The sequence below is a fragment of the Cyprinus carpio genome, chromosome A16 (genome assembly GCF_018340385.1).
Source record: "Cyprinus carpio isolate SPL01 chromosome A16, ASM1834038v1, whole genome shotgun sequence".
In the NCBI taxonomy this organism is placed as follows: domain Eukaryota; kingdom Metazoa; phylum Chordata; class Actinopteri; order Cypriniformes; family Cyprinidae; genus Cyprinus; species Cyprinus carpio.
Genome location: NC_056587.1, coordinates 15,802,445 through 15,863,392, shown reverse-complemented (window position 1 = coordinate 15,863,392; position 60,948 = coordinate 15,802,445). Strand labels below are relative to the sequence as shown.

At 35.4% G+C, this 60,948-nt stretch overlaps 1 protein-coding gene and 1 pseudogene across 6 annotated transcripts; both read right to left on the bottom strand.

Moving 5' to 3' along the window:
* Positions 1-8,683: 8,683 nt before the first annotated feature.
* On the bottom strand, positions 8,684-13,123 carry LOC109110826 (annotated as a pseudogene).
* Positions 13,124-16,543: 3,420 nt separating this feature from the next.
* LOC109110824 (collagen alpha-1(XXVII) chain-like) lies at positions 16,544-31,819 on the bottom strand. Of its 6 annotated transcripts, none has more exons than XM_042772938.1 (27): positions 31,586-31,819; positions 31,088-31,166; positions 29,786-30,091; positions 27,023-27,107; positions 26,853-26,921; positions 23,563-23,825; positions 23,410-23,463; positions 23,268-23,321; positions 23,117-23,170; positions 22,960-23,013; positions 22,710-22,763; positions 22,401-22,454; positions 21,337-21,390; positions 21,199-21,252; positions 20,596-20,640; positions 20,320-20,373; positions 20,158-20,211; positions 19,899-19,952; positions 19,225-19,296; positions 18,962-18,997; positions 18,795-18,839; positions 18,656-18,688; positions 18,106-18,252; positions 17,834-18,010; positions 17,663-17,753; positions 17,168-17,245; positions 16,544-17,091 (listed from the first exon to the last, which is right to left on the bottom strand). In XM_042772938.1, exons 3-27 carry the CDS (start codon positions 29,804-29,806, stop codon positions 16,889-16,891), a joined length of 1,959 nt encoding a protein of 652 aa, XP_042628872.1. In that variant the 5' UTR covers positions 29,807-30,091; positions 31,088-31,166; positions 31,586-31,819; the 3' UTR covers positions 16,544-16,888. The 6 variants fall into 6 exon arrangements, with proteins under 6 accessions (XP_042628872.1, XP_042628873.1, XP_042628876.1 ...); XM_042772939.1 differs by having other exon boundaries at positions 29,786-30,065; XM_042772942.1 differs by having other exon boundaries at positions 29,786-29,887.
* Between the last annotated feature and the right edge of the window lie 29,129 nt (positions 31,820-60,948).

Below are 60,948 nucleotides of genomic sequence, written 5' to 3'. Positions count from 1 at the left end.
ACTAAACAAATAGGCTATGATTATTTATAGTTACAAACACATTAGTATATTCTGGAATATATACATATATACTTTTGATGTGTTAACTAGTCATCCATGTGGGATTATGGGGCCTTTTGAACTTGAAAAAGAAATGGGGGGGGGGGTCAAAACCATACACACACACAATGAAAACTGACTCAGTTATACTGCAATTGACCAAAAACTAAAATAGTAACAGTATTATTTATAATACGTAATTTGCCGCTTAAAATGTGAGATCCTAAAGTATGTGGGTGGGTCGCAAGGATTTTGAAATGCTGGAAAATAGGTTGTGTGCCAAAAAATCCTCGGCTAAGGGCTTGCATAAGAGCATCTACTACGTGATATTAAACCCATTAAACACAAGCTGACAGAAATTAGACAGTTAATGTAAATCACGTTATATAACTAAACATCATAAGACTCTTTATGGTAAAACTTGAACATAATCATATTCACAGTTCTTATTCATTTAGAAAGTATGTCGTAACATGGTCAGGCTCCACCAAGTGCAAATTACTCCAAGTTATAGACTTTAAAAGTGATTCCTTCCTTTTTTTCATTCATGGAGCTGAGAGGGGCCACGAACAGATGAACTTTGTATGTATAGTGTTTCTTATATTTAAATGTTCAAGAGGACCACATTACCTTTTTTATGATTTTGATTGTAATAGGTCTTATCAAAACCAGATGTATGTAGTAATAATAGGCAGCTGCATAACTCTGCCTCAGGGTTTTTCCTTACATTAAAAAAAAAAAGAGCAAAAGGAAAACTTCCACATGCTAACATTTACTCAGTGATTTCTTTTAATTGCACTCTGCTTTTTAATTGGTCTCGAACTTATGCTTTTAAAAATGTCCAGAAGGTATTTTATTGAAGTCTTACCTAACGCTGGACAATGTTTCCGTGCATGTCCTTCTCTTTGGTGCATACCTGGCAACCTGCATTCCTTGTTTCATTCCCGGTGTCAAACGTGTCATACGGCATGTTGAATAAGCAGGCTTCCGTCAGTTTTTCGCTTCAAAGGATTACTGTAAATTAACATTCCTTATGCTGGGCTGCATGGACAAGTCCCAGTGATTCATGTTCGAGGCTCTGGTTGCAGCCTGGACCAAAGAACGGCAGTTTTAAGCTACATGACCTGCTATATACTGAAAGGAGCACTATGTTTAACACAGTGTTTCTATAAACTTCCAGTGATGATAAAGCAAGCCTTCAAAAAATTGACAACATCAAAACATTCTGACATGTATCTTGGATGACTTTTGCTACATGGCTTGCAAAAGAAATCAGCATTTTCATGGGCCATGACCAGAACTGCATAATCATCCTCATCATCATGTTAGATTTGTTATAGAGTTTTCGATTTCAGTTATTATGATATTTATTTATTCATGTATTAGGACCATCTGTTTGACATAGTTTAATACCATCTTGGTATAGGCATTGATAAATATGTGGGTGGTAAAGATTGTTCCAATTCTGTAGCGTACTTTCCATGACAGAACACTGAAAAAAAGAAAAAAAAAAAAAAGATGAGAAAAGCAACAACATAAATACTGTGGGTATATTTATGGTTATGAGCTTTCAGTGGTGGTTCCTTCCAGAGGCTCTATATTTCCTGCTTTCAGCTTGTGGAAATGAGGGATTGAAGGTTTGAGGAAGAGCCCGCACCTCCGACCTGCAATAAAGCAGCATTACAGGATGACAGCCACAGCACCAACCACAGCTGACCTCCAAAAGTAAAAAGTGGGCAAAGAAGTGTGCAGAGGGGAGATGTGTGTGAGGAGAAGAAATCCCAAGAAAAACAATCGTTGATCTGAAGAATTATGGTGTAGGTTTAACCTGAGAGTCACGGCGCCGCTGTATGTCTTTCTTAGCCCTGTACTGAACCTCAATTTTCCATGCGAACAAAGTTCTAGTCAATGCACAGGTGCACCCTGCTACTGTAGATTTGTGTACAGTATACTATAAAATGAGTATTATGTGAAATCAGCTTTTATTGTAATTAAAATGACTTAGAATTAATCAAAATTATTCAAAATTAAAATTATTTACTCACCGTCATGTCGTTGCATATCTGCAGCTTTCACATCTCATTTGCATAGTCAAACTTTGCGCTGAAAACTATTCTAAAAACAGACATTAACTGTAGTGCAGAGACTTTTCTACATGCCTTTATATCTACATGCCTTTATATTAAGTAATAAGTGAAAAATGTAATGTTAATATAGCCTATAATATGAATGAGAAATATGTGGGCTGCTGGAAAAAGCAAGGTAAGTGGCTGTTTACTTTTGCAATGAAGTCAATGTAAGTAAATTTTAGTATGTAGAATCAAACAGTAATGCTGACATTTTAACTACTGACAGCTTTAACTGAACTCCTCATATTTTCTTCTTAGATAGAGCTGCTTTCAGATGCGGTAAGACAATCAACCATAAATTGCTGCCAGAGAAGCAAAGCTGGTGTATTACGTTGTCTTGACTGTGTTATCAACACTAACAGCAAATGGCCTCGCTTCATTCAGTATTTCCCTTGTTTAGGGCCTGTGGTTATCTATGTAGGCAAAGCAAGGCGTGTTTATTTATAAAGCACATTTCATACACAATGGTAATTCAAAGTGCTTAACATAAAAGAAAAGAAAATAATAATAAAAAGATAATCACAACAATAAAACAAGGAATTTAAAAACTTTGAAAATGATTTAAAAAGTGATCTAATAGACTTAAGATGAATTTAAAACAGTCAAGAATAGAAAATGATTATACATAAAACATAGTGCAATCAGTTTGGATGTGCATTAGCACAGTGCTCATTCAATAAATGCATGGCTAGCAGATGAGTTTTGAGTCTGCATTTAAATGTGACTAATGTTTTAGCACATCTGATCTCTTCTGGAAGCTGGTTCCAACTGCGGGCGGCATAATAACTAAAAGCAGATTCCCATTGTTTTGTGTGAACCCTTGGTATTTCTAACGGACTCGATCCTAATGATCTGAGTGATCTGTTAGGTTTATATTCAGTAAACATATCTGCTATGTATTTAGGACCTGGGCAATTGAGTGATTTATAAAAGAGGTAAAAATACTTTAAAATCAATCCTAAATATAACTGGAAGCCAGTGTAAGGATCTGGGGACTGGTGATACAGTAGTCATAACTCTGGCAGCAGCATTCTGGATGAGCTGCAGCTGTTTAATGGTATTCTTCTGAAGGCCGGTGAGGAGACAATAGTCCACCCTGCTGGTGATAAAGGGATGATCTAAGTCTTGACTGGAAACAAAAGATCTAATTCTTGCAGTGTTTTTGAGATGATAGTATGCTGATTTAGTTACTGCTTTGACATGACTATTGAAACTAAGGTCTGTCTCCAGAATCACACCAAGATTCCTGACTTGATTTTTTTGGTTGTTAGACCCCTAGAGTCAAGGTATGCATTCACCTTGAGAACTTCATCTTTGTTTCCAAATGCAATGACTTCAGTTTTCTCCTTGTTTAACTGAAGAAAGTTCTGGCACATCCAACTGTTAATTTCATCAGTGCATTGGCAGAGGGAGTCAATGGGGCTGTAGTCATTTGGCGATAAGGCTAGATGAATGTGGGTATCATCAGCATAGCTGTGATAGGCAATTTGGTTCTTTCTCATTATTTGATTCAGTGGGAGCATTTACAGGCTAAACAAGAGCGGTGCAAGCTAAGTAATCAAACTGAACAGACAGCACCATCGTGTGGTCAAAGTGAGGTCAGCCGTTCTGTTAAGTGAAGAAACTGGACACTATATTTGTCCTGTTCTGATGCATTTTAAGGTCTGAACAGCTATTATTAAGTTTTATGGGTTTTTAAATAAAACTATTTATTTATTTATTTATTTTTAAGGAATAGTTCACCCCAAAATAAAAATGTTCTCACTCTCAGGCCATCCAAGATGTAGAGTTTATTTCTTCATCTGAACAGATTTGGATAAATTTTGCATTGCATGGCTTGCTCAAAAATAGATCCTTTGCAGTGAAATGGGTGCTGTCAGAATGAGAGTTCAAACAGCTGATAAAGACATCATAGTAATCCACATGACTCCAGTCCATCAATTAATGTGTTGTGAAGCGAAAAACTGCGCGCTTATAAGAAACAAATCCATCGAGATGTGCTTCACTTCACAAGACAACATATTGATTATTGTGATGTTTTTTTGTATCTGAACTCTATTCTGATGGCACCCATTCACTGCAGAGGATCCATTTGTGAGCAAGTAATGTAATGCTAAATTTCTCTTTTTTTTTCTGTTCCAATAAAGAAATAAACTCATCTACATCTAGATGCCAGAATATCATACAAACTTTGCAGTTGTCTTATTTTACTTTTGCCAGTAAGCTGCCACCTGTCAAAACCCTAGAATCACTCCGAATACAATAGCGACCACATACCAACACCCTGGCAACCACCAACAACACCATATAACATCCTGACATAAATTTTCAACATCTACAAAGAACCTTAGCCTTGCGAAGAACCTCAAAACCTAAGTATCAGAGCTGCGGTAAATAAAGCGATATTATGTCAAGGGTTTAGAAATAGTAACAGATATCCGCAACCACACATATCTGTGTGTGGAAGTCGTGGATGTTCAGCAGATTGACACCTTTATTCCCTCACAGTCATTGGAGTTGGAGCACTGTTGTTGGACTGTGGTCCTGCTCAAAACTCATGGTGGTTAATTAGAGGAGTCCTGTGGGAGCCTGGCCAAGCCTCTGTCTAATGAAACCTCTTCAACCAAAGCCACAGTGTCTCCAGCACATAAGGCCTACAGTGGCAGACTCGCAATAACATCTCCATGTTATTATGCATTCTCAGTAAGCAGAAAACCACACTGCTCTCTCTCTTTCTGGTCAGTCAAACACTAGACCCTCTGTCATTGCCAACCTAAAGGAAAGACAGCAGCAGTATCCAGGGATTACGCCCAGACTGCTTCTCACACAATGGTAGGCTTCTTCTGGTTTAATGAAGCAGATGATGTTTAATCCGGAGATGGATGTGGAAAGTCTCATCACTGAAGCACTTAAGTCCACTTTAAGACATTATTACGAAGTGTAACCTACCGTCTTGGCCAAAATTTGGCCTAGTATTGTTGCTCTTTTTGTTGCCATTTATAACAGAAATATTAGAGTGCGTGCCAGTGTCCTGCACACAAAGTGGAACAATGAACACAAATTGTGATGTTCAATTTGACAAATGACTCTTATGTATCATTTCTTTTTAACGAGTCAATCAAATCGTTCTAAGCCACAACCTATTTCTGTTATTTCCAATACCTAAGTGACTATGGAGTTTCTTTTGTGTCTAAGATTGCAAAAAAGTCTTCTTAAAGGGGTCATTGGATGCTACATGCACTTTTACAAGATGTTTGAACTGAAATGTGTGTTGGTAGTATGTGTACACAAGCACCCTATAATAATAAAAGTCCACCCAGTGTTTTTTGTTTGTTTGTTTTTTAATCTACTAAAATCTTTACCCCTTTCTCAAATCAAATCGATCTCAGATGGCTGTCTTTGTGACATCACACTGATAGGCCCCTCCCACGATAGTTTGATTTACAGTAGCATTTCAGCACAGACTGGACTGGTATCTTACCTTAGACCCGCTCTGAGTGAGCCGTCATCAGTCCGCCATTGTTTCGACGCTGGAGCAGGTGTTGGATGTAATAATGAACACAGCAGTCGTCATTTACTCCCGACATCTGAGCCGCAGAAGAATCTTTCAAATCGCCTTTCCTAATAATGTGCTAATAATGTGCAAGTTTCACGATGAATGCGGCTAAAGAAAACAGTCTCTCCGAGAAGGCTTGGAAGAGAGGGGCGGGGTCAGCAGAGCTCATTAACATTTAAAGGGAAATGCTACAAAACGGCTTGCTCTGAAAAGAGCTGTTTTTGACAGGGTAAAGAAAAAGTTGTTTTTTTACACTACCATTGAGAAATTTTAAACAAACTATGTTACAGACTTTTCATTAAGTCTCTAAAGAATCATATCAACTTGTGGAAAATGGGCATCCGATGACCTCTTAAAGGCCCAAAAATAAAGAAATTGATCAAATTCTTTGCAGTGCGTTTAAATCAGGGGTGTCAAACTCAATTCCTGGAGGGCCGGAGCCTTGCAGAGTTTAGATTCAACCCTAATTAAACACATCTGATCCAGCTAATCAAGTCCTTCAGGCTTATTTGAAAACTACATGGTATGTGTGTTGAAACAGGGTTGGAACAAAACTCAGCAGGGTTCCAGCCCTCCAGGAATTGAGTTTGACACCTCTGGTGTACATTTTTGAAAATCTTTATTTTTCTTTGTGCACTTAAAACATTTTTCATCATGAAACCACAAATGTTGCTCTCTTTTCTGCTGTCTTTTTTGTTTGTTTGTTTTGCTTGCGAGTGAAGCTGTGTATTAGTGGGCGGTCTCTACCCACCAGGATGAAAGGCCTTCTTCTATTGGTCACTCTCGACTGAAGTGACAGGTTGACCACACCCACTTCACTTTCCCGCCACTGCCGCCGCCAGTGCGACAGAAAAGCGAGGTGAGCGAGGTTATATGGCGAGGAGCAGGTCGTTTACTGGCTAAGATAACTAATTTAACATCTTAAACTCAGGGACGGACAACTAAACTTGTCCCTGAGATACAGCTTCACTCACAAGCAAAACTTTTTAACTCGCAAGCAAAAGATTTAGACCCCTTAAAAAGAAAAAAAAAAAAGAAAGTAGCCTATTATTGGTTAATTATTGCTTATCTCTTCAGATCCAGTTGTAAGGTTGAATTAAAGATTGTTTTGGGAACCTGTTGGAACCATAATAAATGCAGAATGATTCATTGATTGATTTTTTTATTTATTAGTTTATTTCAGACAGAATTATTATTTTAAAACAGATATTACATAATTTACATATTAAAATGTTCGTACAACACTATTATTGATTAATTAGTGTTTAGCTTATTGATTAGCATAATCAACACAAAATGCAATTTAATTTCAATTATTTCTTTCTTTCTTTCTTTCTTTCTTTCTTTCTTTCTTTCTTTCTTTCTTTCTTTCTTTCTTTCTTTCTTTCTTTCTTTTCCAAACAAACTAAAATGTTCGTTCATTACAGCAAAGAGCAGTTGTAACTGTTTGACTCAAGCATGTTTTAGAAAAAAGTCATATAAATGGATAGCAAAGGAAAAAAATAGAAGAATAATTTATCAACTTCTGCTTACCCACTCCTTCACATCTGTGCTTGTATGGATAATATATATATATTTTTTTACTTAACATATACTTAAAATCAGCCAAACAATTTGATATCATAATTATGACTGGTGTGTTGAATAACTTGATTGAGAGCCAGTCATATTATCAAATAATATTATCAGTATATGTAAATCATGAGGACTTCTTTTAGCATTTCCCATAGTGCCAGGTTTCCATTGGAGAATTATGTAAAATGTGGTTTGGATTGTGTTACTGTTCCACAAAAGTTTGTCATACTCACGTAAGTTTAAAAATGAAACACTCCATTTGAGCTCGAAAAAAAAAAATAATAATAAGATCTACAATGCTAACTGAGTGTTTGAAGTGAAAGTCATTTCTTATGTTGTGGGTCAGTGGTTGTGGCAAAGCAGCTTGTCAAGCATGCTTACTATTTCAGACAGATGGCTGAGGAACCCCGTCATCACCACCATCAATAACATCCACAAGTTCTGTGTTTGTATGATTTATAGTAATGATATGTCACACAGGTTTGCGAGCTTATTTGTGAGCTTGATAAATGGGCAGACAGGGCTGGTTATGCTCGAGCCAATTTAAAATGATTGAATTTACAGCTCCACTGAAGTTAAAAGCTGAGGAGTTTGTCTGACAAATCACAGTGGTTTGGTTTGGTTCCTCTAATTAAAAGATATTGATTCCACCACCTTGCATCAAGAACAGGAAAATAAAAGAAAGTTTAGAAAATACATATTGAACATTCCAACTAATAGGAAATAGATAAGGATGTTTGAATTAATCAATGAATAAATCAAGCAATCTCACAATTTTTCTAGGGAACCCCTTAGAAAATAGGCTAAGTGTACTTTTTACTTGAAAGGGGCCTTTTGACATAGCCAATGATATACAAACAATGGAGGATTGTTTTTAAGTTTTTCTTTAGTGGTGAACTGGTGTAATATATGAACTGCTCAACTTGTTCTTTGTAGTAAAAGATGTTAGAATGTAGTTCATGGTTTTTCAGCCACTAGAGAGCGCCATTGTGTCCTTTTCTGCCTTTGTTCATTAATACACGCGCTACTTCCAAAGTTCATTTATCATTTTAATCATAGAGATAAAATATGAAACTTATGTGATGATGGTCCTTTTAAAAGAGAAAAAACATTTCAATCCAAAATATTGAATATTACATTTTAACTTTGGGATTAGTACTCAATGAAACTTTTTTTTTAGTTTCACCATCCAGTTAATAAAATATTACTGGCAATAACAAAATCACTTGAACTATTAGCCTGTAGGTGATGCTAGAAATACATTATTTGTGGCCTGTAAATTTTCTAAGTTTCAAAATTATATTTAGATGAAATATTTAGATTTTGACTTTTATTAAAAAAAAAAACATAGATGTGCAGTCTTAACAGAACAAAAGTGTAGCCATAACGTTTTAATATTCACTTTATTCTATGTTCACGGAACATTAACACTCACATTAACACATTATACGAGGTAGGTTTTTTTCTGTTTGTATTTCTATAAGAATGACAACATTGAAACAAACAACAACAACAACAACAACAATATTTGAAAGTTTTTTTTTTTTTCTTCATCTATATATTCTATAGATTGAGAACTTTGCTATCATATAATTTCTTTGGTAGAATACCTACAGGTATTCAGCCTGACAGTAACATTCATCATTTATGATCACAGAGCATAAAATTCAAACATGGTCTGTATTTGGGTCAGTCCTTCTCCACTTCCATGGTGTTCACAGAAAAAGCCATTTTTCTCTTGGCCTCACTGTTTCATGTTGTAAAGATGCAGTTTTGAAAAGATTTTCAAAAGGTGCTGATGATGTTGAAACCTTTGTGCATGAATCTGTCACTATTTGCACCTTGACCTTAGCAGGTAGGGCGCCATTTCCTGTGCTTCTGCCAGTGGTCCACTTCAGCACAAGCTCTGTGGACTGTCCATGTCCTGTGCGCAAAACTACGTTTGACGTCTACTGAGTACTAGTCCATGTACTCCGGTTACCATCACACATATACTTCAGGCATGGTCTTGCAAATCAAATGATTGGTGATGATTACGTTCTTGCCTTGATGTGGCTTTAGAGAGCTTCTTGTTGCTTTGGAATACATTCCTTAAACAAACCTGTGGTAAACATGACTCTGGTAAATAACTTAAAAATACATGCATAATATCTATACTCAAAGTATAAAGATACTTAAATATATAATTACTCACATAGCTTATGCAAAACATCAGGAGTGCCATAATGAGTACTGTGACAGCCAGAACTACATACAGTGAATCACTTTTATTAAATTCCATTTTCTCAGCTGTAGCATTCTCTGAAAATGAGAAAGAAAGAAAACACACACATGAACATCAGATTGTTAGTTTGCGAGCTATTGCTCACAGGTGCAGTATACAGTAGATACAGTGGCCTTAAAAGTATTTGGAAGCCACACTTAAAATTGTGTGCATATTATTGCATTGAGATGAATTACATCTTTGGTTAATATATGTTCCTTTGGTAAGATGTAAGCTACTTACACCCCAGTGAACTTGATTCTGATTCTAAAAGCTGCAAAAGTGTCTAATACGTTTTGTATATTTTAAGTGTGACTTAAGTAAGTGTTCATATACTTTTAGTGGCCATTATAAATCCAAATAAACTTACCATTGACCTTCAGAAGGATTTCGCCTTCTTGGTTCTGATGGCCAAGGGGAGCAGACAGAAAGCATTTGTATATCCCACTGTCCTCTTCAGTTACATTAGACAGAAGAAGGCTCATTGAGCTCTCAAGTAGCTTGACCTCTCGTTTGACACCTTTATATTTTTCCACTCCACCATTGTTTTCAGTTAGTCTCTTCCTTACAAGTCCGCTTAACTTCTGGGAAGGCTCTTCAGAAACCTGCAGAAGAGAGGTTTAGCTTAAAGTTAAATGACATCTTCATTTAAACAAAAGTCATCTCTCAAGTAACTAAAAACAATTAGTGACAAATTTTTATAAGTACCCTTACAAAAAATATAAAAGGAAAAAGTAGCCTACTTAAAAAGTTTTTCAAATATGAATATTTTAAAACAATTCTGTATCAAAGCCTAAGTTTTTTTTGTGTTTTTTATGGAAAACATTCATCAAGGCATGCAAGTGACTTGATTGTAGGCTACTGTTTTTCTAAAGTGTTTTTGAATAGCGTAATAGATCCAGAAAAAAAAAAAAAAAACTTGCTAAATAAGTTTTGATAAGTTTACAGTGGTTATTGAAAACACCTAGTACAAAACATTAATATGTGAGGATAAAACGCAAGGTTCTAGAAAAATATACGCATCTTGACCTTTACCTTGTACCATGTGACTGAACGGTACAAGACGCCGGGCTTTGATTTCGCCGCGCAGCTCAAGACTGCGTCCTCACCGCGCATGGAGATGATGTGATTCTGATGCTGCATTAGTTAAGTCTGAGATTAAAATAAATCATGTCATGTTGAATTGAATGAGTATGGTTTTGGTTTTAATATAATGTGTGGAGTACGGGTCGAGTCTTACCTAAAATTACAAGACAGGCGATGAATTCCGAGAAGTAATGCATGGTTCTGACTGTAGCTTGGTGTCCACAAGCTGAATTTATACTGCTTAGACTCGTGCTCTTTGTAGTTCTGGTTTGAGGAAGTGGGGAATTCCCTCGCACGAGCAAGCAAGAGCGATTAGTTTTATAAATACAAAGTAGGGGAAGCCTACAGGTGGTACACTGAAATTCACCTCGAGTCAGCGCGATGCTCTGGATTAAAGGTGTTTTTGTTAGTTTTCTATCGCTATCGTTTTTTGTTGTGTCTGGTAAGATATTTTATCCAATTCTCCAGTTTGCTCGCTTCACCTGTCTTGACTGTAGTAGCCATGAGGCTTTGTGTTATTCAAATAATAATGACGCAGCGGCACGTCTGTTTTCTCTTTAACACCTCTTGCACCACTTGTAGGCTAGTTATGCTTGTTTTTCACATTCAGGTTTTTTATCCTTGTGTTTTGTCATTTACTTGTTTTTGCCGTCTTTTTCTAGATTTTAATTCTGTCTCTGTTGTGTTATTGCGGGACTCTTTCGCCTAAAATGAAATAAAATAAAATGTTGAGGTAGTTCTTAGCTGTCTTTCAAGCGTTTTAATTTTAACATTGCACCTTAATCTTGTTTAGTTTATACATATATATATATATATATATATATATATATATATATATATATATATATATATATTATATATATAGTATATTGTATTATATATAGCCTACGTGCCGTTAATTAAAAAAAAAAAAAAGAGAGAGAGAGAGAGAGAGAGAGAGAGAAAGTAGGCTAATTTTCACTTGACAGCTTGGGATTTCCCCCATTAAGTAATGTTGTTGCTGTATGGTACTTTCAAACTGAAACCATGTAGCCCTCGCTGTCTGGCTCAAATTAACTTTACACCATAGAAACACACACACGTTTGTTTCTGTGAGGGCATAAACTTCCAGTGATTTTATATCAGTTTAATGATATTTTCTAACCCAACGCCTAATTTACCCCTACATTTACCAATCACAGAAACGTGCAGAATATTAGATGTAAATAAAAAAATCTATTTTGGCTGATTTGTAAGCTTTTTTAACTTGTAAACATTTGATCCTCACAAGTAATCAAAACAAGTATTCTCTCTCTCTCTCTCTCTCTCTCTCTCTCTCTCTCTCTCTCTCTCTCTCAATTTCAGTTTTTCAATTTAGGTGAGCTTTATTGGCATGACAAAAACTATACATTTGTATTGCCAAAGCAGTTGCAGCTGGGCCGCTTACAAATAGTCCACATATGTATTAACAGAAAGAAAAAGAATAATAGTGATAGTAATAATAAAATATATAAAAAGTATTAAGCATGTAATGCAAAATGAATTAGTGTATGTAAGTGTACAAGTTAGAAATAAAATAAAATATGATAAAGTAATAGATTTACAGAGGCAAAATATACATGTAAGTTATATAATAGAGTAATATGGCATAACATAATCTACAAGTGCTGGAAACATCAAATCAGGGCAGATTGAGTGTTTTCTCTTCTATGGAGACAGGCAGACACATATTGAGCAGCAAGCACCGCAGTTCTTGTGTTCTCCTAACAGATACGCCAGTTTCTCCTGTTTTGAAAGAGTTTTAAATGTCTGATGGATCTGCTGTATTTTTATTATAGAACACTGTCCGTATGTCAGTGTATTTGGAGCATTCTGTTAGGAAGTGCAGTTCTGTTTCCATCTGATTCAGATCACAGTGTGAAGCCTAAGTTTTTTTTTGTGTTTTTTATGGAAAACATTCATCAAGGCATGCAAGTGACTTGATTGTAGGCTACTGTTTTTCTAAAGTGTTTTTGAATAGCGTAATAGATCCAGAAAAAAAAAAAAACCTTGCTAAATAAGTTTTGATAAGTTTACAGTGGTTATTGAAACACCTAGTACAAAACATTAATATGTGAGGATAAAACGCAAGGTTCTAGAAAAATATACGCATCTTGACCTTTACCTTGTACCATGTGACTGAACGGTACAAGACGCCGGGCTTTGATTTCGCCGCGCAGCTCAAGACTGCGTCCTCACCGCGCATGAAGAGAATCTCATGCCGCACTCCCTCAGTCACAGCTGAAAATAAAACACCTCATGTCAACCTGAATCACCAGAGTCTGCGTTTGAAGATACTCTCAGGAGTACGGGTCGAGTCTTACCTAAAATTACAAGACAGGCGATGAATTCCGAGAAGTAATGCATGGTTCTGACTGTAGCTTGGTGTCCACAAGCTGAATTTTATACTGCTTAGAGACTCGTGCTCTTTGTAGTTCTGTTTGAGGAAGTGGGGAAATTTCCCTCGCAACGAGCAACGCAAGAGCGATTAGTTTTATAAAATACAAAAGTAGGGGAAGCCTACAGGTGGTACACTGAAATTCCCTCGAGTCAGCGCGATGCTCTGGATTAAAGGTGTGTTTTTGTTAGCTTTTTCTATCGCTATCGTTTTTTGTTGTGTCTGGTAAGATATTTTTATCCAATTCTCCAGTATTGCCCTCGCTTCACCTTGTCTTGGACTGTAGTAGGCCATGAGGCTTTGTGTTATTTCAAATAATAATGGGGACGCAGCGGAAAGTCTGTTTTCTCTTTAACACCTCTTGCACCACTTGTGAGGCTGGTTATGCTTGTTTTCACACATTCAGGGTTTTTTATCCTTGTGTTTTTGTCATTTACTTGTTTTTGCCGTCTTTTTCTAGAATTTTAATTCGTCTCTGGTTGTGTTTATTGCGGGACTCTTTCGCCTAAAAATGAAATAAAAATAAAAATGTTGAGGTAGGTTCTTAGCTGTCTTTCAAGCGTTTTAATTTTAAAACATTGCACCTTAATCTTGGTTTAGTTTTTACATACATATTCATATATATATATATATATATATATAGACAGATTATATATAGATATATAAGTATATATAGTATATATTGTATATATATAGCCTACGTGCCGTTATTTAAAAAAAAAAAAGAGAGAGAGAGAGAGAGAGAGAGAGAGAAAGGTAGGCTACTTTTTCACTTGACAGCTTGGGATTTCCCCCATTAAGTAAATGTTGTTGCTGTATGGTACTTTCAAACTGAAACCATGTAGCCCTCGCTGTCTGGCTACAAATTAACTTTTTACACCATAGAAACACACACACGTTTGTTTCTGTGAGGGCATAAAAAAAAACTTCCAGTGTGATTTTATATCAGTTTAATGATATTTTCTAACCCAACGCCTAACTTAGTCCCCTACATTTAACCAATCACAGAAACGTGCAGAATATTAGATGTAAATAAAAAAATCTATTTTGGCTGATTTGTAAGCTTTTTTAACTTGTAAACATTTGATCCTCACAAGTAATCAAACAACAATTATCTCCTCTCTCTCCTCTTCTCTCTCTCTCTCTCTCTCTCTCTCTCTCTCTCTCTCAATTTTCAGTTTTTTCAATTTAGGTGAGCTTTATTGGCATGACAAAAACTATACATTGTGTATTGCCAAGCAGTTTGCAGCTGGGCTGCTTACAAAATAGTCCACATATGTATTAACAGAAAAAAAAGAATAATAGTGATAGTAATAATAAAATATATAAAAAGTATTAAGCATGTAATGCAAAATGAATTAGTGTATGTAAGTGTACAAGTTAGAAATAAAATAAAATATGATAAAGTAATAGATTTACAGAGGCAAAATATACATGTAAGTTATATAATAGAGTACTTAGGGCATAAAAAAACATAATCTACAAGTGCTGGAAACATCAAATCAGGGCAGATTGAGTGTTTTCTCTTCTATGGAGACAGGCAGACACATATTGAGCAGCAAGCACCGCAGTTCTTGTGTTCTCCTAACAGATACGCCAGTTTCTCCTGTTTTGAAAGAGTTTTAAATGTCTGATGGATCTGCTGTATTTTTATTATAGAACACTGTCCGTATGTCAGTGTATTTGGAGCATTCTGTTAGGAAGTGCAGTTCTGTTTCCATCTGATTCAGATCACAGTGTGAACATAATCTCTGCTTCAGTGGCAGCCATTTTTTTCAGTGTCTGGCCGTCTCTCTCTCTCTCTCTCTCTCTCTCTCTCACACACACATATACACACACACACACACCTGGATAAGCTTCCATTGTTTACTTTGACATGCAAAGAATTTATTAGCATTAAAAATGCTCATGACTTTTCTCATTGATGTTGCACCTATATATGATTACCTTTCTAAATATATGGTAATGACAAATTATTATATTTGTTGTGGTTGAATTGTTTTATTCATCTTATGTCTGTTTTCTCAGTGTTAGAGGTGACAGAGACGATACACCTGTACGGAAGAGCTGCACCATGTAGAGTCTGAATATGCGATGAAAAACCCAGACTGTGATCAATATTGGTCTGCACAGGATCATGTGAGTAGATTGAAGAATTGAAGTTCAACGATAGACTCTGTATGCTGCAACTCACTGACTTTCATGCTTTTTTCATCCTTCAGTCTATTGCAACATTTCTTAAATTCACCCCAGAGTGTCATAGTCCATGCAAAGAGTTGTTCGTTGGGAGAATCGTTCTGACTGACTGTGTCAATATCACCCTGGCTGTAATATGCACAAGAGTGAGTCGTTTTCTCATGCATCACAGGTCATGTCTTTTATGACTTTTATGAGCATTGAATTGAACATTAACCAGCATTTGTATCTATTTTAAAGGATTATTTGACTGAATACCGTGTACATTTTTATGGTAAGTTTTATCTTCTACCAGTGATATACTGTTTATTGTTAGGTAGCCAGTGCTAAAACATTTTCTTTCTTTCGTTTTAGGCGAAAGAGTCTCTCATTCTCTGATCATCCCTGTGAACAGAGGTCACATTGGTAATACAAAACAAACACTGTGTGTGTGTGTGTGTTAGAGAGAGAAATATATAATACTGTTAAGTACCAAAATATTTCAGAGGATTTCTCTAAATCTTATTTTATTTTTTTAGGTATTTTCCTGCCTGTCACCTTTGTGCTCATAGCCATTGCGGTGTGTCTTCTGTGTGTCAGATATGCATACAAAAACAACAGAAGCAATGTTCAAGGCACTCACTGTGATATGGGATAAAGAAGAGAGTGTTCAGCAGATTCTACAGGTTTTTAAAGGACACCTATTAAGCACTTTTTACAAGATGATACCATGCAATATAAGTCTCAGGTGTCCCCAGAATGTGTCTGTGAAGTTTCAGCTCAAAATACCCCACAGATCATGTATTATATAATTTTGAAAATGCCTATTTTGAGTGGTAGCAGAAACATGAATGCTGCTTTCAAATGCTGTAGCGTGATGAAAACCTTGGCGGATTATGTGCGGTTCACTCAGGGTGGAGTCTCTGCTAATGCCTTAAAGTATAGTACTGTATTAATATAAATGTTTTGGAATTTTCTTTGCTTCATATCTACCTCTAATGAATGTATGTTTTAGTGATTTGTAGGGTCGTTAACTATAGGCTCAGTTTACTGATACACAAAGCCTATATAAATATTCAAATTAAAGTATTAATTGTTTTTTTAAATTTTGCTTGTTTTATATTTCTTTAAAATAAAATCTCTTTCTCTATATATATGTGTGTTTGTATGTGTATATGTATGTATATAAACACAATAAGGGAATGTTTTTTTTTAAATGGATTTTACAGTTATTCAAAAAGGTATGATGGCCACCTGAATGATCATACTTTTTTTTGTGGTTACACTATATTCATCAAACACAGTAAAAGTTTACAAAAAAATTTCTTTAATTCAGTCTGATGGATCAAGAAAAAATAAAAAAGCTTGATATTTCAGAACACAGTATGTATATTTAAGATGCTTTACAAAATTATTTACATTGTACTGTATTTATAATGAAACCAAAACATTGCTGATGAATGAAACCAAAAGTGCCGTTAGTTTTCATTTGTATAGTTTCATTTTTGGACTTCAAATTGGTAAACAAATCTGAAGAGACTTGATCTCTAGTTCTTGGCTCCAGTCTGTCTGTATGTGATGTCTTCTATTTTCATGGCCTCTGCTTGAGATTATCTTCTGTCCTGGGTCACTCACATTTGTCCCTGTTATCAGGCCTGGCTGAGAGGGCCTTTAACCAATCCCATCTCTTTGCGCATTACAGGCGCATGAATGCTGCAGTCTCGTGCCTCGCAAATGCCAGGTATTCCTGCATCGCCGGCCATGCCAGGTTGACCCACAGGCCCGGGAAACCCACGGGGTCCTCGCGGCCCATCAATTCCATCTTTTGGCTCTGCTGGATGGCCTGGCAGTCCTGTTTGGAGAAATAAGCCAGAGTTAACTACATCTAATCCACAGTTATTGAAATAGAAGACATAAAATTATCCCACCTCTGAGACCTTGGTGACCATCATGCCCTGGTAGACCTTTTCCAGGTTCACCTCTCTGTCCTTTTAGACCTTTAGTACCTTTAGAAAAACACAGAGAACTCAATTGTATGCATACACTCTTTGTTTTTCTTTTTTTTTTAAGGGATAGTCCACTTAATGAAAATTCTGCCATTTACGCACACTCGTGTCATCTCAAAACTATACTTTCTTCCATGGAACACAAAAGATGATATTTTGAAAAATGTTGTTAACCAAACAGTTTCAGTCCCATTGACCTCTATAGTATTTGTTGTACACACTATGGAAGTCAGTGGGACCTAAAACCATTTGGTTATCAACTTATTCTTCAAAATATATTGTTTCGTGTTTTCCACAGAAGAAAGTAAGTCATGCCAGTTTGGAATGACATCAGCGGAAGTGATGACTAAGTTTTCATTTTTGGCTGGACTATCCCTTTTAGTTAAAACACTTTTAATAGTAACATCAGTGCAGTACCTCTGTCCCCTGGCACTCCCTTCTGGCCCTCTACACCTTTCATGCCTTGAGGGCCTCTTTCTCCTTTAGCACCTGCCTTTCCTGCTTTACCCTGAATAAAATGCAGTGTGTTATTTTAAAAAAGTAAGAGCTTTTATATGCCAGGTTTGTGGCAATCATATATCAGCTCACAGGTTTTCCTGGACTTCCAGGGGGTCCTGTGACTCCTGGGGGTCCGATGAGCGTACGGTTGTTGATTGGACAGCCCTGTACACATTTGGCACGTATAGATGAAGCATACTGGGAGATCTGAGTGGTGACCACACCTTGACACAGCTGCAATATCTGCTCATCTGTCAGTCCTGGACCCTGCAGTGAGTTGCACCAATATATTTTATGACAGAAATCAATATTTATCTGCATTCAGGCCTAAAGGACTTTCATATACTCCTGATGATACGCACAGTTTCACCTAGCTCTCCTTTCGGCCCACTCTGTCCTTTCACCCCCTGGTCTCCTCTAGGACCTTCATCTCCTCTGGGACCTGGAAGACCTGGAGGGCCAATAGGACCAGGAAGCCCATCACGACCGAATCGACCCTTCACCCCACGCTACATCACATAAGAAAAACCTCAGTTAGTTAAAGTGATGAACAGTTACAGACTTAAACCTGGTTTCACTATATTTATTTATTATTATTTTGTTTAATTGTTATACTTTTTACTACATTAAATTGATCAAAAGTGATATTAAAGACTTTTAATTTTATAATTTTTTTTTTTTATTAGTTTTTATGGTATTATTTTTTTTTTTTAATTGTTTTTATTTTTGAAGTGGAGTATTATGTGACACTGAAGACTGGAGTAATGGAGTGATTGAGGATGAGATGAGGAAACAATGTAGCTCAGGTTCAAACTTGCGACATTGTACGTCATGAGCTTGTGGACTACCACTGTCTCACAGTTGACTGTTCTGACGTAAAAACATTGTTTAACCTCAACAGTCACAACTAACCTGCCCTTTGTCACCACGTGATCCAGCGTCTCCCTATGAAGTGAAATGATGACAAAATTGTGGTTAAAATAAAACTGACTAGTGTAATGGAAAGAGGAAGAGAAACTGTGATGGCTAGTTCAGATTCTAGCAGCCATACCTTATCGCCTTTAGCACCCTTCCTTCCTTTATGTCCTACTGCCCCCTGAGAGAGTCATGAAAAAATAATTCAATAAAAATAATTCAAAACATTTTAGTGGTGATAGCATCATTTTATGTAATGTTTGTGGCTAATATTATACTGATGTTATATGCTTTTGATGTTACATTTTCACCATCTGGTCCCGTTTCCCCTTTGGCGCCCTGTAGAGCAGAACATTTGATAATCATTTTGGATTTTAAAAAAGTAATAAAATAATTGCTGTTCATTTTAAGTGTCATTTTAATTGTGTCATCAATTAGACTTGAAAATCAACAAACAGTGAAACTAAGCATTTGATTAATTCATCAATTAAAATCAACAAACAGTGAAACAGAGCATTTGATTAATTAATCGATTCATTATTCAGAAACTGAAATCAGTTGCATACTGTTGGCCCAGACAAGCCTTTTGGTCCAGGTTTCCCTGGAACTCCTGCATCCCCACTGTCTCCTTGTGGACCCTATTAAAAAATAAATAAATAAATAAATAAATAAAATAAAAAAGTCAAGTAAAATCTTACAGTATTAAACAATGTTTACAGTTCCGTATTAAGTAATCTTTTACAGTTTAGACTAAACTACCTATTTATGCTATGATTATACTATGGCTATGCACAGTATAGTACAGTCTCATTTTATTTAATAGAAGGAAAATTAAGGGAAAACCTGGTAAATCTGAGAAGTAAACATCTACATGGCTGTTTCAGAAAATATATTAATTGCAGTGAAACCGCCATAGCTAAAAATAGAAGTTGTAGTTTCACTTTCAGTCGTGGGTATAGTACAGTCTGGTAAATTCCCAACATTCAGGGAAATTCCCCTCTGGAATAATATTAAAAAACACAGAACTGGTAGAAAGATTTCTGGTGATTTCCAGCCTAACAAATAATGTGGCGCCTCGCCAAAGAGTAATAATATGGCTTTTGTTGATCTAGAAAAGAAGTCACACGTCAGTCAACTGATCAAAGTTGTTTGTGTTTACACTGTATCACAATTGTGTCGCGCACATTGGAAATGATAGGGAAGTGAAATATCCCCCTAAAGGTCCAAATTCATAGCTTACCACAGTTCCTACTCTTCCAGGTCGCCCCCTCACACCACGATCACCTTTCAAACCCTGCAAAAAAGAGGAAGAGGGAAAGAGGGAAAACTTTTTGCAAATTTTGAAGAAACAATTCCGTTGAAACAGTTTTCAGTTGGAGACTGATAGTAAATTTACAAATAATTCAAGAAAAAAAAAAAAAAGGAAGTAACATACTGAATTAAACATTACATTTTGAAGGAGAAAGGCCAAAATTGTATTTTCCTGTATTTTCTCTTACCTTAGGTCCAAAAGGCCCAGGCACCCCTACAAGTCCTGGAACACCCAGAGGGCCCTGAAAAATATATACAACTTTTTTCCCCCCAGAACCACAGTACATCAATAAGGTCTTTTTCTTTTCTCTGAATAATGACACATGCATCAAAAACAGCATGCTACTCACGTCCTCTCCCGGATCCCCATCACTCCCTGGCAAGCCACCTGTACCTTTAGCACCCTGAAGATGATGGCAAATGGAAAGAGAAGGAAATTTGCCTTCCAAAACATAGTCACCAGTTAGTCACCAAGTGCTGATTCAAGGCAAAGCTTTTAGTTGGAAATATGTAAATTCTTATCTGTTTATTATGTGTTTGTAGAACATTATGAGGAAAGGGGATCCACTGTGCCAATCTCTCAATTTTAGTTACTGATAACAACAAGTGATTTTATGAGAACAGACCTTTGGTCCCATCACCCCACGGTCTCCTGGAACTCCTGGATAACCCTGATAGCATGACAGGAGAAAAATATTAGGGATGCACCGAATCCAGATTTTTTGGGTTCGGCCGAATACCGAATCCACTGTTTGAGATTCGGCCGAATCTGAAACCGAATACCGAATCCTACTCGCATCCTTTTTCCATTAACACAGTAAAACATATTAATGAACTAAACAACGTCCACAGCAGTGTATTTTTCATTTTATTTTATTTTAACTGCAAAGCTAGTAATGGTCGTCTGGTTAGCCATAAAGTGAAAATCCATTTTCAGATTCTCACAGCCTAATACATTCAAATGGTCCTCATGTAAACACCTTCACGTAATCAATGGCCGCGTGACGTCGACCAGCGTAGCGCAAGCCTAGGGTTCGGTTCAGTGGAAAAAAAATCTAAGGTTCGGCCGAAACCGAACCCCGTCAAAAAGCCCAGTATTCGGCCGAATCCGAATCCTGGATTCGGTGCATCCCTAAAAAATATAGTATCATATTGAGATTACTACTGGGATTTTCCTGATGGTACAATATGAGAAAGAGAAATAGAAAGCTTTTGAGTGATGTTATTACCAAGTAACCCTGCTCTCCATGGTCTCCTGAGAATCCTGGTGCTCCTGTCTGACCCTGATTATGCAAAGAGAAAACATCAACAGCAGTAGATGTAATAAAGATTAATAATTAGTTATGCCTGTAAGTCTTGGAGCCAACCTTCTGTCCCTGTCGTCCCTCAGGACCCTGTTCTCCTGTTTTTCCAATGGATCCCTTTGAGAGATGGGGAAATTTCTCAGTACTTTTTAAATTCAAAGTTTCAAGACAAGTCTGGACAAGTCAAGACTCAACTGGAAATCTTAGTTACAGAGAAGCTGACAATTAAGATGGACTTCCATTCCCATTAAATATAAATATTTAGGATATTTTTTTTCATGTTTTACAGAAAGTGCTGTAACTGGTATGGGGTTTTCGCTTTCAGCTCGTTTGCAATTCACTTCTGTCATTACATTCTGGCATTATTTATGCACCCTCAAGTTGTTACAAACATGAATTTATTTCTTCTACCAAACCAAACTGACTTCCATGGTTTTTTTTTTTTTTTTTCCTCCATATTATGGAAGTCAAAGGTGTGTTCAGCAGAAAAATTTGAGAGTTTGCAAATGACAGAATTTCATTTTTGGGTGAACTATCCCTTTAAATAGTCCTGCAGTGTGACAAATTAATGATAGCAAATAATCTTGGTTCATAAAAACACATGTATAATCAGACTGCAGGTCACTGCTGTCTCCACTTGAAAGGTCATATCAACTACCACTACCCACATAGTTCCAGAGATGATATATTAATTAAAAGAAATAGAAGAAAAAGCAGACAAAAACAAAAATAAAAACTCCCTGAAACATGCCAATGGGAAATGAAACTCGTGACACTGACACTTAATCAGAATGGGGAAGTATTTGACATTAAAACTCAGATATTTATGCAGATATCTTATATATTTTTTCTCAGTGAATGTGATATAAAAATAAGTGTTTATATAATAGTCATTTAGCAGAAGTTTATTGAAGGGACAGTCCCCTTGGAGACAAACACTGGGTTAAGTGACTTGCTCAAGGGCACAATGTTGACATCTACACTCTTATTGGTAGCTGAAATCAGTATCAAAATAAATTAATAAAGTAATTATTAAAACCCTAACCTTCTGGTCACCTTCTGGTCATTACATTTCAGCAAGTACACCACACAACAAATGTGAACATTTGTAGAGTAAAGCAACTTACCTTAATACCTTTACCGCCTGGTTTTCCAGGTTTACCTTTTGGGCCAACAGGACCCTGTAGTCAGTCAGAAAAATATTACCTTAGATTAATTTAATTGACAAATCAGAAGTCTTGTCAGGAATCTATTATATGATAACTAGAGGATTTGGAGCATGACTGCACAGATGTTGCTTTCCATTCTCAGATGGGATCTAGAACATCTCAGCTACTGTATGTGATCATGATTGAAATAGGAATGAAAAACATTCAAAGTAATTTGGAGAGGAAACGCTGCTGGTGATGTGTAACTGAAGATGCTATTTTACTCACAGTCTTTCCAGAGAGACCCACTCCTCCATGCGGGCCTTCTATTCCGAAATCACCCTGCATGACACAAATAAAATCAGTTTCAATCACAATTATGAATGCAAGCCATAATGTCTAATGTTAAAATGCATTGAACATAATTCTGGATAATCTTTATACACATAAAATAACACCACATAGCTCTGCTAGTAAACCAAGATCCACATTTTCCACTCATAACTAGTTTTTTTTGTTTTTTGTGTAAGACCATTACCTTTAATCCAGGTTGGCCAGTTTCTCCAGGGTCCCCTGGTAATCCGGGAAGGCCCTATGAAGAAGAGTAAGAAAATTCCATATAAGACTTTTCCGGGAATCAGCTATTAAACACAAAATCATATAGGTAATAAAGTTTTCCTAAATTCTTGACTCACAATTGCACCAGAGAAACCAGATGCACCATCCTCTCCATCAGGCCCAGAATCGCCCTAAACAGAAGGCAGGTAAGGCTAGTAAGATGAACAAGAAAAGTCCTGGTAGTCTGAACAGGATGCTCAAGTTTAATGAGTGTTTCCTGTCACTCACCTCAGGGCCGGTGTCTCCTCCTCTTCCTCTCACTCCTTTGGTTCCTTTGTAACCCTAATAAAGTAACAGTCATTTTGATCTTGTGAACTTTTGCATTGGCTATTTAACACCATGTACATGAAATATGATGTTTTGCACTTACCTCCCTTCCTTGAACCCCAGGAAAACCCTGTTTGCCTTGAAGACCCTTAGAACCCTATTAACAAACATAAAATTCAATAACCAAACTGAAGAATGCATTACACTTTAACATAAATCAAACTTTACATAATTCAAAGGCATGGCAATAATCAACCTTGGGTCCAGCAAAGCCTCCAAATCCGGGCTCTCCTGCTTCACAGTCACATTCGGTGGGTCCTTCCAGTCCCAGCTCAGCACCTCCTCCAAATGGGACCTGTGTTATCAAGGTTTTATCCTCCTTGGCATAATCAAAAGACTCCACGGCTTTGGCATACGGGTAAGTTTCCTCTGTGATCATAGTGACCACAGTGGCTGCAGGCACATAGGTGTCAAAGCCAGATGCTGAGTGCTCGTCTTCGGACTTTGCAGGATTCTCAACTGAGGAAGCAGATTAAAAAAATAAAAACACAAAACACTAAGAGGCCCATTGATCCGGACTGGATATACTGATATTAAAGACATGATGACTAAAAGATGAAACGGGTAAAAACAAACATTGGAAAAATTATTTAAATATAATATAAAGTGAAAAACAAGTGTTGCAAGATAAAATAAAAGAGAAAAATCTGTGTAGAAATGTGTGAATCTATTGAAGAATATATAAATATTTTACTTTTAATTATATTTGTATTGTATAAAGAAAATCAATCTTTTGTTTCGTATCATTAAGCATAAATTAAATGTAGTATTAAAATACTACAATGTACAAGTTGGAGATTCACAAATTTTGTCAAATTATGATATATATACATACACAGTGGTGTGAAAAATGTTTGGCCCCCTTCCTGAGTTCTTTTTTGCATGTTTGTCACACTTAAATGTTTCAGATCAAACAAATTTAAATATTAGTAAAAGATAACAAAAGTGAGCACAACATGCAGTTTTTAAATGAAAGTTTTTATTATTAAGGGAAAACAAAATCCAAAACTACATGGCCCTGTGTGAAAAAGTGTTTGCCCCTAAACCTAATAACTGGTTGGACCACCCTTAGCAGCAACAACTGCAATCAAGCGTTTGCAATAACTTGCAATGAGTCTGTTACAGCACTGTGATGGAATTTGTCCACTCATCTATGCAGAATTGTTGTAATTCAGCCCCATTGGAGGGTTTTTCAACCTTTTTAATGTCATGCAACAGCATCTCAATAGGATTCAGGACAGGACTTTGACTAGGCCACTCCAAAGTCTTCATTTTGTTTTTCTTCAGCCATTCAGAGGTGGACTTGCTGGTGTGTTTTGGATCATTTTCCTGCTGCAGAACCCAAGTTCGCTTCAGCTTGAGGTCACGAACAGATGGCCGGACATTCTCCTTCAGGGCTTTTTTGGTAAACAGCAGAATTCATGTTTCCATTTATCACAGCAAGTCTTCCAGGTCCTGAAGCAGCAAAACAGCCCCAGACCATCACACTACCACCGACATATTTCACTGTTGGTATGATGTTCTTTTTCTGAAATGCGGTGCTACTTTTACGCCAGACGTAATGGGACACACACCTTCCAAAATGTTCAACTTCTGTCTTGTCAGTCTATAAAGTATTTTCCCAAAAGTCTTGGGGATCATCAAGATGTTTCCTGGCAAAACTGAGATGAGCCTTTATGTTCTTTTTGCTCAGCAGCGGTTTTCATCTTGGAACTACGCAATGCAGACCATTTTTGCCCAGTCTCTTTCTTATGGTGGAGTCATGAACACTGACCTTAACTGAGGCAAGTGAGGCCTGCAGTTCTTTGGATGTTGTTGTGGGGTCTTTTGTGACCTCTTGGATGAGTCGTCACTGTGCTCTTGGGGTAATTTTGGTCAGCCGGCCACTCCTGGAAAGGTTCTCCACTGTTTCATGTTTTTGCCATTTGTCAATAATAGCTCTCACTGTGGTTCGCTGGAGTCACAAAGCTTTAGAAATGGCTTTATAACCTTTTCCAGACTGACAGATCTCAATTACTTTCTTTTTCATTGGTTTTCGACTTTCTTTGGCTCTCTGCATTATGTCTAGCTTTTGAGGATCTTTTGGTCTAAACTTCACTTTGTCAGGCAGGTCCTATTTAAGAGATTTCTTGCTTGCGAACAGGTGTGGCAGTAATCAGGCCTGGGCGTGGCTAGAGAAATTTAACTCAGGTGTGAGGTGTGAAACACTTCACACAGGGCCATGTAGTTTTGGATTTTGTTTTCCCTTAATAATAAAAACCTTCATTAAAAAACAGCATATTGTGTTAACTTGTGTTATCTTTGACTAATATTTAAATTTGTTTGATGATCTGAAACATTAAAGTGTGACAAACATGCAAAAAAATAAGAAATCAGGACAAAAATTTTTCACACCACTGTATATCTGAAACATTAAAGTGTGACAAACATGCAAAAAGATAAGAAATCAGGACACTTTTCACACCACTGTATATATTGTTATATATATATATATATATATACAGTACAGACCAAAAGTTTGGAAACATTACTATTTTTAATGTTTTTGAAAGAAATTTCTTCTGCTCATCAAGCCTGCATTTATTTGATCAAAAATACAGAAAAAAAAAATTTCTATTGTGATATATTATTACAATTTAAAATAATTGTTTTTACATTTATTATACTTTAAATTATCACTTATTTCTGTGATGCAAAGCTGAATTATTAGGATCATTATCACATGATCCTTTAGAAATCATTCTAATATGATGATTCATTATCAATGTTGGAAACAGTTCTGCTGCTTAATATTTTTTCAGAACATGTGATACTTTTTTAGGATACTTTGATGAAGTAAAAAAAAAAAAAAAAAAAAAAAAAAAAAAAAAGAAGCTATGTTTTTAAAATATGAATATTTTGTAATAACAATATACACTACTGGTCAGTAATTTGGGGTCAGTAATTTTTTTTCTTTCTTTTTTTTAAATAAAATCAATACTTTTATTCAGCAAGGATGTGTTAAATTGATAAAAAGTGATAGTAAAGAAAATATATTATTAGAATATATATTATTAGAATTTTTATTTTTATTTTGAATAAATGCAGTTCTTTTTAACCTTTTATTCATCAAATATATTAGACAGCAGAACTGTTTCCAACACTCATAATAAATCAGAATATTAGAATGATTTCTAAATGATCATGTGATAGACTGGATGTTACATGTGACACTGAAGGCTGGAGTAATGATGCTGAAAATTCAGCTTTGCATCACAGGAATAAATTATTTTTTTTAAAGTATATTCAAATAGAAAAGTATTATTTTAAGTTGTAATAATATTTCACAATATTACTGTTTTTTCTGTATTTTTGATCAAATAAATGCAGGCTTGATGAGCAGAAGAAACTTCTTTCAAAAACATTAAAAATAGTAATGTTTCCAAACTTTTGTTCTGTACTGTATATATATATATATACACACACACACACACACACACATTTTACCGCTGTGAGTGTATCCAGATTGTTCATCATATCGATCAACTAAGGAGCCTTCATACATGCGTTCTTCTCCTGTGATTGTAAATGAGAGGGGGAAAAGGCTAATTAAAAATGAAAATCGGCTATTTAAATGTTTTAACAATGTTAACATGTTGGAGATGTGATATTCTCACCTGATTGTAAACCAGAATAATCATGCTGGGCCTGAGAGGGCAGGACACACAGAAGGAACACAGAGCTGAGTGACACAGCCCACACCTGACAGCAGCACAAAACAAACTCCATCAGACACATGCAGAGCAATTAATTACAGTAACACTTCATGGTGAAAACTCTTCATCTGTCAGGTAAAGTTCTAAAAAAAAATGTAAATGCAGTGTTGCAAATGGATTCACAAAATTGTATTAGAGATACTGATTATCTGTTTACATAAGGAACAGTGAATGGCTGTCATTTTAGTTGTTATTTTAGCAACTGGGCCAGTGGAAGGGGTCTCCCCTTTATGGTGTGGTTTCTCAAAAAATTCTTCTTTAACCTGGTATTTCCCTTACCACTATCACCTTATTTACAAGTGGGTTTTTAAGGTTGATTTTAAAAATATTACAATACATCAGTACCTTAATTTGTTCTTTTGCTGGAACAAATAAATATGCAGTAATTGTTGTTGTTTTTTTAAAAGACTTTTTAAGGCTTAAAAGAACCCCCTTCCTGTTTCGTACTTCCTCATGTGATCAGATCAAGCGTCACTAATGAGGTCATGGAACATGTTCTAGCTTATATAATAAATGAATGAATAAATAAAACTTTGAATGACCTACATAAATCAAGATCAATTTATCAACCATGCCTAGATTTTCAAAACCAGTTATCAGTTGGCTACAATGAAACCAAAATGTAGGCTACTTCTTTTTTGTTTTACTATGGGAGAAATAATAGATTTTTCACATAATGATAATTAAACCACGTTGACAGAATGGTTTAAGTGATTAAGAATGGGGGGAAACAGCTGAGAGAAAACATTTTATACAAGACCCCCGAATAAACATGAACAGGAGTTGGTGGCATTTTAGTAGGAGCTTAAATAATGTTGCCGCATGTATATTTCCCTCTAGTGGTCTTTATTAAACACAGCAGCAAATTGCTGAGAAGCGTTTGTACAAAGATCCCAAGAAAATCACCTCACAAATATACCAGAGAAGTACAGGCATGAAACTGCTATCTCTGCGGGTTATTGACATTTACAGTGGGCTTATGTCTTTGTGCACTTTGTATTTAATTTAATTTGTTTTGTAATATAGCCAGCCAAGAACATACATGTAAATCAGTGGTGTGCAGTGGTGTTCTGCAATGAGGAGGCAAAGTCATCAAAGGGAAATGTTTTATTTATTAATTATTTTTTTCTTTAAATCAAATGTAAATTCATAATAAGTCTGTTAACTCTCCCTCTCTCTGTGAGACAACAGTACTGCATGTTCATCATAGAGTACACTTTACACAGTATGTGACCTTTGACCTTTCCAACAAATACAAAATGCTTATGTAAAAAGTCAGCTGACTTTTTAGATTACTTGTTCAATGGCAGATATCTATCATGATTAAGTTACAGGCAAAAAAAAAAAAAAAAAAAAAAAAAAAAAAAAAACCTTTAAAAAAATTTAGGTCAATAAGATTTATTTAAAATTTCTTAAAATATATAATTAATTATTTAAAATCTTAATAAAAAAATGCTGTAATGTTGAATGTTCTTCAAAGAATCTTGAGGGGGGAAAATTAGCATTCAACTGTCATAATAAGAATCTAAAGGATCATGTGACACATGACACTGAAGACTGGAGTAAGGGTTAATGAAAATTAAGCTTTAGTATTGCAGGAATACATTTTTAAAGTAGCAAACAGTTATATAAATTGTAATCATATTTCACAATATCATACATATTTGATCAGATAAATGCAGCCTTGGTGAACATTAAACACTTCTTTCAAAAAATATTATCAACCCCAAACTTTTTAATGTTACTGTAGGCTACATACAATTCACATGACCTCACATTTGTTCTTTTGAAATGTATTTGTTACACGGCAGGACTATTTTAATGAATGAAAAAAAAAAAAAAAAAAAAAAAAAAAAAAAAAACAATAACAAAAACAAATAAAGACCAAGGGAACACAAAGAACACCATACATCTTGTAGATCAGTCAAATTTCTTTTAATTCTCCACAACCTGGCAGTCTGAGGGGTGGAGCTAATGGCTCATACAACCACAGCACTGGGTTCCTCACCAACCCACAGGTCCTCTGGGACACTGAGGTGCAGCATGAGCAATACACACGTTTCCATCATCTCCGCCAGCTTCAAATCTGGAACTGGCCTTTAGAAGCGCTTGTAAATTATAATTGTACTAAAATCTGGCTAGTTTAACCCACATATGAGAATTTTTACAAGTGCTTAATAATTAAATAAACACAAATCCAAAAAATGTGTTTATGTAACATGATTTATAAGGACCAAGTAACCAAAATAAAAGGGTCGTTGACAGCACACATTAAGTAATATAAAACAAACAATAAATTCCGTGAAAGGCCCATAAAAACACGTCAAACCATTTCTGTAGCTGGTAATATTTTTACTATACACTTGGTAGCCTACTACTATTTGACAGTCTTACATAAAAATAAGCACGCCATGACTAAAAGTACGATTTCAACAAACTGTTTAACATTTCAAATGGTTGAAAACACAAATTAAATGAATTTGTAATAAGACCATTCTTGAAAGCAACCCACACAAATCTGATAAAACTTCACATGACCAAAGCAAACCATCTGAGCAACTGCATGAACATAAAGTTGATTTGATTCCTGCTTTGCATATATGAAACAAATATAATTCCATTCTGAATTCCCCTTCAATTCTAGTTACCCATCCTGCACCTTACCTTTACCCTGGAGGCTCCCATGGCCAGAAGTCTCCTGCTCAGGTTTCCAGGCGCCGTATGGACACGGAGCTCTGAGCCCTCGGATAAGCACAGTCAGGGGGTCTGTGAGAACGCAGACAGCACTCTTTCAATGAGGGGCTACAGTGGCCCTCAAAGCATTCTCCCTGCATGCATGCGATGCTGGTCCCCCTGTGCTGAGACAGATGAACAGACCTCCTGGTCCCTCACCAGAATCTCCCAGGCTCCCAGCTCTCCTCAGCTGGGTGAGAAATACCTGAGCCTTCACCAAACAAACACACTCATCCACTGGACAGAAAGTGAAAGAGAATAGTGAAGAATAAAGGCACTGTAAAAATAAAACTTGTATCAGATATGTCACTATTCTTTACTCCAACAATATTTTTATTAAGAAAATATTACATAATTTATTAAATTTCATTTTTTTTTTCCTGTAATATAAATGGTTCACTATTATAATCAGTGAAGGCTAAAGAAAACCTGAAATAGAAGCTATGACTTTGTGATCTTTATGACCTCCTTGGAAAAATGTGTCATTGATGTAACAGAATTCTCAAAATCAATTTTAGTTAGTTCTTCTCTCTCCTAGTAACAGAGAGTAGGGATGGACATATCCAATGAACTGCTAAAGGTTGAGTAAAAAAACGGGTTAAAACAACAAGAAAAAAAATCACGTGCACTAGCTTAGTAATCATGCACATCTCTCCCTAATTATACAGATACCTTGAACTAGTATTATGACATACACTTCAAAAATATGGTGTCAGTAAGACTTTTTATTTTTTTATAAGCATTTTAGAATGATCTCTGAAGGATCCTGTGACACTGAAGACTGGAATAATGGCTGCTGAAAATTCAGCTTTGTTTTCACAGGAATACATTACATAAAAAAAACAAAAAAAAAAAAAAAAAAAATATATATATAATATATATATATATATATATATATATATATATATATATATATCTATATATATATATATATTAAAATAGACTAAATTTATTTTAAATTGTAATAATATTTTGCAATACTGCAGTTTTTATTGTATTTTAAGCTTTGTAACAAGATCTACATAAAGATCCTCATTGTTGGATTCTCTTTTTGCACTCTGCTGACTGGCTTCTTGTATCACATGATCACAGATGGCCAGTCGGTCTGCCACAGTGAGTTCACATAATGCCCGCTTATGATTTTGAGGTATGTCAGGGAGATCTGTAGATGTGTCACCTACAAAATGAAAAGATTTTACACAAAATCACAATTATTAGTAAATCCCAGCTTACTGAGCTCACAGGAGGCTTTGTGTTTCTCCATCCTGTCCCGCGGTACTGTGTGGTTTGGATCGTAAGGACACACTTCCATCTGTAAAACCAGAATATAATACAGGGATTTCAAACTTTCAAAAGCATAAGAGAGGTAAAGCAGGTGCCAAATATCTTAGGGATATTGACAATATCTTTTAATCTATACGAAATATTTAGAATTAAAGACAGGTGATTTTACGTGTAGTTAGTTAATATGATAATTTTGATAAAACAAAAAGAAAAACAAACAAAATTACAGCGATTACCACATTCAGTGATCTAATCAGTGTACGGTTATCATAAACCACTGTTAACAAAACAAAAAGAAAAAAATATATATTAAAAAAAAACTCTCTTAGATTCTCCCACTTCATATCAGTTCATTAGAAATGTACAGTAATAAAGTAATCCATTCAATGCTAAATAAGCCATAATCATATCATTTTATGTGTGTGGCGGTTGTTTCTCTAACGCTACCTGAACTGCATGTGAATCTGACTCCATCCTAGTGCCTCAAACAAACCCTTCAGTTCAGCTTCACAGCTCTCTGTGAAATCCGTGAGCTCCTGCAAACGCTGCATGCACTCCTGGAGACCCAACGAGAAAGATGTTTCACACATTTTACATTAGCACTGCTTGAAAACAAGCTTCTTGTTTCGCGATTGTTATCTTCGTGTGTTCGTTGACGCTTCAAATCGACGTAAGCACGACGTAGCCTCGGCTCGAACTGTGGTTGCCACAACCGTGAAAAAAGACATGTTAAAAAAATAAAAATAATAATAATAATAATAATAATAATATATATATATATATATATATATATATATATCTATATATATATATATATATATATATATATATATATATTTATATATATATATATATATATATATTATATATACATATACATATAGGACTATATATTCCCAAACAAAGTATTTAACAACAACAACAAAACTCCACCTTGTGTCATACAGTTTTTAATCGCGTACTGACAAGATATTTTTTAGAAGTGGTCAATTTAACAAAATAACAAATGAAAATTACCAAATTATTAGTTGATTATTTTTTTGTTCAAATGTTATGCATTAAAATAACTGAAACCTTCATTTAAGTGAAATGTAATGTAACCATACTTTTGTTATGATGAAAAAGATTTTCATGTGATTCCCCATTTGCTTGTGAAAAAAAGTGAATAAAAAACCTAACTTTTAAATAATGCAGAATGAATCCGTTGATTCATAAAGCAGTTTATTCATTGATTATAAAAGTATATCTGCCATTGTTTCTCACCTGAATATAGAAAATCGTTATGTTCTTGTTGTGTGTTTGTGTAAAATGCTTCTAATTGAATCCCTACAACAGTCAACGCTAGTAAACTGTCACACATAATAGCCCTAAACTCTTGGAGTTTACCATCAGATGGCAGCAAATCTTCATTTAGTGAGTAAACACGTTCCACGATGTTGTATAGCTTATTGATGGAGACAGACTCAGTTATCAAGACTATCAGACTGCCTACGTTGTGTCCAAAATAACTCTCAATGAAGTCTTTGGGTTTAACAATATGATTCATTTTATAAAGCAAGCACAAAGCTTGGTATCAACGCATTCTCAGTTCTCAGAATATGTGACAGCAGTGAATCACTGGTGCCACCTCTTTTGACTGGATTTATTTGAAGGACTTCAGATTCAACAGCATTTCAACATAATTATGCCAAACTGAATGAATCACTGAATGAACCCAGCCTTTTAAATTACCTTGAGATGTATATGTGGCAATTAAGTAACTCGCTTTGAAAGACTTCGTAAAGAGTCAGATGCTTGACGTTTTTTAGGCATTACAACACCTGACTGCATACTGAGTCAAGGATGAGCCGAAAGACCCCTTGAAAAGCGCCTCCTTTGTTACTCCAGAAATAGAGACGTTAGTATGGTAATAATGGTGTGCTCTCATTTCACTCGCCATCTGTAGATGTTTTTTTCTGTTTCCATATTCACATAACCAGTGTGGGTGTTCTGCCCTGATGCCATGCTAACACAATGACGATAGTAGTTTGCCTCTCCCACGCAGAAACAAGTTAACATTGACGTCTGCTGGCTGAGTGCTAACACCTGCATTAAGAATACCTGCGGAGGAAAAGATAACTGCTATCTAGAAAATTCAAATGAGATATCTAAAAATACACCGTATAGAATTAATAGAGCCTTTTTTTCAGTTGGCGGAAGTAGCCTATGTCTGAAAAACAAGTTTTAAATGTCACATTACAATGTTTCTAAAACTATATGCTCTCCAAATAAAAGCTGGGCATAATTTTTAGCTTTTGAAACAGATATTTATCTTCTTTTTTATTTTCAGGCAAATTTGCATTTATAAATTATACGTTGATATTTACTCATCACTACATTCTTTCACTTTTTTTCTTTTACTTATTTTTCTCTCAACGTTTAAGCTTTTAGCCCCAAAAGTCAGCGTGGGTTTGTATATGTTTTTGTTTCTGTAGCAACACAGAAATATATATAATTCTGTGTTGCTAGCCCTTTATTGAGAAGCAGTCAAGTTTGTTGATAGCCCTTTATTGAGAAGCAATCAAGTTTGTCATTAAAAAGGAAGCAATTTTCTCAACTCAGACATTGTAGACAGACATCACTGTACAGCAGAGGCTGAAGCGGAAAAGATTTGTGGTAATAAAACCATGTCCCACTCAGAGACCCTTGCAGTTCACTCGATTTTCTTTTTCACACAGATGCCTTATTGCTTTTCCCTCTTCTAGTTCTCTGTGTCTCACTCAGTGGACTCTGCCTTTGAATGTATTTCAGTCTGAAAGCACAAAAGAATGCCCTCTTCGATTAGTTCCAGCCCTTGAACTATTAAAATTACCACCTTGTGTGACAAAATGTTCACAAAACAGTGCTGTGGTGAAAAAAGAAGAAAAAAAAAGTGTGTCTCAGGACTTCGCTTGAATGTTTCAGTATGTTCAACTCATGTCTGCAGTATGGCGCTCATACTCATCTGGATTAGTGCTGCTCGCTGTTGGAAATGAACGTGTGGCCTGTGGCATACCAAACGTGGCCTATTAGTGTGCAGCCCACGTGGGCAAAAACACTCTCAAATGCTCCCTCTGCCTCGCTCTCTGCCCTCACCCCTCCCATACTGTCTCTCTCTCACTTGTGTCTCCTCTGGCTCAGTGGTGTGTTTCTAAGAGATAAGACCCTTGCTCATTTCACACATGAACAGAATGGGGGGTGCTGGTGGAGGAAGAGAAAACAGGACTCTGATGGCAGAAGAAATGCCTCACCCGGTAACTCCGCCCCCAGCTGCGGCACTTGATTGGTCTGTGGTTGGTGTGTTTGCAAAACATAAGAACTGACTAGTTGCATAACTTCCAACGAGACTGTTTTAATGTGTTGGTTGCAGGGTGTCTCCTGTAAAATAAAACATTTATTGTGAGGTAAAAATCAGTTCAAATGAAGTTTATTCCAGTGTTTTATCACTGCAGGCCAAATGTAAGAAAAGGAACAGAAATATAACACTTCCAGAGCCATGATCAAAATAGCCAAATAATGTCAAAAGTTGTTTTGTAATATAATAAATGTGAAAACGCAGAATATAAGAATTGTGAGGTATAAACTCATAATAATTGCAAGTACAATTTTGAGGAAAGAAAGTCAAATTCGCAATTCTGACATTTTCTCACAAATGTGAGTTTATATCTCGCAATTCTGACTTTTTTTCTCAGAATAGTGAGTTTATATTGTGATATTCTGACTTTATAACATGTAACTGCAAGTTTATATCTCACAATTCTGAGAAAAAAAGTGAGAAATGTGAGATTTTTCATTTTTTATTCAGTGGTGGAAACAAGCTTCCATAGAAAGGCATTTGCCAATTCTTATATAAATCATTATATGTGATTTTAATATGTTTATTTTAAGAAGTCCTGTCAATTTAAAGGCCATTTCTTGAGGAGACTCCTCCTCTGATGTCTCAGGGGCTTTATGGAAAGTAATTGTAAGGAATGAACTGCCTACAGTCTGTTGGCCTTGTGATAATCAGACGACACATGAAAAGAGTTAGTCATGCAAATACAAGTTAATGAAGTGCTTTTAGTCTCTTAAGAAGGACCTTTTTGGGTGCTTTTGTCTCTATTGAACATCCTGTTCGTAACACTGGTTGCAGGCAGGAAAAGAAACACAATTTAAGCAGCATTTGTTCATTAAAAGCCTTGTACATGAAAGAGTTGCTGAGCTTTGCTTGCAAATTGAACCACACACACACACACAAACCTTATATTTCCACTGCAGAACCAACACACTGAATTCATGTTTACTCGCAAAGCTGAAATAAATGTTATTTGACATAGAACACATTATGTGCTAGTTATTCCTTAAGTTGAATGAAGTAGAAATATTGATGACATCTGAAGAGCTCTTGAAAACTTGTTCAGTGCACTCCAATTATATCTGAAGACTGGGTTTTTCTTTATTTAATTGCTCAAAATCATTGATGACTCTATTACAGAGTGTGAACAGCTTATAGTGTTGACAAGAATCGTCTTCAGTCTGTTGCATGAGTTTGTTCACGATGTAAGTTCGTTCCCTGTTTAACTCATCCCCAGTGTTAAATTAACCGAGCCGAGGTCGATAAGCCTGCAGCACATCACTGGATTCAATGCAAAATTGCATTGCTGCCACTCTCTCAGTACAGCAACGACAGAACATAGTGACTTGATGAATGAAGTGAACACCAGCTAGTGCATCAGAAATGAACAATCTGTTCAGATGCCAAATTAAAGGAATACAGACAAAAAGAATATTCTTGCAGCGCAGCCCAGGGCAGGAATCGCATAATTAATGTTACAGAACCATTCAGAGCTCCTGCTCAGTGATGAAAGCACAGGGTATGTAGACAACTGGATCACTGGAACCGATTTCAGTGAAGAGTGATCTCAGAAATTACTCACCTTTAGTACTTCTCCTGGTTATGCAACTGCAGGTAATCATCAGCATCATCAACAGGTAAAACCATTATCCACTGTATGGAGCCAACTTATTATGACACCTGCTTTTAATACCAACTGAGCTGTGAATAACTTGCATTTATATTCTCAGTATTTTTGTTTAAAGGAATAGTTGAAATGAAAATGAAAATTTGCTGAAAATGTACTCCCCCTCAGGCTATCCAAGATGTAGATAAGTTTGTTTCTTCATCAGAACAGATTTGGAGTAATTCAGCATTACATCATTTGCTCATCAATGGATCCTTTGCAGTGAATGTGTGACGTCAGAATGAGAGTCCAAACAGCAGATAAAAACATCACAATAATCCACATGACCCCAGTCCATCAGTTATTTCTTGTGAAGCTAAAAGCTGTGTTTTTAAGAATCAAATCCATCATTAAGCTGTTTATATCTTCAAACTATTGCTTATGGCTAAAATATGAGTCCTCTATCCATAATATTGCTTTCCCCACTGAAAATGTCTCATCTAAAAAAGCAGAGAAATGTGTAAAAATTAAAGGGGTCATATGATGGGATTAAAATTTTTCCTTCTGGAGTGTTACAAGCTTTTGGTGCATAAAGAAGCTACTTGTTGTTTGTCGTTTCTCCGATCACAAATGCAGACATGGTTTTATGTTTACACAGCGCGGTATGCAACACAACGCGTAAAAAGACAGTATAAGTCATTATAATCAGTAATTACTGTATGTCCCCACTGGACCCAAACTGCCTCGTTTGTAATGAGTTTTTTATTTTGTCATGTTGGTCAATCTGACAGGGACACGCCATAACAGTATATGTTGAGGGGCATAACATTTCCGTCAGACGCTTGAAACATTTGGTCAATCACAATGCATTGGATAGCTGGCCAATCAGAGCACACCTCACTTTTCTGACCGATGAGCTTTGTAAAAAACGATGCGTTTCAGAAGGTGGGGCATAGAGGAGAAACAATAATGTACATTATGTGTAAAATGTGTTTTTTGAACCTTAAACCGCATAAACACATTGCATTACACCAAATACACACAATAATGTTCTTTTTAGCAACATCATATGACCCCTTTAAGCACGGTTTATGTGACATGATGTTGGTATATGTGGTTTATGGGGTTATGTGTGCGTAATGGTTTTTATTCTGTACAAACTGTATTTTCTATTGCCCTACCCCAACCCTACTCCTAAACCTACCCCTCACAGGAAAAATTGTGCAATTTTGGATTTAAAAAAAAACTCATTCTGAATGATTTATAAGCCTTTTGAATTACGGGGACACTGGAAATGTCCTCATAAATCACCTCCTCATTGTAATACCTATGTCATAACCATGTCATTATACAAATTTGTGTCCTCATAAACCACATAAACACGCTCACACACACACACACACTGTCCTGAACTTAACTCACTTGCATTGACTATCATACATGTATGTGTTTGACAACATAATTATTCATCACTGGATTTGTTAAACCTCAGGCTTTGTGAAGCGCACATTGACACGGGTGAAGCAGACTTGCTGTTAGCTAGACAGACATGTCATTAGAGCGGTCTTTGTGTTTGTCTGGATCCTGAGTACATGAACATGTGGAAAAAAAAAAGAACCAAAAAAGACCCCCCCCCCCCATCCCGACATTAAGCAGAGACATTGATATTTCTATTTTGAGGCACATCCTCATACTATGTTCTCATTTGGCAGCTTCACCAAGATTATTTTTAAAAGAGCTGGATATAACAGGGCTTAAAAATACAGATCATTGTTAAATTCCCACAGAACCAGATTTGTTATATAGACCCTGTCCACATTTTTACTTATTTTTTTTACATTTGGTTACTGACTTTTTAAATCTTCTTTTACAGATTTGAAGGAGCTATGTTACGTAAATATGCAAATTTTTGTGTAGTAGTACAGAGGAATTAAATATGAAAGCTGTATATAATTAGAATATTTATTTGCATAATCTTTGTACAGAATTTAAATTTAAACAGGTGCCAACTATTAAAGAGAGCCCTCTTTTGCAGAAACGTCTGGTTACTGTATTTCAATGCATCCTCACACAAGCAATTGAGTAAAACTGTTTTGTGTCACAATATCTCATTGTAAAAATAATATATTCACAAATTCATTATTTTCAAAGTCTCTTGCAATGGACATATATCAAATGCCAAGATTAAACTGTCAGCACTGATTTTATATGCTTTAATACACACTCAAAAGTTATTCAGTGCAGCAGCAACTAATTTCTCTGTCAAGCCAATGCTGGGGGCTGATGGAGACTCGGGGCACAGGATTAGCAGAATGACAGAGCAGTTATTACATCTACAAATCTACTTTCACTATTAAAGGTGCTGGAAAGAGTGTCCCGGTTTATTCCAGACTTTTCCCACTCCATTTCCTGCTTTTTGACCCCCATCAGCCCCTGGAACATATTCAACAATAAGAGGACATTCTACAATAATGTGGATGATTAGAAGATATATTTATTTAAGATGATTTTGGTAAACAGTAAAGTTGCCTTTATCAAGGACATGCAGATGCAGCACTGGATGCCAAATGAGTCTCTGGACCTCCTTTTCCTTTGAGGAAACACCCTCCGGCAAGAAGCATGCCATTAACATTGCAGTAATAATGAAGGTGGAGGGGAAATAATTAGACTTGTAGAATGTAAATAATGGAGCCATTAATCATTAAACTGGGTCAGTATTAGCACTCTGCAAAAGTGCCAAACAAACAATGTTTTAATTATCGGCCAATTAGGTGGTTAATAATGCTTTTCAGTGGAAAGATTGCTCTTGCTGCCATCAAATATATTTTCTTTTCCTTTTTTAACTGTTCACTCACAGCAGGTAACTGAGGTGCCTATTACAATAGGGCTAATGTGACTCACTCTTTCATCACCTAATGCTAATTTTTACAGTACTTTTTGGTTTGTTTTTAGACATAATTTATGTCTTTTAATAAAAATATCCTTTAATGTAAAACATTTTGTCATGTCATATTTAACCATTTTAGTAAATTTTACTGACTAAAATTGCGTATCATTTTTGTTGACAATAACAGACTTGTCAAAATGTTACAGACTAAACTTTAACCACATTTTTCAACCTTTTAAAAATGTATAAATATTAATTTGAATGTCAAGCATATAGAAATATGTCTTGAGCTCCTGGATTAATAGCATATAAAAGTTAATTGTTCATTTAATGTATTAATTGTTTGTGCTTTATTCAGCATGGGCTAATTTAAACAATTATGTAAGCCTATTGTTAAGGCAACAGCATATCGATAAAAGCAAATTAAGAATTCTGATTATCACTGCTTTAAAAATTGTTTATCATCATGATGTAATTTTTATGTTTGTTCACTAAAAAAAAAAAAAAAAATCCTTGTCAATAAACATTCTCGTTAGTAAATTTGTAAATTCATTCTGTCCAAATCCCTCAAAACCATTCACACCAATATGGAAAGCCAAAGAACATGGATTAATTCATTTTTTTAATTGAATTTTTCCCACAATTTCTCTGCTTAGTTAATTCCCATGCTGTCCTCAGGGTGGATGATTTGCGTGTAATTACTAGCTGTTGGCACAGACAAGGCCCAGTATTCTCTCCTCCTGCCTTTCTTTTTTTATTGTGGATCCTTTTTTTCTCTCAGTCTGCACTTAAAACTTCTTCCCAAAGTCATCTCTCTCTCCCTTTTTGCCTCGCCCACATATCTTCTCCATCTTCTGGTGCTGTTTAATAGTTTCTATCCTTCCATTAGCCAAACTGGCTTGCTTATTGTGAGGGTCCGTGTGGGTGTTTCCATGTAAAGCCCTCTTTATATGGCATAACAAGAGCTTTCCTCATAATAATTATTTCTTCCTGCAGACCTATCAAACTGGGCATCAGCCCACATGGCATCACAGTTGAACTCCATTCTTTGAGGACACGTGTTAATAAAACAAGTGGCAGATAACAGTAATTACCACTCAATTGCTCTGGTTCTCTAGAGGGGCTATGCAGAAACAGGCCTGCGTGTTAAGTTCATTTAAAGGGTTAGCTCACCCAAAAATCTAAATTCTGTCATTATTCACTCACCTTTCTTTCTTCTGTGGAATGTGCAAAATGTTCATTTTTTTGTATGACATACTGGCTGCAACTTTTAGTAAAAATGAAAGTGAATGGGAAGTTGGGCTGTCAAGCTGTCAAAAGGACATAAAATCACCATAAAACCATTACATGATTTATTGGTTATATATTATTAAGTTTTCTGAAGCGGTCCAATAGTTTTGTTTGGTAAAAAAGTCAGAAATTTAAGATGTCATTCATAAAAAATCAACTGACTTGAGCATCAATCAGTCCAATTTGTGAATAACTGCTGTCTTTGAACTTGACCAGATGTTTACTTACATGACGTAATTCCTATATGGCCCAAGTGTTCAAGTGGGTGCATGTGAAGACTGCAAGTGTGTGTAGAACTTTGATTGCCCAATGGGACACACTTATAAAGTGTGCAGAAATGCACGTTTTTACAGAGCTTTATTTTCAACACAAGTTTCCAAGACCGCAAATGGGTCCCACTCAGGCTGGTTTGGTGAACTGAATCAATTGATTAATTGAAAAGAATCAATTGATCAACTGACTGGCTATGTATTAAAAGGATGACACCAACCCCTGCGAGGACCTTAGATGATGCCAGCTATGAATAAATATACAAAACTGAAAAATTTACCCTACATTATGATCACAACATGTAATCGCTGTCTTAATTGTGTTCATTGTTTCTGTTTAAATAGATGTCATTTACTAACTGCATGATTTGTATTATCCAATAACTATATATTTCTGCCACATGAACATTACTTTGACAGTCACTTCTCATAACAATAGTAACAAATTACTGTTAATTGTGATGTTGAAACATGAACCTCCTGTAAAGCTGCTTTGAAACAATATGTATCGTGAAAAGATCTGATTCAAAAGAATGATTTGTTCAAGACTTGGAAATCCCTGTGAACTCTCTCGTGAACTCTCATAATGGGCCAAAGAGTGCTAGATCATATGTCAAAGACTTTAATTTCAGTCTGCTTGTCACACAATGCCAACTTAAGGCTTCAGAAGACTTGGAATATTTTGGAATTTTTTTGTTCCTTTTTGTCATTTTGAAGCTTGACAGCCTCAGTCCTCTTTTACGTTCATTAAATTCAGGCTTGTAATATCATGAGGGTGATTAAATAATGACAGTTTTTTTTTTTTTTTTGAGTAATAGGCTACCATTCACACTTTCTATCCATCCATCCATCCATCCATCCATCTTTACCACCTCTGTCAGGCTGTCTCTTCTCAATGTCCTCCCTCTATCACCAGAGTATTAGCATAAGTAATTACAAATTCATATGTGCCTGCATGGGTTTCTAATAAATGGATTGATCTCTTTGATTCGCTTTTATTTCAGAGCAGCCTGTCTTGTACAATTAAGATAACGGGTTTGTGATGGGCGTCAGCAGAGGGGGGTAATTGAAATTCCCTCCCTCTTTAAGCTGCTATCTCTTTTTGTTTTAAAGTCTTCCGAGCTTTCTGAAGACTCCAGCATCGACTGGTTCGTGCCACATATTGAAGTCTGTGTGGATATTGCGAGGATCCACAATGAATGGTGTTTGGAGCTCGGTGCTCATGTAATTCTATTGATTTCACTTCAAAGGAAATGTGTGTGAAAAACAGGGATCCATATCCACTTAAACCACCGAATAACGCTTTGCCCTGAGTAAGAGTGAGATGTAAATACACTATTTAACATTGCTGTAAAACAGCCGTTGCCTCTGACTGAAATCACAGTGAAGATGATTGTATTCAAATGAATGTCAGGGCTACACTTGACATGCATGCATTGACAATAGAGCTCTCAAGCTTATGATATAGTGTGCTTTGTCAGTTTTTTCTTCAGTGCTGTGGCAAAAAAAGAAAAGTAAACAGCATTTTCACTTCGACACCAGTTTCAGTAATGTTAGCAGTTTTAGGGGAGGGAGAAAAAAAAGTGTTCTCTCTTCAACAATTCTGAAAAGGACAGAACAAAACATCTGACTTGTTAAAACAGATCTGTGCATTATTGGAAATTTGACTCGCCACTGTTTATGACGTTATCAGTAATAATCAAACATCAATAACAGAAAAAGTAAATAGAAAAATCATTCACTGCCTTTTTCTGGAAATACTTTAGATACTTAAACCCCTCTCAGACACTGAAAGCACTCTTTGTTTATTGCTGGTAATGTGTTTATTTGTTCCACTTTATTATTTTATAGCTTCTTGTATATTTTTAAGCTATATTTAGTTTAAATATACTTAACAATAATTTTGATTTATTATTCATTTTTAGCTATATATATATATATATATATTATATATATATATATATATATATATATATATATAAATATACTTAACAATAATTTTGATTTATTATTAATTTTTAGCTATAAAAATATTCTAAATTGGTAAACTCATTAATTAACATAAGATGAAAAATTTAGATCAAGAATCATTTTAAAATCAGATTGTGGAAACTTATATATATAGTGTGTGATGATATATGTTTAAAAAATGGTATATACTCAAATTAAAGTGCCTAAAATATAGATAAATACATAAAATGTGCATTAATAGTCAAGATAGATTTTAGAACTGACACAAGGGATTGCAACTATAGTACGATACAGTGATGCTATCTGATGTCAATTACCATGGCAGAATGTCATTTTCATGTAATATATAAGTAGATAAGTAGATTTTGTGTGTGTGTGTGTGTGTGTGTGTGTGTGTGTTATATTTTGTTTTTTTTATTTGTGTTGTAATTGTTTTATTGTCTATATTGAACATGAAATTGAAACATGAAAAATGTTAAGATTGCATGCATGGTGGAAAAACTATGTGAACCCCTTGCTACTGATCAAAGAAAACCATTTCAAAGGCTAACCGAAGTAATGAGCCAGTCATTGAGACGACATTAGATATGTTGTTCAGAGCCGCCCTTTCATTTACAGTATAGCTGCTATCTGAGTATTCAATATTTCATTTCCACCATTGTTATTATTCAGTATGTTGAAACTGATTTATGTCTATCTATAAATGAAGCAGTGGGATTGCCACTCAATATCCAGCAGACTTCAAGATTCCTTCAGCCGTGACAAGACCTATAATAAAATTATAGGATTACTAGAGGGAACATTTTCAAGGGCTAAAAAACAATGTGGGGAAAATGGAGAGAAGTTAAAGTTAGAAAAAGTGAACTATAGAAAAAAAAAACAGAGAAAGAGGGATAGAAATTTCAGAGAAGCACGGGGTAGATGTTGTTCAACCCCTTGTAAGAAGATAGTCCCATGCCCATGGCTTTACCCATAGCTCCCTATTTTGCATGAGTTAGGTTGTCAAGGCCTGGAAGAGGCAATCCGATTCTGTTCATCATTCTCAGATTATTTCCAGTTGTTTCTGAAAGCCACAGGCAGGACTGTCTGAAAGAATCACTTATTAAACCTGCACCAAAGAGGAGGAGCCGAAAGGCAGGAGCAGACTCTTTTTTGAATGGCTCTTCTGACAACGTAATTTGCATTCTGTAATTAACTGTCTCTCCTGCTCCCCACCCCTTTCTTCTCCACCGTTCTTGCATCCCCCTCTGCACCAGAGGTTAGTGCATGACAGTTCCAAGTCTGTGAATAGGTCTGTGTTGCCCCGGTAACAGGTCTTTATCAAAGACCAACACGCTGAAGTAGGAGGAAAGCTGATTTCTAAACGAAGAGGATTTCTTTCCTCCCATTAACTATTTTGCTCTTTCACTCTTTTTGTGTGTGTTTTTGGTGTGCATGCAGTGCTACACTGAGAAGCATGCATGAGCAATGCAATGTCAGAAAATAGAAAATGTTGTGACTGTGCACAACATGAAAGATGAAAATATTAAAACTTAAAATGAAAAGTTTTTTGTAGATAGATAGACATTCAAAATAAACACCAATTTATGGTTTATTTAATTAATTCAGGTATTTCATAACCTCCTAACAATGTTTTTACTCTAAAAGTAGATGTGATAGATTCAGGGATCCTTTTTACCTATATAAATCTCCAGGGTTTTATAATGCATTAAATGTTAGATTAAACAATGCCAAATTCAATCTTCTATCAGTGTACACAACGACCTCAGGGATCAGGAAATTTTAAAATCAAAATAAAAAGGGGAAAAAAAAGGGAAGAAAATAAAATCAAACCCTCTGAGGCCTTTAGCTGTGAAAACAGCAAGCGAAGCTAATATTTAGACAGGGGAGTGTATACTCGTTAACATTCAGCCTTCGTTCACCACGTAACTGCTTGTTCTCCATCTGCACTTGTGGCTTCCTGAGGTAGTCAATCTGCTCACCACCACCAAAATCGATAGGCATGAGAGTAGAGAAGTACGAACTGAGTGGCAAGATCTGCAGCTATTGTCCTCTTTAACCTCTTCCCTTTAATGTGAGTGCAACTAGGGTCCTTTATAAAATGTTCTGGGTAATAGATATTGAACTAACATTCCAAATGGGCTGAGCCAAAGGTAATCAAAGCATTCAGTAATTTAAGTGTCTTCTCTAGTCTTGCCCCAAAAAAAGACTTCATTATGTCCTTGTTTTCCTGATAATAATGCAACAGATGTCGACTGTGTGTGTGTGTGTGTGTGTGTGTGTGTGTGTGTGTGTGTGTGTGTGTGTGTGTGTGTGAATTCTTTTAAGTCAAAGGCCACAATTACATGGGGATTGCTAGTGAGGCCAATTTGCTTTCACTATGAGAGCTAAAAAATGGCAAAGTTTATTCAGTGTTTTGTTAGAAGAAAGAAAACATGCTTGAACAGAACGGTTCTTTATTCGTTCCTTAGGATACCAGTTCGAGAGGAAACTGATATCATGATATGAACAAATTATATTGCATCAAAAATGTATTGTTTATAAAGCTTCAAAGCTTCAAGACAAATCAATTTAGTCTTTTTATGTTTCAGAGGTTTTTTTGGCTTGACTCCGTTTCACATATGGCTTCCCAATGTGCATGTTGTACCTTTAAACTTGATTTCTTAATTTTATTGTACTAAACTAATCATAATAAATAAATAAATGTTGAAATACTTCTTCTCCATGTTTCAGACTCTATTATAATGTTTGTTTAAAGGCAAATGATATGTTATTCTGAGTCCTTGCTAAACTGGCCCATTGTCTGAAGGATGAACATTATATCCTTATATCTCAGGGGAGCTGCTTTTGTGGCACATAAGTGTCACATTGGAATTCTGCTCAGTACCAGACCAGTGTCATCCCTAATATGGATGTTGCCAATTAGACCCCAGCTACAGAGCCTCACACTCTAAAACATAGTCTCTTGTATACAATTCACCTTAAACATTCAACCCACTATACACTCATTAATCCATAGTTTTGTGACACAATTTATCCCTATGACTTTCATCACAATCCTCAGATCATTCCACTAAAGTTCTCTATACAGAAACTATTAAAATTTGTGTGTGTGCCTTTCAAAAGGGGTTGAATATTTTTTTTTTTTTTTTTTTTTTTTTTTTTTTATGATTTATTCTTTAGATGGCAAAGCTGAATATTCAGCCAGCACTCCAGTCTTTTATGCCACTTGATCTCTCATAAAACATAAGAAAATATTTCTTATATTATAATCAATTTTGAAAACACATGGGCAGCTTGATATTTCTAAGGAAACCTTGATTTATTTTTAGAATTCTTTGACATTTAGGAAATTTTTAGATTCAGAAATATCTAAAAATACATTTTGATAAATTTAATGCGTCCTTGCTAAATTAAAATACTAATTTCATTTTTATAATAAATTTAATTGAAACACTTGTGTCACTTTTTTTTATAGATAAAACAAGAAAGGATGATTCTATCACAGGATCCTTTTAGCAAAATATACCTTCATGCTATTGATTTCTTGTTTTCTGGGCATGGTGTTGGTTCATAAGTCTTTGAGCTCATGCACAGATTTTTCTTCATCCTCCATCTCTCTTGTTGAGACTTTTGCTGGCAGCTATGAGACGTCTGGGTGAGAAAGGTATGGCTTCTTATGGGCTCTGTGAGGGAATGATTTCAGAAAAACAACAATTTAGAGTCAAATACATATAATACACTTATCTTTGAACATGCACACTGACCATTCAGACTTTTTTTTTTCACACATTTTTGGAAAATTAAAGAGAAATAAATGACAGTATTCAGGCGCACAATACCTGGTGCTTTTCTGCTTTGTATCTAGTTTCTTAATTAGTTTAAGCCCTGTTTAGAATGATACTCTCCAAATTATAAACAGAACACCCAAAGCAAGTTTCACTTAAAAATAACAAGCTGAGTATTTATAACCAAATTTACATCCTGTCACTCTCCATTTGCACTGGCACTTAAAGTGCTGCCTCAAGTTGTATCGTCGTTCTGCATCTATAAAGTAAAAGTTCTGTATAAATATCCGATCCTGAATAAAAGCAACATTAAATTTTGCTGATCTGATGGGGTTTTGATGTTGAATGTGTAAATTAAATGCTGCATTTGAAACGTCACGACTATCAGTCTTATATTAGTTATGAACAAGAATCAATAAACTTGCAACGTTAAAAAAAGCCTGTATGAACACCTTTGTGGTGTATATCAGCTGGATTTGACTCAAAAGATGTTAATGGTTTGACAAAATTCTTGTTAAGTCTATGTTGACACTTGCATATTGTTGGGCCTATGCAGTTCTTGATAATGTTAAAGAAAGAGTTTTCACCCATCTGAGTTTGTTTCTTCATCCGAACAGATTTAGAAAAATTTCACATTACATCACTTGCTCACTAATGGATCCTCTGCAGTGAATGGGTGCCGTTAGAATGAGAGTCAAACAGCTGATAAAACATCACAATAACCCACAAGTAATCCCCATGACTCCAGACCACCAATTAACATCTTGTGCAATGAAAAACTATGTGTTTATAATAAACAAATTCATTAAGATATTTTTAACTTTAAACCGTTGCTTCAGACTAAAATACAATTCTCCATCCAAAATATTGCTTTCTCCAGTGAAAAAGTTGTCTCGTCTGAATCAGGAGAGAAATACGCACAGATAAGCATTGCTTACGAATGAAAACAGTCCAAAACAGTTCTAAACAAATATGTCGATGGATTTCGCTGTCATAGTACAACAGGGGATGATCTTTTTCACTGGGGGAAGCATTATTTATATATATTATTTATATTATATGGTCTATATTCTACTTTCATCCACACGACACAGCTTGCAAGTAACTCTACCCTCGTCTGTCCTCCTCTTCTTATATTCACTTCATCAAAGCTATCCTCCGAGCAGTTGCTGTGGGTACAAAGAGAACTTCAAACTTAAAAATCCAACAACAACATCAACAAAAAAAGCAAATTTCCCAATTTGTTTTATTTACTTGACACACACTTTCCAGCAGGGAACTTATCTGCAGGCGTCAGGAGGTCTGTGAGTGGAGGAGCACCTAATCCCAAACAGAACGCCTCTGCTAATCTTAAATGGGATGGAAATCCTGGAGATCCTGAATAACTCAACATGGGCCACTCATGTAACTCTGGACGAAACGGGAAACAATCATTTGACAAATGTGATTAAACCAACAATAGTGATTTGGCAGCTGAAACCACACAATTTGCCTGTTGCAGAGTCACAAAACTGAATCTAATTCTTAAGTTCCAATCCAATAAACTTGGATCTAATTAAATGTGGATTTATGATGCCACTTTAATTAGTCTATATTATATTTTGAACAATGCTATCTTTAATTTTGCTAACTGCCATCAGACTTGGATAGGTTTTTAGACTTTCCATGATTATCTTAAAATGAGTTCTGCATTGATGTCTTCATATGGCCATTTCCTCTTTGGTTTAATGCCACTATGTGATGGCTATCTGGCAACAATTTGTCCTAAGAGCAAATCTATTAGCACCAAGCCTACGGGGGTTTATTATGTAGAATATTATTTAGAAAGCAAAGTATAGGAATCTTTTTGTACATTTTTGGTACTTCATTTCTGGACGTACAGACAGTTATATATATATATATATATATATACATAGACATATATATATATATATATATATATATATATATATATATATATATATATATATATATATATATATATATATATATATATATATATATATATATATATATATATATATATATATATATATATATATATATATATATACACACATATATATATTAAATATATGTATATATATATTTTTACAGATTATCAGTATATATTAAATACATGTATATATATTTTTTTATTTATACAAATTTAAAGACTATTTTTTTATTGTTTTTAGATTTTTTTTTTTGAATTATTTATGCTGTTCAAACGTTTGGAGGAAAACATTACTTTTATTCAGTAAGAACACATTAAATTGATCTTTTACATTGTTACAAAAAATAACTGCTGTTCTTTTAAACTTACAGTTTCAACAAAAACTATTAGGCAGCACAACCTTTTTCAACTGTGATAATAAATAATTTTTTTTCTTGAGCACAAAAAATACCATTTTAAGACAATAAAACAGAAAACACTTTTATTTAAATTGTTTTTTTGTTTTTTAGCATACTGTATTTATGATCTAATAAATGCAGCCTTGGTAAGCATAAGAGATTTATTTTAACCTTATTTTGACCTTATATTACTTATATTATTACTTACTTATTTTGATCTTATATTACTTATATTGATATTATTTATACAGATTTATTTATTTATTTTATTTATAAATCAAGCAGGATTCAAACTTCTGTTGACCGCACAAACACTACATCTCAACATGTGCAGTAACCACTAGGCCACAGTTCCAGAAACAAATGGCAGGCTTTTATTACTCTCTTCTACAGCAAATTCATCCAGTGCAAAGCAATAAAATGTATTTGCACATCTCCAGGAAAACCATATTTTTAAACCAATTTGAGCTGCACTTGAAGTTTAGAACAAGCGAAACAGATTGATAGAGGATGTTTTATCTTTTAAGGGGTCATATGATGTGATTTAAATTTTTCCTCTATCTTTGGAGTGTTACAAGCTCTTGGTGCATAAAGAAGATCTGTAAAGTTGCAAAGACTAAAGTCTCAAATCCAAAGAGATATTCTTTATAAAAGTTAAGAGTCAACCACACACCCCTAAAACGGCTCGTTCTAACACGCCCCCTCTCGCTACGTCACTATGTGGGAAGATTTGCAAAACGCCACCCAAATGTTCACAAAGAAAATAAGCATAACTTTTATTCTCGCTGTTGCCGCCGGCGCCATGTTGTGGAGTCACTGTGTGTTTTGTTGTGAAAGCGAAATTACTTTGTTTGGCCTTCCAAAAGAGGACACGACTAGAAATCAGTGGATAAGTTGTATTTTAACACTGTTCCAGAACAGTCCAACTGAAATATTCAGATGTGTGCTGCGCATTTTATGGAGGATGAGGACTGTTTCCTGAACCAGAAGCCTGCAATGCATCTGTTGCAGTTGGGCAGTTCAAACTTTGCAACGACAGTCTGGCGCTTCTGACTCACAGCCTGTAAGTACGTTTTTTATATTTAAATAATTTGCCAATGATGATTCAAACGCGAGTTTTGAGCAGCAGAGTAGGCTTGTTGTTTGTTGTTTCTTAGATCACAAATGCAGACATGGTTTTATGTTTATGCAGCATGATACGCAATGCGTAAAAAGACAGTATAAGTCATTATAATCATTAATTATGTCCCCACTGTATGAGAAATAAACCAATATCCCGAGCTATTCAGTTACTCCTAACAGTACATTGACTGAACTGCTAAAAGAGAACCAATGATGGGATGTGCACGAGCAGAGCAGCTGGACTGAGTCTCGTGCTGCTGGCCTGGGAGACGGCATAGTGTGTTAAGGGGCGTAACATTTCCATCACACGCTTGAGGCATTTGGTCAATCACAACGCACTGGATAGCTGGCCAATCAGAGCACACCTCATGTTTTCAGACCGATGAGCTTTGTAAAAATCGCTGCGTTTCAGAAAGGCAGGGCATAGAGGAGAAACAATAATGTACATTATATGGAAAGTAATGTGTTTTTTTTAACCTTAAACCGCATAAACGCATTGCATCACACCTAATACACATGATAATGTTCTTTTTAGCAGCATTATATGACCCCTTTAACAGGATTAATTCACCACAAAATAAAAATTTATTACTTAGTATCATGTTGTTCCAGATCTATATGACTTACTTTCTTGTCCATATGCTTGGAGAGAAACTGTCCAAACACAAATCACACTCCACAAAGCTGAACAGTAGCAGGACGGTCCATGACTCTGTCACATTCAGAGACTGCCTGAGGAACAAAGAAGAGTAGGCATTGAAGTTGAGGCATTGAGACACTGAAGTGTCAAATGAGGGCAAAAGGAGCTAAGGTACAATAGCAAAAAGGAGTGAGGATATAAGGTGAGGTTTAAATGAGAAATGAAAAGCTGGCTCTCTGTCTAACTGTGCTGGCTGTGACAAAGACAAATCAGACTTGCAAAGAGGAATAGGGTCAGGAAGTTGTCATATACTGATTCAGCCAGAAGATTTCTTTCTTTAAGGCCTTTCATGAGCAAATGTTTCCATGTTCAATATAAGCTAAGCTCAGATGACAGCATAACAACATAAGTTTAATTACACTTACAATGTAATTAAACGAAGTGTCCAGTGACTCCTTCTGCAAACTACATTATTACACCAGTAGGTGGTGACTGTCTGCCACTTTTATCATCATTTCAGAAAATCAACCATTTTGTTCCAAAGTAAGGAGAAGAAGAAGAAGAAGAAGAAAAAAAAAAACAGTATTTACAACTACAATTTCTGAAATTATATGATATAACATTTGTCAGACAAATATGACCTCCTGAGGGCATAGCCTTCATAATGAGATGTAGCTTTTTAGTGAGTAATTAAATAATTTTTCCAATTCAGTCAAAACACTGATTCATACAGGATAAAACAAATGACTCTATTGTATGTGAGTCAGTCACTTCATTCAGTACCAGGAACACCTCTGTGTGTTTTCGTTGGCCGAACAAAAAAAGATAAAGTCACCAAATAAAATGAAAATGACTAAATATTTAACTTCTTGTTTAATGAATTTCTTGTTTAATGAATGAAAAAAAAAAAAGATCTTCCTGTTGATGATTTACAGTATTTACTTTCTTGCTTTATTTTCTCCTTTTAAGCAAACAGTTTTTTGTGCACTTTGTTGATGCCAAAAAAGGCATATGTTGCAGGTGGCAGTGCCCAAATGTTTCTCTGTACCTCAGCCAATCTCAGTAAGATGAGCTGCTACATTGAAGTTTCTTCTTAAACAACATTCTTTCCTGATAAATCTGCAGGACTTCCATCAAAGGCGGATCATGTCTCAAAATTCCCCTGCCTCCTTGCAGAAAGGGGGGGGGGGGGCATAAGTGAGGCAGGCACTGAAATAATCTAAAGTGCAGGTAACCACAGCTGCTTTGATCATTCCTCAAATGTTGTAGAATAGGACAGGGATATTCAACCTTTTAGGACATGCACCCACGCGTTGTGTTCTGTGCATGCATCGTGGACGCAGAGAGCCGTGTCTCACAGCCTGTGAACTGCAAATTGAGTTTTGCCGCTTATTGTCTCTTAAAGTGACCAAACCTAATTTACCAGCTGCTGTCGGTACCTGAATACCTACAAACTTGAAAAAACTTAAATTGTTTAATTTTTATCTTTGTTCTATTTATTTATTTGTGTTATTCACATGATTTCAAACAGGGTCCATGAGTACAACCTGCACTGGGGCCCACGGCCACTTGTACTTACAAGAATACTCGTCAAGACGGTTTATTGTCGATGCGTGTTTTTGCTCAAGACGTGAACGAGAACTCAATGTGGTATTCACCTGTTGTCTGATAGTCCACTTTCTGTGTGTGCGCTTCAGGTGTGTGCATGCACAAAAACAATCTATCACAGCACACGAATTCCGCATTGAGATCTCTTTCGTGCCGCCTTGCGATTGATTGGCTTAATATCACTTGAATGTTCGTTTTGACAAAACATGAACATGTGAGAATAATACACATTTTCGAGGAAGTGGCACACCTACAAACAGGGGTACGTCCCCAGACGTTTAGGTTCGCATTCTGTCCGGTTTGTAACTTTGCTTTTTTATTTAATAATAAAAAATTGACTTGTACACCAATGTGACTAAAGCCGCCTTTCCACTATCTTCAGCAATCGACTAGCGACAGACCGGAAGTGATTCATTTCCATTGGAGAGTAGTGCAGTTAGTAACAGTACCATATGTATAAGTAGATGCCCCATTCAACTGTGCCAAGCACATAAATGCGTCCGCCATCTTTAACAGCCAACTTGACATCATTCACCAAAATAATCAATGAATATTCAAAGATGCCACAATTCTGCACAGCCGATGGTTGTAAAAATTAAAGCAATAATTTTGTCAAATTATGCAAAATGCATGAAAATAAGACTTGTGTTATTTATTTATTTATTTTAGGAGAATGCTAGTTATAAAATTAGCCTTAGACAGATTATGTCTATGTCTTTTTAAATGCCATTTAATGAATTCGATTTTTGCATTAAAATACTGTACACAAAAATAGAGTAACGGTTTAGTAAATTTGCCCTTAGATTGGTCACAGATCAAAGTGACCTAGTTAATTCTACCCGATTTATTATGAGTGTGTGAAAGAATGACCTTTCAGCATCACATGAGCTTGGACACGGTTTAAATGCCTCTCCACCCTCTGGGTTCCCTCCATTTGACTGTCTCTAAACACACAACTAGCAGCAGAGGGCACCAATGATCTTCTGAAGCACTGTCCACTGGCACTAACACTGCAAATATGACCTTCTTTTGTGTGTGTGTGTCTTTGTATAAATTTGATGTTAAGATATTTGTGTGATTTGTTTTTGCAGCTGTTGCACAGATCATGTTTGTGGGTGCACCTGTGACAAATGCATGTGTAACAGCATCTGAGTACACATGTTTACATAAATGTATGTGGGTGTTTCTTCAACCTAGAACACTTATATGTCTCAGGGGTTGATTTTACACCATTTTTTCCACACTACAATGAATTGTTCTGCTCTTGATAAAGTTTTTTTTTTCCCCCTTTCTTTCAAAAATCCCTTGTGTACCAAAGAAAAACAAGAGCACCTTGAAGTCAAAAGACGTAAAATAAATTAAAGGAAGAAGAGGTCAAGAGATGTAAAAAAGAAAAAGAAAAAAATAATGGAAAAAAGGAAATCAAGCTATAATTTTGTCAAATTATGCAAAATGCATGAAAATATGACTTGTGTTATTTATTTATTTATTTATTTTAGGAGAATGCTAGTTATAAAATTAGCCTTAGACGGATTATGTCTATGTCTTTTTAAATGCCATTTCCATCACAGAATGCTATTAAACAAATTACACAATTTGAGTGGGTGGAAATGGTAATGACTTTTAGGGGAAAAGAGAGAGAGAGAGAGAGAGAGAATACAGTATATGCACTGTTGACCATTGTTAGTGGACAAATTAAAGGAATAGAGACATTTAAATTTGCTGAAAATTTAATCACCCTCAGGCCATCCAAGATGTCATTTAGATGACGTGTAGATGAGTTCGTTTCTTCAGATTTGGAGAAAATTACACCACTTGCTTACCAATGGATCCTCTGCAATGAATGGGTGCCATCAAATTGCAGACTTTGTCTAGTACAAAAGTCACCTCGTCTGAATCAGGAGAGAAAAATGCACGGATCAAGCACTGTTTCCAAGTAAAATCAGTTCAAAACAGTTCTAAACAAATACTGTATGCTGGAGGATTTTGATGCGAGAGGACAACAGAGAATTAATTTTTTTTTTTTCACTGGAGGAAGTGCTATTATGGATTATGAACTTGTATTTTGGCCAAAAGCAATGGTTTTAAGTTTAAACACTTAATAATGATTTTTGTTTCTTACAAACAAACACCTTCTCACTACATAAGATGCAAATTGATGGACTGACGTTGTGTGGATTACTTGTGAAACAAACTCATTTTCATTTTGGATGGCCTGAGGGTAAAATTCCAGCATTTTCATTTTTGGGTGAACTATTTCTTTAAACTTGTGAGAGTGTGAAAGTGCGGTTATGAGAGGGCAAAGAGCCAAAGTGGCCATAGTTGAAGACACGCATTACACACCACATACACAACCACAATTGCAGTAAAAGTTGTTATCTTGCTATGCTCATGTTGTGAGCTGACCAGGGGTCTACAGCAAACCTCCTAGAGCTCCATTAGTCTGGCCACCAGCCCTCTGGAAAATTTTGTATCTCTGTATCTCCCATTTCCCTTCTCCTCTGGGGTTTTCACTTCTTATCTCAATGAAATACATTAAAAGGAAGATTAATGTGGGAGACCTTTTAGAAGACTCAAGAACTTGCAGGAGGGCGAGTCCTGGGAACCCTACCACAGCAGCAGCAGATGCTGAAAGCATAAAGAGACTGACCATAAATTCCTCTTTTATTTTTTCCTTTTTCTTTGTGAGATCACAAGGTTGTAACTTGTAACCTTTAATAGGCCCCCATGCTGTATGAATTATTCAGAATTGAGTGCTTTCCCCTTTATGAACAAATTAACTGTGTCTAATACTGAATGTACATGGCTACAATGCAATAAACAAGACAGGACAATCCCTCCATAATAGATAAATAGTCATTTGCAAGACTTTCACGCAAAGCATACTGGTGTTGCAAAAAGGAAGATAAACTCTCACCTTCACTTGACATTTGAAGCTTATGTGACAATTTATTAACAATTAAGAATCATGCATTATAAAATCTTATTGTCTGGGATCAAATGTCTATAAAAAAAACTAAGAATATCCAGAATTACCTCTGTATAAAGAAGAAGAAAAAGAAGAAGAGGGTGAAATGTACTGGTAATTTTCAGCCAAGAATCCATTAATTAATTAATTAACTTTACGGACATTTCCCTTAACTCTAAAACATAACACAATGCAGTGTAAAATTCAAAATACAGGTAAAACACCTCTAAAAAATCAATCATTTTTTTTTTTTTCATATTAATACAGTATATTGTGCTTTTTTTTTTACAGATTTTTTTACTGATTTTTTGACGGTATCCTATTATTATTGCCTATAAATATAAACTGTGAAAATATAGTACTCTTATTTCAAAAAGAAAATGCTTTAGAAGTGGCCAGTAGTTGTAATTATTTTCATCTTAACTGATAAATAATAATAATAAAAAAAACACTAAAAACTAAAACCAATCGCTTAAAACACTACAAGAGAATTTAAGCATCATAATGGATACTCAATAATATTTTGAATATTTGCAAAAGATGAAATTTAACAGTTATATTTCATTCTTTGTGTGTTACATTAACTTAAATGTAAGCATTAGATGATGGCAAAGGCAATGTAAAAAAAAAAACAAAAAAAAATACAGTATATGAAATAAGCATGCATAATAAAATATCCAAATATTTTCCTGCACCAGTTTATTGTTAATAATGTATTTCAAATCAATGTGATAAACAAACAAACACATTTAATGCAAAATCTGGCTCTGTGAATCAGCTAACTATCTTTTAAGCCAGAGCAATGAGAAGTATGAAAAAAATAACAATCAGTGCAACTGGTGCCATGTTAAAAATCAGTTCAATTGCATTAATACAATGAATGGTAAACAGATGAATAGCTCTGTCAAACAGATATTGATTAGATGTTTGCTTCTCAATTGATTTTGGTCATAGCTCAGCCTGGGGAATTATTTATTTATTTATTTATTTATTTAAATAACAAAACAACAGTCTTTTACCACCAGACCACTGAAAGAAATTTCACCCTCTGTTTTTCCCTTTTCTCTATCCTGTTGCACAGTGGTAGAGTAATTGACCATCGGAAAACCTTGGCTCTCAGAGTCAGAGGATAATATATCAGTCAATAACCCTGAAGAAACCATTAAAGCTGGAGAATGTTAGCCAATCTCAGGAAAGAAAAACAAAGTTCAAGCCTCTGTAATCTTCTCTTTAAAATGATCAATAAATCAAATTAAAGTTTGGGGTGTGTGAGGAGGCTAAATAAATCCTTGTAGCCACCTGCAGCTTTAGAGCCTTCAAGACCCTGACATTCAGCAATGGTTCCTCACATACAGTACATATAGCTCACCAGAAGTCTTGTATTACAAGTCTTGCAGAATTAGGCCTGTCATGTTCATAATTCATAACTGCACATTCCCAGCTTCATTAATATGATATCGGAGCAAACGTTGACAAATAGCTCACCTGATTTAATGCAGGTGTAGAAACAGGTGCCCTGTCTGCGACTGGCTGAGCTGACCACCAAACATTTCCCCTTCTGCTTCCACAAGGTGTCCCATCATAAATTACTCATGACATCAAATCCTGCACACATGATGGCTGCATGAACGCAGAGTAGCTTTCCTTGTTAACACTGAAGCAAAGGACTCTAAATTTTTCATTGGCCTTGAATTATTCAAAAAAAAAAAAAAAAAAAAAAAAAAACAGAGTAATTGAACAAATTCAAAGAAGGAAAGCATCCACTAAAGTGAATCACATCTCGCAACTTTTTATTTTTATGTTTTTCTGTGGCAAAGCAGAGGTCATAGGTCAGCGGAGGCGGTTGGCAGTGCATTGTGGGAGCTGTGGCATGACCATGGTATGGAAGTTTGAGGTTTAGCAGGTATGGCGTCTCACCATAAACATAATTATCTCATTATCTACTCCCCATCCGCGCACATCACCATTACACACATGCAGACACACTTGTTTCAGTGATTTTGTGTGGGGTGTAATGGAGTTTTCTCATTAGGGGGAGTTGTGGGAGTATTTTTGGTGTATAATGATATGAAGAAGAAGGTCATTTTTCCTCCAGCAGACTGAAACGTCAGGCACCAGTATTCAGTCAGTCAGCTTTCTGATGAAATTAACGCCGCTCTTCACCCATCTTCTCCCTCTAAGCAGATTACAGCACTTCAGGGACATTATTTGGACTGTTTATCACTTCACACACCAGTTGAAATGAAGTGGAATCAATGGCAGGGAGAATCTTTAAAGAAATCAAGCTGTGTCCATAATATTATTTGGACACCATCCTCACATGGACATTTGGATATATGAGCTACCAAGAAGAAATAATAATAACAGTAAATATATTAATAAAAATAATAAAATATAAAAAAAACTTTAATATAAAAATACAGTTATTAGGGAAATATTTTTTTCAAATGTTAAATTAAAATATATGTTTTAAAAATAATCTCTATATGTATATCAGTAGACATGTATCAGGAGCAGGGATGAATTTAGATTTTAATTTGTGATATCTCTGGAGCAGAGAGCTGTGCAGGAAAGAACATCGCTTCTGTACAACAGGATCTGCCACTGATGATAACCTCAGTGAACACACAGCAAAACATAAAAAAAAACAAAAAAAAAAAAAACTGGTAGGCGTCGCCACTCATTAAATCAGAAGCTAAAGTAAAGAAAACTCCTGCTCAACAACTGCTCTGCATTAGACACATTACTGCCGCTAGTTATTTTTTCTCATTTTCAGCAGAAGAAAGGCCATCATAAAGTGTTGAGGGAAAAATCGTCCATGGCAAAATGTGGTGGGACAGTTTGTAAATGTTGCTTATGTTTAAAAACAAAATCCTGCTGCAAGTCTATATAAAGCCTTAAAATGATATACTAGATTCTAGAACAACATAGAAGAGTAACTGAAGTAAATAAATGAGTATATAAATAATGTATTACGTCTGAAGTATTACTTTAACAAAGGTATGCAAATTACATTGGTAGATTTTAAAACAACTGCACAGAGTGCCTGAATAAAAAAATAAAATAAAAAAAAGTTAGTATTATGAAAATTAAAGGGATAGTTCACCCAAAAATTAAGATTCTGTCAGCTCATAGATATGTTGATATAGGCTAGATATTTTGAAGGATGCTGGTAACCAAAAAGCTGACAGAAACCAGTGACTTCCAAAGTATGATTTTTTTTTTTTTTTTTTTTATACTATAAAAGTCAATGGCTACTGTCAACTGTTTAGTTACTAAAATCCTTCAAAATATCTTCTTTTGTGTTCAACAGAAGAAAAAGTCATACAGGGCTTGGAACAACTTCAGGGTGAGTAAATGATGATAGAAGTTTCATTTTTGGGTGAACTATTCCTTTGAAGTTCCTGAAAACACCACTTTTATCTGCAATGCTTAAATAGCCAATAATGAATCAATGTTCAATGTTCAATGCCACCACATTCAAAACATTATTTTTATTTATTTTGGATTGGGTGAAAATAGCTGCACTGCTGAACGGTGTGCTTGAACACTCTTGTCATTACTTTACATTTACAAGCAGTAAAATAAAATAAAATAAAATAAAATAAAATAAAATAAAATAAAATAAAACATAAAAGATGGCACTAAGATAATACTAAATTAAACTAAATAATAATAAAATGTTTTTGTAATGACAGGTAAGGGAGGGATACAGAGCAAAATAACCTTAGATTTTTTACTGCAGCTGCTGTTTTCAGCAGACATGAGGAGAGATCCATAATCACACATTTTTAAGATGCTGACAGCTTAATGGCATTTTAGACGGTATGGAATACAGGGGGGCGTGAGTGTAGCAAAGACTGTGGTGTGAAGGCACACTTACACATGTAAACAATAAATATCTGGGGCCCTACATAAAGTATTTCCTGAGGTGGCAATATTTTACAATCCAGCAGAGAAAACTGGGCACAGATATCCATAAATCACTTCTAGCACGAGCTATTCTGGTTCTAAAGAGTACTGTGAAGCCAGCAAAAGCCTCATCATGAATGAATGATGGAAATAATGACCTATATCTTTCCAAAAATTAACATTTAGTGATCTGGATTTAGTGGATCCCTTTGTAGCTCTGAACATGACAGGATCCATATTGGTTATGAAATTCATAATCAGCCACTGTAGTTCAACAATGGTTGCATATTCTCTCTCTGTTTCACTGCTCAATGCATTGCGGGGTGTTTGTATGGTCTTGAAGATTAGAGGTGACAACCGTTCCCATGTGGCCTCTCTGGGAACGATGTCAGACAGTTGCACTGTACACACATGCAAAACTACACACACGCACACAGTAAAATGGACTATAACTTCATTTCAACTGTTGCTTTTTAGCGATCAAAAACTGACATTTGACACAGTCTTACAACCTTTTAAACCCTCCTTCTGAGTCACTGCATGCCAACACACATACAGTGTGTTTACTAATTCAGCTCCATGCTGTTTAATGGCTTTTTCCACAGTGGGTTCTACTTTCATGCCATTTGTATGGTAGTTTTTTCCCCCATCTGTCACTGGCACAGTCTCATGTCTGATCTGACAGTGGATTGGGTATTTAGTATGACTGACAACTCTATTCTTGAACAGAAAGCGTCCCACTGTAAACCAGGGATAAACCTGGTTGATGAATGATGATGATCAGCAATTCATTTCTGACACTCAGCATTCACACATCATCAACATGTATGGACTCAACAGCCAGAAAGGCTTATGTTTCTTTGCTTTCCAGTGTTATTTTTTGTATTGAAGTTTTTATTAACATTCTGAATTTGCTTTTATTTTTATATTTTCAGCTTCAGCTTCAATTTTGATTTTAGTTTAATCTTTAGTCATTTAAAATGTGTTTTTTTTTTTTTTTTTTTTCCCACATTTTTTATTATTATATTTTATGTTACTATTTAGGTTTATTTTTTTAATTTTAGTTTTAATTATTATTTATTTCCAGGTAACAATTTTAGTGCTTTAACTGTAACTTCTTTCTAAATGCTTATTTAGGTTTTCATTTAATATGTGTATTTTGCCTTTTTTTATTGCATTGGATTAGTGGTTAGGGCTGGTAATTGGAAGGTCTCCACTAGAAGCAAGCCATGTGGCTTCGTCATTGTGGCCTTGAGCAATGCACTTAACCCAGGTTGCTTCAGGGGAAATGTCCCTTTAAAAAGCTTATGGTGCTGTTCTATGGCAACACTGGCTACATTTTCTAGTTAATGCCTACATTTCTGTTATGTATGCGTGTGTGTATCTATCTATCTATCTATCTATCTATCTATCTATCTATCTATCTATCTATCTATCTATCTATCTATCTATCTATCTATCTATCTATCTATCTATCTATCTATCCATCCATCCATCCATCCATCCATCCATCCATCCATCCATCCATCCATCCATCCATCCATCCATCCATCCATCCATCTATACTGTTACATTGAGAAAAAAATAGCACTCTGCACAATCGTAATTGAAAATGTTAGATTTGTCTTACAAAAAGGGTTGTCAAACTGGGTGTCTGCAGAAAAGACCCGAGAAAATTGTGTGGAATTAAATAAAATAAATAAATAAAAAAATAAAATAAAAAAATAAATGAATATGCATTATTCATGTATTATTTAACAATGTTATCATTTACCAAATTTGACAATTTTAAATTCCTCCTTTTTAATACTGATTGTATTGCATTGTATTGACAGCCATAGCTTTAAGCATCTCTTCAGAATCAGATATTTAACAGTACTCGTATAGGTGTTTTTTTTGTTTGTTTGTTTGTTTTTTAACATGAAAACATATAGCTACTTTTATATTTTAGGAAGGGAGTATTTGCAGGGGTCCATTATATGAACTATTAATCTAAAAACAGATCTGTGTCACATGTGAAGAAAACAAAAAACAAAAGAACAAACCAGCATTAGATTTGGACT

Coding starts and splice junctions, on each gene's coding strand:
- LOC109110824 (XM_042772938.1), bottom strand. CDS start 29,806: ATGGGAGCCTCCAGGGTAAAG. Junction 20,212..20,319: donor ATGGGGATCCGGGAGAGGAC/GTGAGTAGCATG, acceptor TATATTTTTCAG/GGCCCTCTGGGTGTTCCAGG. Junction 17,092..17,167: donor TGGTCACCAAGGTCTCAGAG/GTGGGATAATTT, acceptor TTCTCCAAACAG/GACTGCCAGGCCATCCAGCA.